This window comes from Equus caballus, chromosome 12 (genome assembly GCF_041296265.1).
Source record: "Equus caballus isolate H_3958 breed thoroughbred chromosome 12, TB-T2T, whole genome shotgun sequence".
NCBI lineage: Eukaryota > Metazoa > Chordata > Mammalia > Perissodactyla > Equidae > Equus > Equus caballus.
The window spans coordinates 37,095,263-37,154,914 of record NC_091695.1 but is presented as its reverse complement, the minus strand read 5'-3'; the positions used below and the strand labels follow the sequence as shown (position 1 = coordinate 37,154,914).

General features: G+C 37.6%; 2 protein-coding genes across 3 annotated transcripts; both read left to right on the top strand.

The window, feature by feature from the left end:
- Window positions 1–1,793: 1,793 nt before the first annotated feature.
- On the top strand, window positions 1,794–20,582 carry LOC100061331 (membrane-spanning 4-domains subfamily A member 4A). Of its 2 annotated transcripts, XM_005598198.4 has the most exons (7): window positions 1,794–1,946; window positions 8,932–9,091; window positions 10,164–10,301; window positions 13,429–13,485; window positions 14,675–14,833; window positions 18,276–18,377; window positions 20,281–20,582. In XM_005598198.4, exons 2-7 carry the CDS (start codon window positions 8,948–8,950, stop codon window positions 20,368–20,370), a joined length of 690 nt encoding a protein of 229 aa, XP_005598255.3. In that variant the 5' UTR covers window positions 1,794–1,946; window positions 8,932–8,947; the 3' UTR covers window positions 20,371–20,582. The 2 variants fall into 2 exon arrangements, with proteins under 2 accessions (XP_005598255.3, XP_005598256.2); XM_005598199.4 differs by lacking the exon at window positions 10,164–10,301 and having other exon boundaries at window positions 1,800–1,946.
- Window positions 20,583–23,429: 2,847 nt separating this feature from the next.
- Window positions 23,430–58,115, top strand: LOC100061296 (membrane-spanning 4-domains subfamily A member 4A). Its single transcript, XM_014729589.3, has 7 exons — window positions 23,430–23,563; window positions 45,845–46,004; window positions 47,083–47,220; window positions 50,353–50,409; window positions 51,553–51,711; window positions 55,193–55,294; window positions 57,228–58,115. The coding sequence occupies exons 2-7, from the start codon at window positions 45,861–45,863 to the stop codon at window positions 57,345–57,347; spliced, it is 720 nt and encodes a 239-aa protein (XP_014585075.2). The 5' UTR covers window positions 23,430–23,563; window positions 45,845–45,860; the 3' UTR covers window positions 57,348–58,115.
- Window positions 58,116–59,652: the final 1,537 nt, after the last annotated feature.

Genomic DNA, 59,652 nt, shown 5'->3' with positions numbered 1-59,652 from the left:
AAAATTGTATATATTTATGATGTACAATGTGATGTTTGGATGTAGATATACATTGTGAAATGTTTACCACATGTCCATTACCTCACATAGTTATCTTTATTTATTTTAGTGAGAGCACTTAAACTCTTTTAGCAAAGTATACAATACAGTATTATTAACTATAGTCACCATGATGTACATTAAATCTCCAGAACTTATTTATCCCTCTTTGCTGAAACTTCGTACCCTCTGACCAACATCTTCCCATTTCCCTCACACCCCAGCCCCTGGCAACTGCCATTCTACTCTCTCTTTTATGAGTTTGACTTATTTAGATTCCACACATTAGTGAGATCATACAGTATTTGTCTTTCAGTGTCTGGATTATTTTACTGAGCATAATGTCTCCCAGTTTCAACCATGTAGTTGTGAATGGCAGGATTTCCTTCTTTTTTAAGGCTGAAAATATTTCTGTGTGTATATATCACATTTTCTTCATCCATTTATCCATTAATGAACACTTAGGTTGTTTCCATATCCTGGCTATTGCGAATAATGATACAATGAATATGGAAATACAGATATCTCTTTTAGTTAGTAATTACATTTCCATTGAATATATACTCAGAAGAGGGAATACTGGATCACATAGTAGTTCTATTTTTAATTTTTTGAGAAAGCTACATACTCTTTTCCATAATGGCCTTACCAATTTATATTCCCAATAAAGTACATCTGGTTCCAGTACGACTGGGAGAATGGTGCTTTAACTTTAAAAGGATGCTTATAAGCAGAGATGACTTTTCTTTATTCTGTTGACCCTGTCTGGAAACCCCTTATTCCCATTTGTATAAATCCCCTTTTATTTGTCTGTCTCATACTCATTCAACAAGTCTCCAATTAGATGTCCCCTTCTCTAGGAAGTCTCCTCTGCATCAAAACTGTTGAATTAATTCATCCTCCTATAATCTCTCTTAGAGTACTCTTCTTTACCTTGCAGAGAACTGATTATCCTGAATCACGATGGTCTGTATGCCCCATAATCTATAAGCTCATTGAGGGCAGGATCTATATCATTTTCCCCCATTTTGTCTGCAGCACATAGCACACTGCTTGGCTCATAGCAAATTTTATTTAAGAAGATGTTGAATGAAAAAGAACTGAACACAACTTTGCTTTCCTCCTACATATACAGTAAATATTGATTTTATCTTACGAATGGGGAATCTTAGTTTCAGAGAAATAACAAAGTCATGCAATAAATGATTGGTATTGGGTTTGTCTTAGTCATAGTCCAGACTCTTTGTGTAATACTATCTTCCTCTTTCAGATGGAAAGTGCCGTAGTAATTACAGGTATGCAATCAACTTTTTGAAATTTTGCAGACATTCATCTCTAATGGTGGAGTTTCTTTTAAAAAATACATTTAAATTGTGTATAGAATGGCCACACACGGTTCTCTAGGGAGACAAGGGGAACGTTTAAAATTGTTAAAAGCCTCTCAAATGATTTTAAATGTCATTGCATTAGTTTGTGTATATAAACACCTTTGAGCAGAGCCTGAAATAGAGGAAATCCTCAACTACTGATCTCTACAGTATGTACTTGATCTCACACTATGTACCTGATATACCACTAATAGTGGTAATAACCACCATTATTTTCCTAAAAAGATTGTATGAGGCAGTCACTACTTGTTCAGTATATTTTGCAGTAGACATCTGCACACATATTAGGAGCACACACTCAGGCAGCACTTCCAACATGAAAAAGGAAGTAACTGTGCATGTGAGAAATTCATAGCACTGCCTTTGGGGTTTAGAAAAAGTGCCAGGAGAGGAGGAGGGCAGATTAAAACTGAGTGAGGCGTGGAGCATGGGCAAGTGGTTGTATCTGGACTGAAGGCACTTGCCCAGAGTCTCTGGCACTCATAAGACACAACTGAGACCTTCCAAGCTTGAAGAAAGGTAGGTCCAGGGACATGCTTTCCTAGGCTTTTGGGTTGATGACTTCCTCATCCTTGATTCTAAGATCCCTGGGAGAGGGAGAGAAGAGGAGGTCACCTCCCATGGTACAAGGTGATATTCCAGGTTGGGGTGGGTCGAGCACAACTTTAAATGCATGTTTGGGAGGTTCAAGGAGCCAATCTTTGCTGCAGAAGATGGAGATAAGGACAGGCACCTGACAGATGATGCTGGATTATCTTGTATTAGTTACTTTTTTCTCTAACCCCCCAGGCTATGAGAAAACGGAGAGCAATATTTTACACTTTTGACTAATTACTTCATGTAGTCTTCATGCTCCTTCTTCCATGGTCTTATTCTCTGTCTCTGACATGTTATTTTTATATTCAACATTTAAGAAAAATATCCGCCACATGCAGAAATTGTTGGAGATGTTGTAGGGCAAAGGTGCGGTCCCCAGTCTTATGCAGGCCCTGGGATAGTCTGGGGCCTGACCTGGTTCCCCAACTATCTTTGGCATCATTCATGAGAACTCAAGGCATAAAGTGAGGCTGCTTATAGGAAGTTTGCTAATGAAAGAGACTTTGTAGATTTTTAGCATTCTTGGGATCTGAGAGAATCTTGAAGGCAATTGTACTCAATGAATTCTTTACTTGGATGAGGTAAATTAAACCCGGAGAAGGGAACTAACTTATCCAGAGTCACACTAGTCAGTAAAAGAGCTAGGAATAGAACCCAGACTTCTTGATTCCTAGTACAGATGTTTTCCCTGCCCAACTCACCATCTCTACATTACCATCATTAGCCTTCTTTAAACCATCCAAGTTCAGCCTCATTTTGGGCCTCTATTCTATTTCATAAGTTTGACAAGGAAGGAGATGCATCCCCTTCAGACCATCCTTGGTATTCTTGGCAATTGTGACCCATGAGGGGGATGGTGACATAAAAATAATGAAACAACAGATTGATGTTGGTGCTGATCTACAAGGAGATTGGAGCCAGTAGAAGAAGAGGGACGTTTTCTAGGTTTCTCCATGCCTGTAACAGGAACAACAACAAAAAAAGGACATCGCAGTTGACAACGTCCCAATGTATGTGACAGATGATGGGACAAGACTAGGATTCAGCATCTTCCCGAATGTGGAAGAAATGTCCCTCACCTCGACACAGTATTCTCTGTTGTTTTGGTCTCCAGGATCTATGAATATAGGAAACTGAAGTCCTGGAGAATAAACACAAATTTTTGTCCTTGAGGAATTTACATTCTGGAGGTAATTAACACATGGATTTCTATGGTATGAAAGTAGAAGCAGTTATATGAACTTACAGTCAGGGTTTTTAGAAAGAGCACCAGACCTGAGTGACCAAGACCTGATGTGTGTTACCACTGAACTACAAGAACATAAGAGTTATTTGAAAGCATTATTTTAATATGGTGTCTGCTCTGGGGAAACTCACAGCCTTATTAAATTTAGAGGGAGAACCACAAGTGATGTTTGAAAAGACTGAACCTACATTTCCTGAATCCTCAGTCTGAAGGCATGTCTGAGAGATCAATGCAGAGGTTCCTTGGCCTTAACAAGAAGTAAACTCAAGTACACGTTCAGTTTGATTAAGAATCATTAGTCCTTACCTTTACATCACTTTTGGTCTCTAGGACATAAGAAATAACTAAGATTTCTTAAACCCCTCCTTAGTATCATCGATTGAGTAAGCCCTGTGTAGGGAATGGAGGAGGTGAAGAGTTGTACCTGAGAGAAGGCAGAGACTGCAGTATTGTCAGTGTGTGAGGAGATCAAATCCTGGGGGGGAGGGTGTGTGTGTGTGTGTGTGTGTGTGTGTGTGTGGATGTTGTTGTTGCATGGTGGCCTTGGGAATAACAGAACATTCTTGGCAATGGGTTCAACATGTGAAAATGCCACCATGTAGGAATGAAATTGCTGCTCTGCAGTATTAAAATAAGTCAAGTATATTAGTGGCTTCAAAAATAAAAAGAGAGAGATTCAAGGTAGGGTTAGGGTAATAGATATGGGCTGAAGGAGCGGAGCTGCTCCTATCAACTGCATTACCCATTTTAACTTGAGGGTGAGGGTACTGGGGTGCCAAATAAGGAATTTTAGAGAGGAGAGTGCCAGAGTTGTTTTTGCGCTTTAATATGATGATTCTGGCTTCAAAGTGGGGAATGAAATGGACACACATGGTCAAAAGTGTACACAGGATTTCGTTAAGATGCCATGAAGATACTCCTGATAAAAATTGAATGATAGCTTGGTCAGAGGATGTGGGAGAAGTGGCCAGAGTTGAAATGGTTGCCCAGGATCGGAAGATGATTGATTTTTGATGTCAAGGATGAGTAAGAGAAGGCATCAATGACAAATTACCAGAATGTTTCACATGGACAGCTGAGCTAATCATTAGACCTTCCATTACAAAAAACACTTGCTGGGGCCAGTCCTGTGGCATAGTGGTTAGGTTCACACACTCTGCTTTGGTGACCTGGGGTTCACAGCTTCAGATCCCAGGCGTGGACCTACACATTGCTCAGCAAGCCATTCTGTGGTGGCATCCCACATACAAAATAGAGGAAAATTAGCATGGCTATTAGCTCAGGAACAATCTCCCTCAAATAAAAAAAAGGAAGATGGGGAACAGAGGTTAGCTCGGGACCAATCTTCCTCACAAAAAAACAAAAACACGTAGAATCTCATAATCCTCTCATGGTTCTTGTTACCTTTAGCTTTTACTATTCTATATTAGGAACCAACTGTATGACCCTGAAATAATGTCCTCCATATACTTTTCATTGCACCATTAATTTTTTGAAAGGAAAAAGTTGAAGAAGACTCGATATCTTCTCTCTATTTCTTCTGAGGTTTGAAGTGAAAATTCTCCCTCTCCCTCTCTAGGAAAAGTTACTAAATGAAAATCAAACTACGGAGTTTATTGTAATGACTTTAAATTGAGCTCAGAGGGGCAGATCTTCCAGCAAAAGCTGGATTAAAGGATGTGGGTTAGATTGAAGGCCAAAAAGAAAGCTACCTATTTTATGTTCTTTTCTGTAAATTAAGATCTTGGGTTCTGCTCAGAGGATACACAAGTATCCAGAAAAGTCTGAACATGCCTACTCAACAACATGTAATAGGTAACCTATCTTGCTAACCCAGTTATCACTGAGACAGACTACAAGATAAAGAGGAGAGTCTCCTGGCCTGCCTCTACGTAGTCTTGACAATAGCTTATTCCATGACAGCAGAAAACAGATGACACCCCTGGCCTTTCTGAGCAATCTTTGAGACAAACTGCAAAGGAGTGGAAACCTCAACCACTGACCACATGGTACAATGAATAACATGCTCTAATAAATCATATAAGCTCGTCTCCTCTGTCTCTCCACATCCCTTAAGACAGGAGCTTTTGGAGCAGGATGCTGACCTGAATAGAGTCCCTCTCTAGCATGTCCTTGAATGGCAGGCAGTGTAAGAGGAAGTTTGTGTATTATATGCAAAGCTAAAAAATGTGTAAATAACAGCAGTAACAACAATATTACTAGTTCATATGTATTTAGTATTCATTATGTGACATGCACTGGTTTGAATGCACCATCTCATTATTAAATTTCCACAGTAGGTTGGCACTATTAGTATAGTATAGTATTGGTATAGTATTAGTATAATATAGAGGAATAGAGACACAAGATAAAGTAACTTGAGTAAAGAGGACCAGAGCTGGAATTTAAATCAAGGTAGTATAATTCCAGATCCTCTTTGCTTAAGAAGATCCACTCTTCTAGTCTGGTGAATGGAAGAACTATTTTGTTTGTACATTTGTCCACTCATCAGTTAACGGACATTTGGTATGTTTCCATCTTTTGGCCATTCTGGTTAATTCCGCTAACAAAATGTGTATACAAGTTTTCGTGTGGACATACATTTTTATTTCTCTTGGGCATATACCTGAGAGTGGAATGGTTGGGTCATGTGGTAAGTCTCCCCTTTACATTTTGAGGTACTCCCGAACTGTTTTCCAAAGTGGCTGCTCCAATTTTCAATCTCAACATCAATGTTTGATACTTCCACTTTCTCCACATTCTCATCACCACTTGTTACGGTCTATTTTTATTTTTTCCATCCTAGTAGGTGTGACGTGCTATCTCATTGTGGTTTTGATTTATATTTCTTTAATGACAAATGATGTTGACATTTTTCATGTGCTCATCAGTCATTTGCATATTTTCCTTTGAGAAATGCCTATTCAAATTCTTTGGCCATTTTTAAGGTTTTTTTTAATAGTTGAATTTTAAGTGTTCTTTATGTATTCTGGATACAAGTCCCATATCAGATATAGGATTTACAAATATCTACTGCCATTCTGTGTGTTTTCTTTCCACTTTCTTCATGGTGACCTTTGCAGTAGGAAAATTTCTAATTTTGAATAAATTTAATTTATCTTTTTATAGTTGCTTGAGCTTTTGTTTTTATAGCTAGGGAACCATTGCCTAACCCAATTTCACAAAGACTAGCTCCTATCTTTTCTTGTAAGAGTTCTATATTTTTAGTGCTTTTAGTGCTTGTATTTAGGTCTTTGATCCATTTTGAGTTATTTTTTTTAGTGTGAAGAAGAGTGTAACTTTGTTCTTTTACATTTTTTTACAACGAATTGGGAAGTGTCCTTTCTCTTCTCCTTTTTCAAAGAGTTTATTTATTTATTTATTTGTGAGGAAGATTGGTCCTGAGCTATAATCTGTGCCAACCTTTCTCCATTTTGCTTGTGGGGTGCCGCCACAGCATGGCTTGATGAGTTGTGTGTAGGTCCCTGATCAGGATCTGAACCACTATGCCACCAGCTTGGCCCCTACATTAATTTTTTTAATTATAATTCATTTGTTTTCTCATAGTATTTTCCTCTCTTCCCTGAAAATTACACAATCCACTTCTTATCTTTATTGGTAACTCTTGATTTTCCTTGTTATTACTTGAAATCTAAAGTTACTCTCTTCACCCATCTCCCAAAGAGCACAAGGACATTACAAGACCAATTCTCATCATTCCAATGTCAAATTTTGCTTTTTGTGGATCTAGTATTTTATATTTTGTCCTCATGTTTAACCTAATAAGTTAGATACTGTTGTTATTATTTTGTACAAACATTGTATGCACATGCATGTTTACCAGTTGCTTTGCTCACCATTCCTTCTTGTAACATGCAACATCCTTCTGGGTTTTATATGCCTTATTATTATTATTTTCTTCCTGAGGAAGATTCACCCTGAGCTTACATCTTTACCAATCTTCCTCTAGTTTGTATGTGAGTTGCTGCCACAGTATGGCTACCGATGAGTGGTGTAGGTCTGCACACAGGAACTGAACCTGGGCCACCAAACAGAGTGTGCTGAACTTAACCACTAGGCCACAGGCCAGCCCCATGCCTTACTTTTGAAGCACATCATTTAGAAGTTCTATTTAGTAAATATCTGTGTTAATATACTCTATCAGGTGTTTACTTATCTGAAAATGTCTTTATTTTACCCTTGATCTTTTTTAAGATTGGCCTTGAGCTGTCAGCCGTTGCCAATCTTCCTCCTTTTTTTTCTCCCCAATACCCCATCACATAGTTGTATATCCTAGTTGCAAGTCATTCCAGTTCTTCTATGTGAGATGCTGCCACAGCATGGCTTGATGTGCAGTGTGCAGGTCCACACCCAGGTTACAAACCAGTGAACCCTGGGCCACCAAAGTAGAGTGCACAAACTTAACTACCCAGCCATAAGGCCAGCCCCTGTACCCTTGATCCTGAAGTACAGTTTTGGTGCAGAACAAATTCTAGGTCTACATTTGTTTGAAAACTATTTTCTATAGTTTTCTGTCTGTCCATAAGTGAGCCATACAATATCTGAATATGGATTCTAATGAGTAGATAATAATGTTCATATGACTTAAACCTATCCCCAGATAACCTGATTGGGTTACTATATTGGGGAGAGAAAATGGCATAAGAGCATTATGTTTGTGCTTTCTGTCTCAGAAAGATAATTTTATATGTCCTTGCTATTCATTGGCAAGTCAGGATTTAAAGCATTCTAATGTGACAAGAGATTTAAATTCTTAGTGTCAGGGATATGACTCAAGATCATAAATTCCATCCCCAAAGTCCAGAGTTTATAGGGTAAAATCCAAGATTACACATATTGTATTTAGTAAAGATGAACCTGGGGAAAGTTTCTAGCTCTGAGATTGTCACTGTGCTCTGATTAAAAAGGAAGACTACAAGATGCAGGTAATTGGATTGCAGATGATTCTGTGCAATTTATTACTATTATAAAAGTTATCTTTTGAGCCAACTCTGATGACCGAGTGGTTAAAGTTAACTCTCACCACTTCAGCAGCCCAGGTTCGCTTCCCAGTTGTGGAACCACATCACCCATCTGTCAGTTGCCATGTTTTGGCAGCTGCTCACATAGCAGAACTGGAACTACTTACAACTAGGATGTACAACTATATACTGTGGGTTTGGAGAGCGAGGATAAAAGAGGAAGGTTGGCAACAGATGTTAGCTCAGGGCAAATCTTTCCCTGTCAAATAACAAAAGAAAAAAGACTTAAAAAGAAGAACAAGTTTTCTTTCAAAGGGGAAATGGTTGTAATCAAGGCAATACACAATAATAGGGATAGAGATAATATCTGAGTGCACTCTTGATATATACACTTGAAGACATTTCCCTAATTTGTGGGGCACTGCATATTTACCTCAATTCTATACATATTTCTATCTTTCCAATACTTTCTAGCACCTCGATGTCACATGGCATTTCTCAGTCTCTGTCTTTCTCTCTCTTTCTCTCTCTCTCCTTGCTCTATTTTCCTGGCTGGACTAGGAAATAATGACATTTTCAAAGAGGTTCTAATAGCCATTATAATAGAGGAAGGGCATGTAGACCAGAGGTTGCTCTACCATTTCCAGAACCTCATCCTAATTTATATTTCTTATTGTAGCACCTTTTCTGCTGCCATGACAACTATGCAAGGAGGGGAAGAGAGCACACCAGGGGCTGACCCTGGTGTATACCAGCCGGGAGATCATGCTTCTCTAAATACGTATCTGTGGAAAGGGATGCCAGAGAAGTTCTTGAAGGGGGAACCCAAAGTCCTTGGGGTAAGTCAGCTGTGGACCTGGGAGAAGACTAATCATGTTGTAGAATCACATGGATGAGATATAACACCAGATACTCTATCCCACTACTGCATAATACATCAGCCAGACCTAGGAAGATCAGTGTTTTGTGTTCAGGCCTTATCACCTGAAAATGACACAATATTCTATTACATCATGCTTCTGATTAAGTTGTATTTAAAACATAGTGAATTCCGGTCTACTCTAAGGTTGTGGGTCATCCAAGATAAATATATTTAACCTCAGCATGGAAACCAACAAAATAAAAGGACACGTGCACCAGCTAGTGTTGCATCTGCAGAACTTCCTGATAGCTGATGGCCCCGTATTGCTACTATCTCCCTGTGGGTAATTTTCTTAGCCTTCTTCTATCTTCTGTGCATTTCTGTCTGGAGTCTCAAGCTGATATGCCTAAAAGAAATGATGGTTTAAAGAAAGATAGTTGAGTGCAAGTGGAAGGACCGTGAATACAGAGGTTTATCTCTAGCCCAAGCTTTAAACCAATGGGACAAAGTCACGATGACACTTTGGATCTTTTTGAATGCCATGGCATAACGTACTCCAACTTCTCTATTTTAGAACCCTGTACTCATTCATGTCTTCAGGCACCAAACCCCAGGAAAATGGCATATTGCTCTTCTTTTTGTCTTCCCTTGTACATCCTCTCCTTCCTTAGATTAATTCTCCAAGTGAGAATCTTTGTTTCCTGATTTCTGGATCACTCCTATTTGAGCATGTGCGTAGAAGAGCAACACTTGTGGTAGGAGTAGCGTCATAAGTAGGTACCATAAAACACCTCTGAGGAGGTCCTGGTACACTCGTTTTTATCTTGAAATTAATGAGGCAATTGGGATAGACAGATGAAGAGATAATTTTAGTAAGTTAGTAGGTCCACAGTACTTTGTATGTAAGAAATGTGACAGGACAATATCATCGAGATCATCTGACTATTTCAAAAGATAGAGAATGAGGGTAATTTAGTGGTTAGAAAGGGGGTGGCATGGGTTCAATTTTGTGGTAAATATTCAGTTTTTACTTTGTTCATCCTTTCCAGGTTATGCAGATCCTGATTTCCCTGATGAACTTCAGCTTGGGAATAATAATGATTACTGTCACGGAGAAATTTGGTGCAAGTTATAGGGGCACTCCCATTTCCATGTACTCAGGGTACACAATTTGGGGGTCGGTGATGGTGAGCAGAATACCGTTTGATACAGTTGGAGACACTATAACATAGTTGATCATATCCTGAGCTTTGGAATCATATCTTAACCCTGTCTTGTAGTTCTCTAACTTTGAGAAAGATCTCTGACCTGTTTTTGATTCAATTTTCTCATATTTAAAGGAGGAATGGTCATATAAAACTCATAGACAGCTAAAAAGATCAAATATTTAATGTATGTCAGTTAGGATATATTACAGCAGCATGTAGCAACAACGCCAAACCAGAGTGGATTAAAGATTGAAAGCATTGATTATTTCACAACAGGAAGCCAAGAGCTAGTCATTTCCAGAGTTCATTCATTCAGGAGTTACCTCAATGAGGCAACCTCAATGAGGACTGCAGGCAGACCATGGCAGACTTGTTGGCATATCTCATTGTTCGTAAATGTTATGTAGTGCATACATGTTTTCTGTTCCCAAGCCAGCTATGGGCAAAGGTCATGGACTTGCCAGTGTTGGCTTGAACTACTCAAGATTCTTGTCTATGGCTGGGAAGGGTTGATTGAATCTCATGAGAGGCTGAACAAAATGAGGATTTTGTTAGCAAGGAAGAAGAGGAGACACGGCTGGTATGCAGGATTTTATAGTCAATTATCAAATCTTAGCATATTGTTAGCTTAGCAAATGCAACTGCTGTTGCATAAATTTTCTTCCTAAGTTTAGCAACAATAACTATTATTAAAGTTGAATAAAAATTTAAGAAAGAGTAAAAATTTCACCCCACAACAAAATACAAGAGAATTTCTCTGTACATTGAAAGCGTAAATAGAGTATAAAGTAACAAGTTTTACCTACCGACGAGAGGAAAATACATTTGTAATCGGGTTTGTGTAAGAATCAGGGAACCGACTGAAGTCTGCAGAGTTTCCATTTATCTACAAAATTCAGAATGAGATCGTTTAGAGTTTAAAGTCTATAATGAGCTGGCTTTTTGTGCCTTCTTGTCTGTTTGTAGAAAAAATGTTTAAAGAACAGCAAATGCTATTCTCCTTCGGGTCAGTTGTGTAATGCTTCTGGTATCTGATCACACTGATGTCAGTAGTAGCCTTTATTAAACTCTTACTAGGATCTAGACATTCTGCTGAGTGCTTTATATGGGTAATTCCATTTCGAACAATCATCCCAAACTTCTGAGAAAGGATTTATCATTGCCCTCATGTTACTGATGAAGAAATTGGAACTTAGATCAAGTGACTTTCCCAAGATCACACAATTTTATGGTCTGTGAATCAGGGCTCAAATAGGGCCAGTCCGATTCCAGGATTTCATACATCTGACCACTCTAGTTTTCTGCTTTCCCTTTCATTTCTTTTTCAAGACCACATTGGAAACCAGTTTTCATAATTTACACTTTTACACATGTTCACTAGATTACCAGGAACTGCAAGAGCTGTGTTTATCAATTGAGACATCGCTCAGACTCTTGTAGGTATCCCACTAGAGGAACCTTTGTTAACTAGGGGGACATTTTTTGCTGCTACCTTCAGGTATTCTTTCAGCCTTCTTTCAGAAACCTCATCTGTGATGTGCCTCCTTCTCTCCCTTATGTAGACAAGAACCGATACCAAGAACCAGTCGCAAATCTCTGTTCTATTTGGCCCTTTAGTCTCCAGCAGAGCTAAATGTCCTTTATCGGAATTATATAAAATTCTCCCCACATTAGTCTATTTATTCAAGTTTTCTTTTGTGTACTTTTGCAACACTGTAAAGTTTTATTTTGATATATCTTTCTCATTCCTTGTTAAGTGTTTTTCTATCAGAACTTTATGAATTTTTGCTACGGTAAATGAAATTCTCATTAAATCTTATCTTCAAACACAAACACACACCTATTTATAATATGTACATATTGTTTCTGTGTATAATGATGTTCCCCTGTGCCTTACTGAATTTGCGTAGAGTGTATAGAAGTTTTTAGTTGATAATCTTGGATTTTTGCAGTATAACATGCTCGTATTTAAATAACAGTAATTTTAACCATTTTCTTCATATATTTTTCTTATATAATCATTTTGGTTAACATACTAGGAATAGTAACACACAATAGTCTTATAAGTTTATGTGGATTTTCACTTTAACAAGACGGCCTTTGTTTCCCCATTCAACATGATAAAGGCTTTTAGACTGTGACTGATGTTCTACCATGTAATGTAAAATGCAACTCTACATTTTATAAATAATGTTTGTCAGTAATAACGTGGAAGTCTATTAAATGTCTTATCAAGATTGTAAACATGAATAGCAGTTAGCATATGAGTTTTCTCCCTGAATCCATTAATTTCATAAATTATATGAATATTTCAAGATTAAAAAATCTAGACATGTGAAGAAATACTCCAGATGTTCATGATTTATTTCACATAATATGATGGATGATTCTCCCTGCTGTTTCTTTTCCTGAGGAGACTTCGTTTATGTTAATCATCTCTGTGTCTTGGTAATTAGAAATTCGTTGAGGAAATTTATCAAGGTGGTTCATTAGATCAGGCGTTTTTGGTATTAAGACAGAAGTTTTGAAACTTCTGCAGTCGAATACAACAAGCAAACCCAGAAACTGAAACTGTTAAATACTGTAAGGCAGGGAGTCCAATCGACTTCACTCTAGTCATTTGTTCTAAATGTAAAATAATTACCCAAAAGATGGAGTCAAATGAAGTAGTACAAACTAATCATCATCTGTACAGAATTTAAACATTTTCTTTGCTATAATTTTATGTACAACTTTTAATAGTCATTTTAAATAAAAATAATCATTAGGTTTTTTTCTTTTGCAAAACCTTAGTAAATTTTGATACCATATTAGGGTTAGGCATATCGGGAATTGAGAAGCTTTCTTTATATTTCAATCCCCTCAAACAGTTTAAATATCATCACAATTACACACTTCTGAAAGGCTTGATAAATTCTCCTGTGAATCCGTCTGGTAGAATTTCTTTGTTGTTTCTGGGAAAAGGGCCATTTATTTACAAACTTCTGTGTTTGTTTCAATATAGTTTGTTTAACATAGTTCTCAGATTTTGGGATACGTTTGAATAAGTTATGACTTCAAATATTTATTTAAAGCTTTTTACCTGTATTTTCATTTTTGTTTTTAGTTTCTTATTTCAGGTTCCTTGTCAGTTGCAGCAGGAACTAGAACTACAAGAGGTCTGGTTAGTAATATTTCCTCGTTTTTGTTCCAAAAGGAAGATTAACTGTGAAAATGTTCTGACAGAATAGAAAACAAATTTTGTTTATTCTTAATAACTAGGAGAGATGGTAAGTTTTACCTAGTTGAAAGGGTCTTTCGAAACTTGTAATACAAGATGTCTGACAATAGAATTACGGACATGAGAATGAAGAGTTTGGGACAGTAGTCGCTGAGAGAATCGTTTTGGAAATACAGAGAATCCCTAAGAAAAACCATCAAATGGATTCATCATACAAACCCTACAACTTGAGATCCAGGTCCCCATGACCGTGGCACCAAGTATTGGTGTGACATCATATTTATTGACTTATTGATGAAAATATTTATTCCAAGTCTATGCAGAAAGGATTTTGATTCAGTTTGCAGGGAAAGAAATTCACAGCAAGGCTGTTAAAAAAGAAGAAGCAAATTTAAAACACAGCTTTCGTGCCAATATGTCTTTCCCAAAGACAATAAGAGGCAAAAGCCCAGATCTCAATAAATGTTTTTCTACCTAAAGCGATATTTGAGTTTTCTTCCCTCAAAGGACAAATATCAAACCATGGAGATGATCAATACGGCTTCTCCAGATCTGACCTCAATCTGTCTCCCTAGGATGTCCTCCAGTTATAACCATTAAAATCTACCTTGTGCTATAGCTACTCTAAACGTCTCATACTTTCTTCAGGAATTTTAAGTCTTGTAAAAAGCCTCAAAACTTCACTGAGAGAAGAGAATATAGGAAAAGGAATACACAGCAAAAGGAGATATTACACAAAAGGCATGGAGGCATGAGAGGCAAGTGGCATTTAGAAAATAATGAGAAGTTAGGCACCGACAGAGAATATGGTAGGAGATGGACACAGACAAAACTATCCGACTAAAGTGTAAAGGGATTGAAAGCCTTGCTAAGGAGATTGGAATTAATCTCATTGTCCCATGGGAGTCATCTGAAGGATTTAAGCATGGGAATAACTAGATCATATTTGAGTTTTGGCAGGAGATTAGAGTTGAAGCTTCCATAAGGAAAGAGACAAGTTGGGAGACTATTGCACTAATCAAGACAGAGAAGATGAAATGGGTTGGACAAGAAGTGGTGGGTGTAAAGTGATTGATAGAGACATATCTGAGGGTGTTGTTGGATTGTTTAATTGATTTTCCTTCCTTTCTAGGTCCAAGGTAGCCTAGGAGTGAGCATCACCAGCTCTGTCTTTGCCGCATCAGGGATCATAATCACTATGATCAGCATGATTGCTCTTGCATCCAGTTCCTATAACTGGAACTATAGAGAGGGGTTGGAGAATTATTACAAGCTCAAACATATTTCAATGGTTAGTGCTTCCTCTTTTCATGGGATGCTGTGGTGGAAGCAAGCCACAGGAGCCTGGGTTCTGGCAAAGATAACAATCAGTATTCCCTTATTGATGAATCACTTTCGAAAGTTGGAAGTGATTGAGACATAAGGCAATCTTTTATTTAGGAGTCAGGACCACATCTCATCTCATCTTTCTCTTTGTTCCTTCTCTAAATGTGATGAGGGAAGTAGGAAGAAAGCCCTTGTAGCTATGGGACATACACTCTGTAATAGCGTGTTAAGCATTTTGCATAATTTTTCCTGTTTAATTTCAAAATACCTGTAAGTCTGTACTGTTACCTACTCTAAAACTGCAGCCAGATGTCAGTCTCTATATCCCCCAGGGAATTCTGTTGGAGCCTGATGCAGTTGCCTGGTTCTCTAACAATAAAGGAAAATTATCTTGAACATTAGCTTAGAAATAGTGAATAACCAGTATCCCTCCCAACATCTCTGGATGTTGTTACAAGATTAAGCACTTTTGGCCTCAACATCCAGCTCTTGGAAAACTCTCAATCTCTGTTTCGTATTTCACTACTTTTCTGTAGCACTTGCCCTCATCCAAAATATTATCTTAATCACTTTATTCTCCAAATTACCACTTACACAAGATTTTGTAGGTGATGAAACATCTAGAAGTTTTGGATAAGCGCGGGAAGGAAGAGTTATTGCTGCACCCGTAGCAGACTAAAATGCAATGGAATCTTTATTACTAAAAAGTCTATTAGCCATTCTCAACACCACTGAGTTTTCTGTTACCTCCCTTCCCTTTGAACTTCCAGCCTTTCACTGTGCTGCTTAGTTTTTTCTTCCATTGTCTCTTTTGCAAACCCAAATTTGGAAATTCAACATTCTTCCTAACTTCTTAAGCAGATCAATTGCATTAACTTTTCTTCATTCCTAGCTAATCCTAGGTGAGTCTCGAGTGCTATATATTCATTCCAAATAGTTACTTCAGTGTCTTTCCTAATATGATTCACTCCCCTTGAGATTTCTAACTGTTCGTACAGTAAGCAATTTTATTTCTTACCACTCCTTCAAAATAAAAACAAAGTTTGTAAAGAACTTAAAAGATTTTCCATGATGACACCATTAGAAATTGGCAAAAGCAAGATTGGATCCTGGAACTTCCTGCCTCTAATCCTCCTATTCTTTAATGTTTTTTATGTAGTTATGCTGAAAAAGAATCTTACTTCCAGTGTCGGACGTTCTCTCCACTCATAGACTTTAAGGGCACAATGATAGGGACAAAATCCACAATGGACCAGCTTCCTAGGGCTGGCTCCTGGACACGGGACCTGTGAGGTCACACAGGGCTTTGTAGATAGAAGTTTTGTATCCTTGGTTTACTGCTCTGCTGTTGCTGCCTTAAATTCTTAATACTGTTTTAACAAGAGGTCCTGTAGGTGATGTAGCCTTTCCTGCCTCTATCTCAATCACCCTCTCCCAGAGGCTGTCACCAATTCTTATTGTGTGAACCTTTTTTCTGCCTGCCCTTATATCAGACACATCCATAATGGCTTATTGAGATCTGAAGCACCAAATTTGTTCCTACCTGGGCACCTGCACAGTCAGTAAACAGGTCTATGAGCCTACACTTTATGTTCAGTCCTGGGTTGGGCACAGTGGGAGACATAAGAAGGAGACCAGTCTTTACCTTTAGGAAGCTCCACTCCTCCTGGGAGAAAAGTAGAAATGTTGGAAAGCAGTTAGAGATTGACAAAGGCCCAAGGGCTTACTTTTGAATATAATTATAAAGAGAGGTTAGAAAAAGGTGAGCTCTTTGTAAGAAAGGTACAGCGCAGACTGCATGGAATCATTAGGAGAACCAGATGAAACTGCCACTGATCAACTGTACTTGATCTAAAGATACAATGATTTCACATGGCTCAAATTATATGTATTACATGTATTTTTCTACTTATTGTTGGAAATCCAGCCTGACACTTGATTTTGTAAATAAAGTTTTATTGGAACATAGCCACATCCATTTGTTACGTTTTGTCCATGGCTGCTTTTGTGCTGCAGCAGAGTTGATGGTTAGTGACCAAATGTCCTGCCACACCTGAAGTATATTCCAGCAGGCCCCTGGTAGAAAGTTTGTTAACTCCTGTTCTACCTCACTAGATGGAAAAATCCCTGAGGTTAGGGAAATTAGCTGTTTTGTTTGCTGCTCTATTATCTGTACCTACAATTTCTTAAACACAGCGGCTGCTGAATATGTTGAAGACATGACTAAATAGATAAAGAAACGATGAATGCAAATATTCTCAAGGTTCACTTGAGTCAGTGTCACTCATGTCCTGGGCTCTTGATCTATTGGCTCTTCCACAGAAGAAGCACCATTCCTATCTGTGGAGAAAAAGGAAGAATATTTAGACCAAAGAATCCCAGGAATCAATGCAGGCATCTAATTCAAGTTTTTAGGAAGAAGAGTACTGCCCAATGTTTCTCAAATCAGACCATTTTTGGCTAAAGATTAGACCTAAAGTCAATTCTCTGAGAAGATGGATTAAAGACCAACTAACTTGGTGTTCATTGTTGCATTAGTTTCTTATTGTTGCTGTAACAAACTACTACAAACTTAGTGACTTAAGACAACGTAAAATTATTATTTTACAGTTCTGAAGGCCAAAAGTTTGGAATGAGTCTCACTGGGCTAAAATCAACTTGTTGTCAAGGCTGTATTTCTCTCTGGAGGTTGTAAGGGAGAATCAGTAACTCTGCCTTTTCTGGCTTTTAGAGGCTGCCTACATTCCTGGGCTTGTCATTCCATCCACCGTCTTCGAAGCAATCAGTAGAACATCTTCAAATCTCTCTAGGACTTTGACTCTTCTGCGTCCTGTTTCCACTTATAAGCATTCTGTAATTGTTTAGGGCTCACTGGATAATCCAAGATAACCCCTCCATCTCATGGTCAGCTATTAAGCTTAATTCCATCTACAAACTTAATTCACCTTTGCCATGTAACTTCACATATTTACAGTTTCTGTGGATTAGGATGTGGACCTCTTTGGTCTTTTATTATCCTTCCTACAATTATTACTCTGCTTTCGATTACTAAGATATGAGATCACGTTATTGTGTCAACTATAAGGAATCCATAATGTCTGAAAGAACTAAGTTGATTATTATCTTGATGATCTCTTCCCCCATTTTACAGCATTTCACATTCTGTACCTACAATAGCACTGGAAAGTAGAGGGTGGGGAAAAATGCCCAATTCAGTACTGATAAAAGTGACAGGATAAGTGACATTCAACAGGCTATGAACTTGCTAAGAGTATGGCTGCAATTAAGAGCCAGTTTCTCTGACCTCTGGCCAATTGTTCTTCTCTTTCGGTATTGTAATCAGTGGTCAATGATTTGAACTTGTCATCTCTATTCCTCATGTTCCTTTGTTATGAATTTGCCCTTAGGGTATGGAGGGTATAGTGCTCATTTTAAGTGTGCTGGAGTTCTGCATTGCTGTGTCCCTCTCTGTCTTTGGAAGCAATGTCACCTGCTGTAATCGTGAGAGGGTGAGTATTGGATTTACCTTGAAGATATCTGAATTCATTTCCTATTGCTGTGTAATGGATTACACAAACATAGAGGCATAAAACAACACTCATTAATTATCTCTGAGCTTCCATGGGTCAAGAGTCTGGGCACAGCTTGGCTGGGTTCTCTGCTCAGGATTTATAAGGCTGTAATTAAGGACTTGGCTGGGGCTGTGGTCTCAGCTGAGGCCTCTGGTCCTCTTCCATGCTCACATGGCAGAATTCATTCCCTCTCAGCTGTGGAACTCATGACAACTTATTTCTACATTGAGGCCTACAGGAAAGAAAACGTTTTTGGTAATTTAAGCCTCTTTTAAATGATTCACATGATTGGATCAAGTCCATCTACAATAATTTCCATTTGGATAAACTCAAGGTCAACTGAGTAGCAGCCTATTCACGGTTTTGATATCCCATCATAAACAAAGGTCCCAGCCATACTGCAGGCAAGGGAATCATACATGCACATGTGTGACCACGTGTTGTCTTAGAATTCTGCCTATCACAATGGATAAAGAAAAGTACTTTTCTTCATCCTTAACCCCTCAAAGGGCCTCCTCTCTTAGTCTAGAGCAGAGTATGCTTCACAATGGAGAGGTCCTCAAGGAGTGCCAGATGTTACTCTATTATCCTATGATTGCAGTCTTCCATGGGCTGATGAAAAAAGTCAGGGTTTCACTCTTCTCTGTGAGTGTGTGCACACCTGCCCATCCTCTCACCCTGAGACCTACAGCAGATCCTCCTGGCTGCTGAGCAGAAAGGATGTCACCTGGAGGGGATTGGGAAATGGAAGGACACAAGAGACCCAGAGGCACTAGGAAGAATAGAACAAGGATATCTTCCAACAGTTGAGGGTTGCAGGGTAAGAAAATAGATATTAAAGCCCAGGAGATGCTCATTAGTTTCATTACTCAAAGGTCTGGTCAAACAAAGGCTAAACCCAAATCACAAAATAACAGTAGTTCGATAAGATTATTTTTTTTGTGCTCTTTCCCCCCATTTTCTTCCTTTTTACTTTCTTTTGGGGCTGTCATGCTACGCCACATCCCCCACCCCCAGAGCCCTTCCCCACAGAAGAGAGATTGACTAAATCACATTGACTTTATTAGTGGACTCTTGAGTTATAAGACCCTAGAAGCTAGAGTTTCTCAGCAAATCCAGTGATTTTGTAATTTCATTAAGTGAAGCATTTGAACCAGGGGGCAAGCTCCTTAGTAATATTCACATCATAATATCTAGGCCTGTGTTCCCTTCTGCTCCTAGGTTAGTTACAGAGCTGGGAAATATTGCTCCTGCTAATTCCACTTCTTATAGAATTGGCAAGTGTGAATCAAGAAAAGCAATGGCTTTGGGACATAAATTCCTAAGTCTCTATCTCTTCCTAGATCTCCTCCAACATGCACTCCATTTCACGTTGAATTTGTGGAAGAAGGACCAGCATTTCCCTTCGTTTCCTAATGATTCCTGCCATGTTGATCAGTGTGGTTTTTGCAATGTTTTTGTCATGGCCAGCAAATCAATGATTTGGGTATGCTGTTGTCATCAGCATGAACAACCAGGTTTGGTAGAAGAACTCGATATATTTTCCATGACACTTAGGTTTACCCAGCTTGTTGGGCACCCTCATCCACATAGTAGATCCATCCACTTGCAAGACCACAGCAACAGCTGTCAGCATGTCATGCCAAAAGCCTTCGCTGAATGGTTTTCCTAGATATAGCCTCATCCAAAGAATGCCTGAGAGACCCCACCAAGTTGATGTTGAGACTGAATTCAGAGAAGAAACAGTAGACTCTGATAATGATGACATTGTGTGGATAGGAAAGGAAAAGTCTGAGGTTTTTTGCTTGACTCACCTATGGCATTCTGATTGATTCCACAGGTTGTGTTCATTCCTATGACAAATCCTCACATGGCAGAAACAGCATCTCCTGCACCAGTGAGAGCACATTTGATACCACCAACAGATTAACAGCAAAATGTTCCAGAAAACCTTTCTTGACAGTTATGCAAGAACTCCACTTGGGAAAGTGCCAGAATCCAACTCTTACATTAATATATTTACACCTATAAAATTCAGAGCGATGTTCTCATTTTTCCCCAAGAACTCAACAACTCATTTCACTGGTTCTTTATTCACAATAGCAGAAGTTAAATAAATATAACATTCATTTTATGAATCAAGAGCCCTTGAAAATTTTTCCTCCATCTTCAGGACTTTTATAAAAGGACATGAAGGTGGTAAAGAAGATTTGGTAGAAGAAGGGCAAAAAAGATATTGCTGAAGTGAGGCCTCCATGCAGACTACATATTTCTGCTTCCCTGGCCAATGCTCTTCCCACTTGTTTGACTTTCTTGTCCTGCCTTTAGGAATGCAAGGTGATTTTTCCTGCAGAAAATTGAGATGTATGGCTCTTCCCTCTGTTTCTTTTTCCTGCTAGGCTTCTCCCATAGAAAATACCTTTGACTAGCACAGTCAGTACTCACATGTGCACAAACTATTATTTGAGTATAAATACACATAGAGTAAGAATCACATCCTGGTCAGATACAACCTGTATTTTCTCTCTCTCTCTTCACCTTCCTTTTCTTCCCTTTCTCTGTCATTCTCTTTCCTACAGGGCAGGGTTATACCCTAATCAAATTTGCATCCAGTGCCATATATGTGATTGAGCAACACATGGTATTTACTGAATGTTCATTAAGTACATTTGATTTATTACAGAGCAAAAATCAATTAAATGAAATTGGAAACAGTAAGTCCAGGTACTGCCTCCTTCCCATTCAGATGTGATATGGTTGCTTCTTGGCATGAATAATAATTTTTGAATGGATGCTGGAAATTGTCACATTTTGTGGTTGACTGCTCAAATTTTCTTTTTATCAAAGAGTATTGCCCTGTTTTGGGCAGGCGGTTAAGTTCAGTTTGATTCTTTTGAGACTTTTTAAGGCTTTTATAGGGAGAGTTTAGACTTGTTATGACTTTTGGCTAGTTTAGATTTATTACTAACGCATAACAAAACTGAGCATGAAGGAGTTACAATTTCCCTGGTTTAGGGTGAAATCCTGCCTTGTAACCACAAGGTTAACGTGGGAAACAAAGTAACCAAAGTTTCTGAGCTTGCTTTGCAGAACAGCTGGAGGACCACTGATAAGAGAGCAGTTGCAGACAGCCCCAGCCCCACCTGACTAAGCATCACCTAGGAGCATTGAGATGCTAAAATGACCAGTTGTCAATTTTAGACAGCACAGACTAGAAATCCACTGCATGCAACACAGAGAACACCCCCCCAAATTTGCATATGTGATCCATGTAGAAATATGAAAAGCAGTCCTTCCTGTGCAGAGGATTCTTAGAACTCCAGCCCCAAAGCTACATGTCCCGTTTCTCTGCCTAAAACCCCGGATAAAAATCTTTCCCTTTTTCCCTTCAAGGAGGTGGATCTGAGTATGAACTCGCATCTCCTTGTCTGGCTGCCTTTCTATAATAAACATCTTTCCTTGCCGCTAGCCAGGCGTTCCAGTTATTGGCCTTCCTGTGTGGCAGGTAAATGAACCTGGTTATTCTTTGATAGGACTTTTGGAATTTCAGCCTGTAAATGTGTATTATTTGACAATAAATTTAAAAAGACTTTCTTGCAGATTTCAGAAACTCTGTCTCTGCTATAGCTACTTATTTTATGGTTCTCTGCACACTAATTCCAGCTGCCTCAGCTCCTTAAAACTCTGATCTCTATCTTCTCAGTGCAATAAGATCCAGAATCCATCTCCTTGAATCCATCTCCTTGACCATGGTCTGGAAAGATCCTTCATGCAGAAAATCAGAACAATTGTTATATTTACATTTGTTTCCATTTTCTCAATGTGGAAAGCCCTACATTGACTCCTGTCCAATGCCCACAAGTGTTTAAAATGTTTTCCAATTTTCTAATTGTGCAGAGTGGGAGAGGAAGTCTGGTTCCATAATGATTGGAAGAATCGTGCTTTAATTTTAAAAATATGCCAGTAAACAGAGATGGCTTTTCATCATTCTGTTGACTCTGTCTGGAAACCTCTTACTCTCCTTTGTCTAACAGTCCTTTAATTTGTCTGCCTCTTACTCATTCAGCAAGTCTCTAGTTAGATGTCCCTTCCTCCAGGAAGTCTTTTCTGCATCACCAGGGGTGGATTAACTGAGCTCCCTATATGCTCTCTTAGAATACTCTTGTTTACCTTACAGAGAACTGCTTTCCTGGATTATGATGGTATGTTTACTTGTGTGTATGTCCCATAATCTCGAGGGCAGGCACTCTATCCTTTTTCACCATTTTATTTGCAGCACATAGCACACTGCTTGGGTGATGGCAGTTTTTCTCTAAGAGAATGTTGAATGAATGAGAACTGAACACCACTTTGCTTTCCTCCTCCCTATAAAGTAAATATTGATTTTATGTTGCAAATGAGGAATCTTAGCTTTAGAGAAATAACAAAGTCACGCACTAAGTGACTGGTATTGGGTTTGTCTTAGGCAAAGGCAAGCCTCTTTCTATGATACCAGCTTCCTCTTTGATTTAGAAAAGTGCCACATTAATTATTGCCATGCAAGAGACTTGTTGACATTCTACAGATATTCATCTCTACTGGTGGAAATTCATGCAAACAATACATTTAAGTTATGTATATAGTAACAACACACAGGTCTCCAGGGAGACAAGGAGAATGTGTGAAATTGTGAAAAGTGGCTTTTCAAATGATTTTTAAATGTCGTTAAATTAGTTCGTGTATACAAAGTCCTTTGAGCAGAGTCTGACATACAATAAATCCTCAACCACTGATCTCCACTGATATGTACCATATACACTGATATACCAGTAATAGTGGTAATAACCCCTATTATTTTCCTATAAAAGACTTTGTGAGGGAGTAACTGCTCATTCAGCAAATTTCACAACAGACTTCCACACCCATACTAGGGACACAGGCTCAGTTAGCACATCCGATTTAAAAAAGGAACTAATTGTGCAACTCAGAAATATTCAGCACCACCTTTGGCAACCAGACAAATTGCCAGAAGAGGAATGCAGAGGTGTGGAGTGGGGACAAGTTATTGTACCTGGACTGAAGGTACTTGCCTAGAGTTTCTGGCACTTATAAGACACCCGCAGACGTTGCTGGCTTGAAGAAAGGTAGGTCCAAGGACATGCCTTCCTAGGCTTTTGGGCTGATGGTTTCTACCTCCACTTGTTCTAAGATCCCAGGGAGTGGAATGAGAGAAGATGAGGTGACCTCCCATGGCACAAGCTGGTATTCTAGGTTGGGGTGGATTGAGTGCACCTTTAAATGTACGTTTGGGCTTTGGGGGAACAATGTTTGCTGCAGAGGACGGGGGTAAGGACAGGCTCCCAACACCTGATGCTGGATTAGGTTGTTTTAGTTCCTTTTGTTCTCTAAATCCCCAGGCTATCAGGAAACTGAAATCGATATTTCTGACTATCAACTAATTATTTCATGTACTCTTAATATCCTGTCCTCTATGGTCTTTGTTCTCTGTTTCTGAATTATTATTTTTAATTTAACATCTACAAAAATATCTACCACATGCAGAATTTGGTGTAAATTTTGTAGGGTAAATGTGTGGTCCCTAGTCCTATGGAGGCCCTGAGATAGATTGTGACGTGAGTCACTTCTCCAGCTATCTTTGGCACAATTCATGTGACACCAAAGGTAAAAACTGAAGATATTCATGAGGAAATTTGCTAATGAAAGAGACTGTAGATTCTTAGCACTCTTGGGATCACAAAGAAGCTTGAAGGCAATTGTTCCCAATGCATTCTTTCCTAGCAAGAGGTAAAGGAAACCCAGAGAGGGCAAATAACAAACCAACAGTCACACAAGTAGTAAAAAAGCCAGGAGTAGAAACCAGGGTTCTTGATTCCTAGTAGAGACCTTTTCTCTGCTCAGATAACCGTCTCTGCATTACCATCATCACCCTCCACCAAACCACCCAAGTTCAGGCCTCCTTATGCGCGTCTATTCTATCTTATAGGTTTGACAAGGAAGGAGATGTGGCCCCTTTAGACCACCCTCCTCATGGTCCCTCCTTGGCAATTGTGACCCATGAGGGGAATGGTGACATAAAGATAAGAAAACCAAAGATTGCTGTTGGTGCTGATCCACAAGGAGATTGGAGGCAGTCAAAGAAGACAGGGGAGGTTTCTAGCTTTCTCCACATCTGTAATAGCAACAACTACAACAAAAAGACACTGTACTCGTCAATGTCCCAATGTAATTCACAGATGATGGGATAAGAGTAGATTCAAAGTCTTCTCCAATCTGGGAGAAATGTGCCTCATCTTTATCTAATATTCTCTGTTCTTTTGGTTTCCTTGATATTTGAATACGGGAAAGTTAAGCCCTAGAGTATAAAAACAAATTATTTTTCTTGGGGAATTTACATTCTGGAGGTAATTAACACATGGATTTCTATGGTATGAAGGTAGGAGTAGTTATATGAACTTCTAGTCAGGGTTTTTAGAAAGAGAGAGCACCAGGTCTGAGTGACCAAGACCTGACATGTGTTACCACAGAACTATGGAGAGAACAGAAGAGTCATTTGGAAGCATTATTTTAATATAGTGTCTGCTCTGGGGAAGCTCAATCTTATTAAGTATAGAGAGGGAGAACTATCAGAGATGTTTGATATGACTGGACCTATATTTCATAAACACTCAGTCTGAAGGGATGTCTGAGAGGTCAATGCAGAGGTTCCTCTGCTTTAAAGAGAAGTAAACTAAAGAGAACCTTCAGCTGGATTAAGAAGAATTATTAGTACTTACCTTTACAACACTTTTGGCCTCTATGCTGTAAGAGAGAAATACCTAAGATTTCTTAAACTCCTCCTTACCATCATAGGTTGAGTAAGCCCTGTGTGGGGAATGGAGGATGTGGGGAGTTGTACCTGAGAGAAGGCAGAAACTGTAAAGCACTATCAGTGTGTGAGGAGATCAAATCTGGGGAAGGGAGGTGCTTTAGTTGTTTCAGGGTGTCTGTGGCAGGGGCAGAACATTCTTGGCAAGGGGTTCAACATGTGCAAAAGCCGCCATACAGGAATGAAATTACTGCTCTGGAAGTATTAAAATAAGTCAAGTGTATTTGTGGCTTCAAAAATCAAAAGAGAGAGATTCAAGGTAAGATTAGGATAATGGATGTGGGCTGAAGGAGCAGAGCTGCTCCTTCAACGACATTACCCATTTTAACTTTACAGTGAGGGCCCTGGCGTGCCAAGGGAGGATTTTAGAGAGGAGGGTGAGAGAATTATTTTTACACTTTAATATGATTACTCTGCCTACAAAGTGGAGAATGAACTGGACATACATGCTCACAAGTGGACACAGGAGAACATTAAGAGGTTTTGACAATATTCTTGATAAAAATTGGATGATAGCTAAGTCTGAGGTTGTGGCGGAAGTGCCCAGATTTGAAATGATTGTGTAGGGCCTGAAGAACATGATTAATTTGGACATCGAGTGTGGGTAAGAGAAGGCATCAATGACAAACTTCCAAGTTTCTTATCAGGGAAACCTGAGCAAGTTGTTGGGCCTTCCATTAAGAAAAACACTTGGAATCCCATAATCCTCTTATGGTTCTTGTGACCTTTAGCTTTTGCCATTCTGTATTAGGAACTAATTGTAGCACTCTGAAATAATCTCCTCTACATACTTTTCATTGAACTACTAATTTTTGAAACAAAAATGTTAAAGAAGGCTAGATATCTTCTGTTTATGTCTTCTAATGTTTGAAGTGAAAATTTTCCCTACACCCCCCTGCAACAAGTCGCTAAATGAAGATCAAATTATGTGATTTGTTGTAATGACTTTAAATTAGGTTCAGAGGGGCAGATCTGCCAGGAAAAACTGGATTCGAGGATGTGGATTAGATTGAAGGTCAAAAAGAAAGCTACCTATTTTATGCTCTTTTTTCTAAACTGAGATCTTGGGTTCCATTCTGGGGATGCTCAAGTATACAGAAAAGTCTGAACTCACCTACTCAATGACACGTAATATGTAACCCATCTCACAAACCCAGTTATCATTGGGTCAGATTGATAGATAAAGAGGAGAGTCACCTGGCCTGCCTCTATGTAGTCTTGTATGCAGCTTGTTCCATGAGAGCAGAAAACAGGGGACACCCCTGACCTTTCTGAACAATCTTTGAGACAAACTGCAAAAGAGAGGAAGCCTCAACCACTGATCATATGACACAATGAATACCATGCTCTGACAAATGATGTAAGTCCTTCTCCTCTGCCTCTCCACCTCCCCTATGACAGGAACCAAGTGGATCAAGAGGATGTAAGGAATAAAATCCTTCTCTAGCATGTCCTGGAATGGCGAAGTATTAGAAGTTTATGTTTTATTTATAAAGCCAAGAAATGGTTAAATAACAGTAGTAACAACACTAATAATAGTTAATATGCATTTAGTATTTGGTTTGTGACATGCACTGGTTTAAATGCATAATCTCATTATTAAATTCCCACAAGGAGTAGGCAGTATTATTTACAGCATAGACTTCTAGAAACACAAGATTAAGTAGCTTGAATAAAGAGAGGCAAAGCTGGAATTTAAATCCAGGTGGTATAATTCCAGAGCCTCTTTGCTTAAGAAGATCCACTCTACTAGTCTGGTGAATGGAAGAACTATTTGGTTTGCACATTTGTTCACTCATCAACTGATGGACATTTGGTGTGTTTCCATCCTTTGGCCATTCTGGATAATACTGCTAACATAATGCATCAACTTTTCATGTGGACACATGTTTTCATTTCTGTTTGGTATCTACCTGGGAATGGAATTGTTGGGTCATATGTTAAGTCTGCCCTTAATGTTTTGAGCTACTGCCAAACTGTTTTCCAATGTGGCTGCACCAATTTTCTATCTCAGCATCAATATTTGATGGTTTCAATTTCTCCACATTCTCACCACCACTTCTTATGTCTGTCTTTATTTTTTCCATTCTAGTAGGTGTGAAGTGATATCTTTCTGTGGTTTTCATTTACATTTCTTTAATGACAAATGATGTTGAGAGTTTTTTCATGTGTTTAGCACACTATTTTCTTTGAAGGCATACCTATTCAAATTTTTTGCCCGTTTTAAGTTGGGTTATTTTTCCTTTTTATAATTGAATTGTATGAATTCTTTATATATTCTGGATACTAGTGCCTTATCAGCTATAAGATTTGCAAATATCTTCTCCCATTCTGTGAGTTGTCTTCTCACTTTCTTCGTGGTGTCCTTTGGAGTAGGAAAATTTCTAATTCTGAAGAAGTCTGATTTATCTGGTTGGGTTTTTCTTGGTTGCTTGAGCTTTTATTTTTATAGTTAAGAAATCATTGGCTAAACCAGGTTCACAAAGACTAACTCCTTTGTTTTCTTCTAATAGTTTTCTATTTTTAGCTCTTATATTTAGGTCTTTGATCTATTTTGAGTTAATATTTTGTTTGGCGTGAAGCAGTCTCTAACTTTGTTCTTTTACATTCTTTTACAATGAATTGGCATGTGTCCTTCTTCTCATCTTTCAAAGAGTCTTTGAAGAAAAGTTGTTATTTCTTTTTAAAATGCTTAAAAGAATCACCATTGAAATCATATGGCCATGGGCTTTCTTTGTGGAAATTTTTAAAATTCCTAATTTAATTTCTTGTTATAGATCTATATAGCTTTTGTATTTCTTCTTGATTGAGTTTCACTAGTTAGTGTCTCTATAGGAATATGACTATTTCATCTAAGTTATCTAATTTATTGGCATACAGTTGTTCCCAGAATTCCCTTACAGTTCTTTTATTTCTTCCCAGTTGGTAATCATGTTCCCTTTTTCATTTCTGATTTTAGTAATTTCTTCTCAGAATTTTTCTTGTTCAGTCTAGCTAAAGGTTTTCCAATTTTGTGGATCTTTTCAAAGAATACCGCAATCCACTGATTCATTATTCTTGTGACTGCTGTCTGGTTTTTGTTTGCCTGTTTGCTATTTTCTGTTTATCTGTTTAGTGACTCCTTGATCTCTTCTGTGAAGTCTGTGTTTTTTGTAATCTGTGGACATTGGACTTTCTGCTTGATTGACTTAATGACCAGCTAATGATTTAGCAGATATCCTTAAGAGTCTTAAAATGTAAGTCTCTTATTCCTTTATGTTAGGCTGTGTGTGTGTGTGTGTGTGTGTGTGTGTGTGTGTATGCATTGGGGCAACTTCAGTATTTTAAAACTGTGTCTTAACCTTTCCTTCTTATTTGCACAGAGCCTTAAAGTGAGGAGCCAGGGACTTCTTAGGTCTTATACATATACACAACCCTGAACACATGCATGGCTTTCTAGATTTTCAGGGATCTATCAGGAACTTTTTAAAGCTCCCTGTTTGTACCGCCTTCCTGCTTTTTTTCTTTTAGTTCTTTGTATTTAGCTTTTTCATTGCCCCAATTGCTACCACTGCCTCTGACAGCTGTGAATTAAACAATTCTGATGATTGCTTTTGACAAACACCTTGGGATTAGGGTTTCCTTCACTGAACGAAACTTATGTCGGATCGAATAAGGAGAAGATCTATGAGTGGGGCTTTTCCAGATAGTTGTCAAGCAAACCCAATAGTGGCAATTTTCTGGGGATGAGGCTTTTGATTTCCAATCCTCTTCTAACCACTCCATAGCCTGTTATGCTACTGGTTTTTACAGCTGCCATGGTTCTAAGGCCTGTGCTTTTGAGGGATACCATGGAGAAGAGAGTTTGGAGAGAGGAATGGGAATCAGAAAAGTCAAAACAAGGCAAATATCAAAAAAAAAAACACTAGAGAGAATCAATGAAATCAAGAGTTTGTTCTTCAAAAGATCTACACAACTGACAAAAATTTAGCTAGATTAGCTAAGACAAAAAGAAGACTGAAAAAAAATAAAATTAGAAATAAAAGAGAAGACTTTATTACCAATTTTACAGTAATAATACAAGGATTATAAGAGAGTAATATGAAAAATTTTACCCCCAAAAAATCAGGTAACCTAAATGAAATGGACACACTTCTAGAAACACACAACCTACCTACACTGGATCATAAATAAATAGAGAATAGGAAGAGTCCTACAGATAGTAAGGAAATTGAATGCATAATTAAAAACCTTCCAAAAAAGAAAAGCCAAGGACAAGATGGTTTTACTGGTGAAATCTACCAACATTTAAACAAGAATTAACATCAATCTTTTTTTGTGTTTTTTTAATTTTTCTTGCAGTAACATTGGATTATAACATTGTATAACTTTCAGATGTACATGATAATATATTTCAAATTCTGTGTATATTACATCACGTTCACCACCCAAAGACTAATTATAATCTATCACCACACGTATGCCTAATCACCCCTTTTGCTCTCCCCTCTAGCAACCACCAATCCAATCTCTGTTTCTATGTGTTTGTCGTTGATAATCTTCTACTTGTGAGTGAGATTATATGGTATTTGACTTTCTCCCTCTGACTTATTTCACTCAGCATAACACCCTCAAGGTCCATCCATGTTGTCACAAATGGTTGGATTTCATCATTTCTTACGGCTGAGTAGTATTCCACTGTGTATAAATACCACATCTTCTTTACCCATTCGTCCCTTGATGGTCACCTAGGTCACGTCCAAGTCTTCATTATTTTGAATAATGCTGTGATGAATACAGGCATGCGTTTTTTATGCGTTTGTGTTTTCAAGTTCTTTTGCTAAATACCCAGCAGTGGGATAGCTGGGTCATATGGTAGATCTATTCTTAATTTTCTGAGGAAATTCCATACTGCTTTCCATAGTGGCTGCACCAGTTTACACTCTTCACCAGGAGTGTACAAGTGTTCCCTTCTCCCCACATCCTCTCCAACACTTGACGTTTCCTGTCTTGTTAATTATAGCCATTCCGATCAGAGTGAGGTGATATCTCATTGTAGTTTTGATTTGCAGTTCCCTGACAGTTAATGATGTTGAACATGTTTTCATGTACCTGTTGGCTATCTGTATATCTTCTTTGGAGAAATCTCTATTCAGATCTTTTGCCCACTTTTTATCGAGTTGTTGGGATTTTTGTTGTCGAGACGTATGAGTTCTTTGTATATTTTGGATGTTAACCTCTTAATTGATATATGGTTTGCAAATATCTTCTCCCAATTGTTAGGTTGTCTTTTCGTTTTGTTGATGGTTTCCTTTGCTGTGAAGCAGCTTTTTAGTTTGATGTTGCCCCATTTGTTTATTTTTTCTTTTGTTTCCCTTGCCCGTTCAGACACGGTACTTGAAAACATGCTGCTAAGAACAATGTCAAAGAGCATACTGCCTATGTTTTCGTCTAGAAGTTTCATGTTTTGGGTCTTACTTTCTAGTCTTTAATCCATCTTGAGTTGATTTTTGTGCATGGTGTAAGCTAATGGTCTACATTCATTCTTTTGCATGTGGCTGTCCAGTTTTCTCAACACCATTTATTGAAGAGATTCTCCTTTCTCCATTGTATGCTCTTGGCTCCCTTGTTGAAAATTATCTGTCCATATAGGGGTGGGTTTATTTCTAGGCTCTTGATTCAGTTCCATTGTCGTGTGTGTCTATTTCTGTGCCAATACAATGCTGTTTTGGTTGCTATAGGTTTGTAGATATTTTGAAATCAGAGTGTGATACCTCTGGCTTTGTTCTTTTTCCTCAGGATTCTTTTGACTATTCAGGGTCTTTCGTTGTTCCATATAAATTTTAGGATTCTTTTTCTACTTCTGTGAAAAATGTTGTTGGAACTTTGATCGAGATTGCATTGAATCTATAGATTGCTTTAGGAAGTATGGCTATTTTAACTATGTTAATTCTTCCAAGCAGAGAGCATGGAAAATATGCCCATTTCTTTGTGTCTTCTTCAATTTCCTTCAACAATGTGTTATAGTTTCCCATGTACAGATCTTTCATGCCTTTGGTTAAATTTATTCCTAGGTATTTTATTCTTTTTGCTGCAATTATAAATGGAATTGTATTCTTAATTTCTCTTTCTGCTACTTCATTGCTAGTCTATAGAAATGCAACTGATATTTTTATGTTGATTTTGTATCCTGTGACTTGACTGTATTCATTTATTATTTTTAAAAGTTTTATAGTGGATTCTTTAGGGTTTTCTGTATATACAATCATGTCCTCTGAAAATAGTGACACTTTCACTTCTTTTTTCCAATTTGGATCCCTTTTATTTCTTTTTCTTGCCTGATTGCTCTGGCTAGGACTTCCAATACTATGTTAAAAAAGAGCGGTGAAAGTGGGCATCCCTGTCTGGTTCCTGTTCTTAGAGGGATAGCTTTCAGTTTTTCTCCATTGAAAATGATATGAGCTATGGGTTTGTCATATATGGCCTTTATTACGTTGAGGTGTTTTCCTTTCTTACCCATTTTATTTAGAGTTTTTATCATAAATAGATGCTGTATCTTGTCAAATGATTTCTATCTATTGAGAAGATCATGTGAGTTTTACTCTTCATTTTGTTAATGTGGTGTATCACATTGATTGATTTGTGGATGTTGAACCATCTCTGCATCCCTGGAATAGAACCCACTTGGTCATGATGTGTGAACTTTTTAATGTATTGTTGTATTTGATGTGCTAGTATTTTGTTGAGGATTTTTGCATCGATGTTCATTAGTGACATTGGCCTGTAAGATTCTTTTTTTGTTGTGTCCTTGTCTCGTCTTGGTATCAGGATAATGTTGGCTCTATAGAGTGAGTTAGGAAGCCCCCCCCTTCAATTTTTTGAAAGAGTGTGAGAAAGATACGTATTAAGTCTTCTTTGAATGCTTGGTAGAATTCACCAGGGAAGCCATCTGGTCCCAGACTTTTATTTTTTGGGAGGTTTTTGATTACTGTTTTGATCTCCTTACTGGTAATTGGTCTGTTCAAATTCTCTACTTCTTCTCAATCTGGTTTTGAAAGGTCGTATGATTCTAAGAATTTATCCATTTCTTCTAGAATACCCAATTTGTTGGCATATAGCTTTTCATAGTATTCTCTTGTAATCTTTTGTATTTCTGAGGTGTCTGTTCTAATTTCTCCTCTTTCATTTCCGATTTTATTTATTTGAACTTTCTCTCTTTTTTCTTGTTGAGTCTAGCTAGAAGTTTGTCGATGTTCTATATCTTTTCAAGGAACCAACTCTTGGTTTCATTATTTTTTTCTGTTGTATTTTAGGTCTCTATTTCATTTATTTCTGCTCTGATCTCTCTTATTTCCTTCCTTCTGCTGATTTTGGGCTTGTTTGTTCTTCTTTTTCCACTTCCTTTAGGTGCACTGTTAGATTGTTTTTTTTGATTTTTCTTGTTTGTTGAGGTAGGCCTGAATTGCTATAAACATTCCTCTTAGAACCGCTTTTGCTGTATCCCATAGATTTTGGCATGTCATATTTTCATTTTCATTTTTATCCAGGTATTTTTTTCATTTCTTCTTTGACTTCTTCATTGACCCAATCATAGTTCAGTAACATTTTGTTTAATCTCCACATTTTTGTGGCTTTTGTGCTTTTCTTCCTGTAGTTGATTTCTAGTTTCATACTTTTGTGGTCAGAAAAGATGCTTGGTAGTATTTCGATTTTTTTAAATTTATTGAGACTTGTTTTATGGCCTAATATGTGATCAATCCTGGAGAATGTTCCATGTGCATTTGAAAAGAATGTGTCTTCTGTGGTTTTTGAATGGAATGTTCTATATATATCTACTAAGTCCTTCTGATCTAATGTGTCATCTAAGGCCAATCTTTCCTTATTGATCTTCTGTTTGGATGATCTGTCCATTGGTTTAAGTGGGATATTAAAGTTCCCCAGTATTATTGTGTTACTGTCTATTTGTCCTTTTATACCTGTTAATAGTTGCTTTATATATTTAGGCGCTCCTATGTTGGGTGCATAGATATTTACAAGGGTTTTGCCTCTTGTTGGATTGTTCCCTTTATCATTATGTACTACCCTCCTTTGTCTCTTGTTACACTTTTTGTTTCAAAGTCTGTTTTGTCTGATATAAGTATTGCTACCCATGCTTTCTTTTCTTTGCCATTTGCATGGAGTATCTTTTTCCATCCTTTCACTTTCAGTTTGTGAGTGTCTTTAGTTCTGAAGTGTGTCTCTTGTATACAGCATACATAAGAGTCATGTTTTTTATCCAATCAGCCACCCTATGTCATTTCATTGGAGCATTTAGTACATTGACATTTAAAGTAGCTATTGATAAAAATGTATCTATTGCCGCTCTGTTACTTTTTTTCTGGGTGTTTTAGTAGTGCTTCTCTGTTCCTTTCTTCTTCCCTTGTTCTCTTCCTTTGTAGTTTGATGGCTTTCTTTAGTAATATACTTGATTTCTTTTCTCTTACTTATTTGTTTACTTATTATAGGTTTCTGGTTTGTGATTACCATGTGGTGTGTATAGAATATTCTACATATATCGCAATCTATATTGAGTTGATAGTCTTTTTATCTTGACCTCTTTCTAAAAGCTCTACTATCTTACTCCCCATCTGCATATTTTATGTTTTTGGAATGATATCTCATCTCTTGTTTTGTGTGTCTTTATCGATTACTCTCTTATCATTGAAATAGGTAATTTTAGTACTTTTGTCTTTTAACCTAAATATTATCTTCATAGGAGGTTGATCTTCTATCTTTACTGTATTTTAGCCTTTACCAGTGATTTTATTGCCTAGGGGTTTTTTTGTATAATTTTTTTACCCCTATTTGTGTTATTCTCTTTCACACTTAAATAAGTCCGTTCAGCATTTCTTGTAGAATTGGTTTCTTGGTGACAAAATACTTTAATTTTTGCTTGTCTGGGAAGCTCTTTATCTCTCCTTCCAGTCTGAATGATAACTTTGCTGGGTAGAGTATTCTTGGATGTAGTTTTTTTCTTTCAGCACTTTAAGTATGTCAAGCCATTCTCTTCTAAGCTGCATGGTTTTGACTGAGAAGTCCACCAATAGCCTTATGGGCTTTCCTTTGTATGTCACTTATTGCCTTTCCCTTGCTGCTTTTAGCATTCTCTCTTGATCTTTAATTTTGGGCATTCTAATTATAATGTGTCTTGGTGTGGGCCTCTGGGTGTTCATCTTGTTTGGTGTTCTCTGTGTTTCCTGTACTTGGATGTCTGTTTCCTCCCTAGGTTAGGAAAGTTTTCACCTATTATTTCTTCAAATAGATTCTCTTCCTCTTTGCCTTTCTCTTCTCCTTCTGGGACACCTTAATATGAATGTTAGTGAGCTTGATATTGTCCCAGACTTCCCTTAGATTGTTCTCATTCTTTTCAGTTCTTTTTTTGTTTTATCTGTTCAGCTTGGGTGATCTCCTGTAGTCTTTCTTCCATCTCCCTGATACATTCTTCCATATCATTTACTCTGCTCTTGAGTCCCTCTACTGAATGTTTCATTTCCATTATTGTATTCTTCATGTCTGATTAGTTGTTTTTTATATTTTCTAATTCTTTGTTGATGTTCTCACTGTGTTCATCCAGTATTCTCCCAATATCTGTGAGCATCATTATGAGTTTTTGTTTGAGCTCTTTCTGAGGTAAATTGCTTATTTCTGCTCCATTTAGTTCTTTTTCTGGGGGTTTGTCCTATTCCCTTGCTTGGAATGTATTCCTTTGCCTCCTCACTATGCCCCTTTCTCTGTGCTTATATCTATGTATTAAGTGAGTCAGTTATGTCTCCTGGTCTTGGGGAAGTGGCCTTATGTTAGAGATGACTTTGGAGGCCCAGCAATGTGCTTCTGTCTCATCACCAGTCCAAATGATGAAGAGTGACCCCTATTTGGGCTACTTGCATCCTTCTGCTGTGGCTGGGTTGCTCTTACTACAAGTACCCAGGGAGTCTAGTCTTTCCCTCCCTGGTTGGTTATTTGTAAATTAGGTTTGGTGTGCTCCAGCACCATTGGCTACAAGGTCTAATAGTACACTCCTGTTGCACTTTTCCAGTTAGTTGAGTGTGTACCCAGTTTAGCTAGTTGCTAGGCTCAGGGGCTTAGAGTTGCTGTATGCCTCAGATGTGCAAGGTTGTTGTCAGCTCTCTTAGGATTGCAGCTTAGTGTGGCTGACCCTTGGTATGGGAGCACCCAATTGTTTCAGACTTTGGAAGGTGGAGCCAATCCTCTATGTCGCTGATTGTGAAGCACAGGTCTTCTGCCACTGATAAGCCCCAGCTCCCACAGGTCCACACACACTGTCAACACAGCCCTGGTCCGTGCATACTTCTTGACCCCCTGGAGCATACACATTTGCCCAACTGCAGAGGCCCCACCTCTCCACCAACTCCCCCCACAGTTCATCTGGTCCTCACACAGGCCCTGCCCCACAGAAGTGGACACACTTATCTGCTCATAGAGGATTGAGGCACCCAATCTATGCAGGCCAACAAGTAGCCTGAGGGCTTGCTGTTGGGTGGGGCCAGTCCCTAGGGCAGGTTGCCTTCTCTGGCAGAGCTAGATTAAATCTGTTCCCTAGTGGGTGTGGCAGACCCCTGGGTTTACATGCCAGGGGAAGAACCCCAATGGCATCTGCCAACTTCTGAGTCAGTATGCCTGTACTAGGTCATAACAATGGCCGCCACCAATGTCTCAATCTCTGGAGAGGTCTCACTTTTCACCAAGATGTACCCAGGGCCTACCAGGTGAGTCACTTTTCACCAAAGTACTGTGCAGCTGTCTTTTTGGTGGTTTTTGGTTGCTCTCTGAGATGGGTGAATTTGTGCATGGGCCCATTAAGAATCAGGTTTCCTTGGCTTTTGTCCAATAGCTTCTCTGGGGGTATTCCCCCCTTGTGGTTAATAGCCAGCAAAGGCAGATAGTAGGACCCTCACTGGTGCTGTCTGAAGGATGCTTACAGCTGTAATGTGCCCCCTCTCAGGTCCCCACTACTCCAGGGATGGTTGCATACCTTAGGGTGGCTTCCTCCCTGCCAGCTTTGAAGCTCTACCACATCGGAAGGTGGCTTTTTTCACTCTAGAGGGAATTTCTGCCTCTCCCTCCTCAGTCATGACTGTCCCTTGTTGAGGAGGTTCTTTTTATCCAGTTCTCAGTTTTCCCTCCAGGGTGCTTTCTCCAAGAATAGTTGTAAACTGGTTGAGTTTGTGGGAGGAGGTGAGTTCAGAATCTGCCTATGGCACCATATTGATAAGATCTCCTAGCACCAACCTTTATCAAACTCTTCCAACAATTCAAGAGGAGGGAACACCTCCTAAGTCATTCTATGAGGTCACCACTACTCTCCTTCTAAAGCCAGATAAAGTCATTACTAGAAAACTACAGACCACTATTTCTTATGATTATTGATGCAAATATCTTCAAGAAAGTACTAGCAAACCAAATTCAACAGCATATCAAAGTGGTTATATAACATGACCAAGTGGGACTTATACTTAGAATGCAAGGATTGATAAACATATGAAAATGGATCAATATAATATACCATATTAACATAATGACAAAATCAATAACACATGATCATCTGAATTAATACAGAAAAAGCATTTCACAAAAGTCAACATCATTTCATGATGAAAACATAGAAAAAACTAGCAATAGAAGGAAACTACCTCAAAATAATAAAGGCCATCTATGAAAAATGCACCATCAAGATCATACCCAACAGTAAAAGAATGAATGCTTTTCCTCTAAGATCAGGAGCAAGACAAGGATGCCTGCTTTTGCCACTTCTAATGAACATAGAAATGGAAGTCCTGGTCGGATTATTTAGGCAACAAAAAGAAATAAAAGTCATCCAAATTGGAAAGAAGGGAGTAAAATTATCTATTTTCACAGATGACTTGCTCTTATATGTAGAAAATGCCAAAGAGCCCATACACAAACAAAAAAATCATTAGAACTAAGGTATGAATTCAGCAAACTTGCAGGAAACAAAATCAGCACACAAAAATTACTTGCTTTTCTATACACTGACAATAAACAATCTGCAAGGGAAATTGAGAAAATAGTTTCATTTATAATAGTGTCAAAAATATTTATGCATAAACTTAAGTATGGAGGTGAGACTTGCACACTGAAGACTACAAAACACTGCTGAAAGAAATTGAAGATGACACAAATAAATGGAATTACACCCCATGTCCATGGATTGGAAGATTTAATATTGTTACCATATAGGTACTGAATAGATTCAATGCAATACTTATCAAAATTCCAATGATATATTCTTTTGAAGAAATAGAAAAAGATCCATCCTAAAATCGGTATAGAGTCTTAGGGAATCTCAATAGCCAAAACAATCTTGAAAAATAAGAACAAATTTGGAAGTTTCATAATTCCTGATTCAAAAAATATACAAATCCATGATAATCAAAACAATGTGGCACTAGTTTAAAAATAGACACAGAGATCAATAGAATAAAAGCCCAGAAATAAATCCTCACATATATGGTCAAATGTTATTCAACAAGGCTGCCAAGATCCTTAAATGAGGAAAGTACAGTCTTTTCAACAAATAGTGTTGGACTAATTAGGCAAATAAATGAAGGTGATGGGCCTGTCCCATGGTGTACTGATTAAGTTCAGCACACTCTGCTTCAGCAGCCCAGGTCCGCGGGTTCAGATCCTGGGTGCAGACCTACACCACTCGTCAGCCATGCTTTAGCAGTGACTCATATACCAAATAGAGGAAGATTGGGACAGATGTTAGCTTAGGGAAAAATGCCTCAAGCAAAAAGAGGAAGATTGGCAACAGGCGTTAGCTCAGGGTGAATCTTCCTCAACAACAACTAAAAGAAAAAAACCTCAAGTTGACCCTTAACTTATTCCATATATATACAAAAATTAATTCAAAATAGATTAAAGACCCAATTATAAGAGCTAAATTATAAAACTCTTAGAAAAAAAAGTATAGATTGAAATTTTCATGACATTAAATTTGGCAATGATTTCTTGGATATGACACCAAAAGAGTGGGAAACAATGATAAAAAATAGGTACATTGGACTTCATCAAAATTAAAAACTTCTGTTCATAAAAGTAGACTATCAACAGAGTGAAAAGGAATGGAATGGAGCACATGGAATGGAGAAAATATTTGCAAAACACATATCTGATATGAGGTTAATCTCCAGAATATATGAAGAACTCAACAACAAAGAAACCAATAAATCTGATTCAAAAATGGGCAAAATACTTGATTAAACATTTCTCCAATAAGATATACAAACGGACAATAAGCACGTGAAAGGATGCTCATCGTCACTAGCCATTAGGAAACTGCAAATCAAAACCACAATGTGATACCACCTCACACCTACTCAGAAGGCTATTGTCAAAAACAAATAAAGAAACAAACAAAAATTAACACTTATTTGGCAAGAATGTGGAGAAACTGGAACATTTGTGATTTGCTGTTGGGAATGTAAAATAGTGCCACCACTGTGAAAAACAGTATGGTAATTTTTTAAAAAGTTATTGCATGGGAGATTTTGACCAGAACAATTAGGCAAGAAACAGAAATAAAAGATATACAAATTAGAACGGAAAAGCGAAACTCTCACTCTCTGCAGATGACATGATTCTATATATAGAAAACTCTAAAGAATCCATCAGAAAGCTATTAGAAATAATCAACAACTATAGCAAAGTTGCAGGGTACAGAATCAACTTACAAAAATCAGTTGTGCTTCTCTACTCTAATAACAAACTAGCAGAAAGAGAAGTCAAGAACACCAGCCCATTTGCAATTGCAACAAGAAGAATAAGTTATCTAGGAATAAATTTAACCAAAGAGGGGAAAGACCTATACACCCAAACTATATAATGTGGGAAGCATTCCCCCAATCTAGCTGCCATTGTATTGTGACAAGGTCTGGCAATGGAAGGAGAATCGTGCAAGGCACTTCTCCAGGGAACATAATTCTTTAAGCAGAATCCTTTGTCCTCCTTTCTAAATCCTATTACTGATTAACGTCTTCCCTCTGTCCTGGAAGCCTTGTTAAAACAGGCAGAACTAGCAATAAACATATCTCAAAGAACAAACAACAGCCCCCAAGGATGAGGGGGTCTATATTCCGTTAATTATATACTCGCTGTCCTAACTTCTTTGAAGACTCTGAAACTATGTAACCTCTTCCTAAAAAATCGATATGTATGCTGCACATCTGGTATGTAGATAACCACCTTTGATTATCACCTTTAGTCACGCACTGCCCCTCATCTATTGTTCCCATGACGACAATAGTTAGACCACCTCGTGTGATTTTTTCCTATATAAGTGTACCCTGTCCCCGAAATAAATTGGACTTGCTTGCAACTGCATCGAGTCTCACGTCTAGCACTTACACTTTCGCCGACGCCGTCTCTCCCGTGGCAACCTGGACTTTGCCAAGGCTGGACCCCGGCAATATACGACATTACTGAAAGAAATCAAAGAACATGTAAAGAAATGGGAAGATATTCCATGCTCATGGATTGGAAGAATAAACATACTTAAAATGTCTGTATTACCTAAAGCAGGCTACAGATTCAATGCAATCCCAATCAGAATCCCAATGACGTTCTTCACGGAAATAGAACAAGGAATCCTAAAATTTACATGGAGCAAAAAAAGACTTCAAATAGCCAAAGCAATCCTGAGGAAAAAAAACAAAGGTGGAGTCATCACAATCCCTCACTTCAAAATATACTACAAACCTATAGTAATCAACACAGCATGGTACTGGCAGAAAAACAGACACATAGATCAATGGAACAGAATTGAAAGCCCAGAAATAAAGCCACACATCTATGATCAGTTAATCATTGACAAAGGAGCCAAGAACATACTATGGAGAAAGGAAAGTCTCTTCAGTAAATGGTCTTGGGAACACTAGACAGCCACATGCAGAAGAATGAAAATAGGCCATTATCTTGCACCATACACAAAAATTAACTCAAAATGGATTAAAGACTGCAATCTAAGACCTGAAGCCATAGAACCCCTGAAAGAAAATATAAGCGGTATACTTTTTGATATCAGCCTTAGCAGTGTCTTTTCGAATGCCATGTCTACTCAGGCAAGGGAAACAAAGCAAAAAAATAGCAAATGGGACTTCATCAGACTAAAAATCTTCTGCAAGGCAAAGGAAACCGTAGAGAAAATGAAAAGACAACCCACCAACTGGGACAAAATATTTGAAAATCATGTATCTGACAAGGGGTTAATTTCCAAAGTATATAAAGAACTCATGAAACTCAACAACAAAAAAAGCAATCCAATAAAACAGTGAGCACAAGATATGAACAGACTTTTCTCTAAAGAAGATATACAGATGGCCAACAGACACATGAAATGATGTTCAACATTACTAATTACTAGGAAAATGCAAATCAAAACTACAATGAAATATTACCTTACACCTGTCAGAATGGCTATTATCATGAAGACAAGAAATAGCAGATGTTGGAGAGGATGTGGACAAAAGGGAACGCTCATACACTGCTGGTGGGAATGCAAACTTATCTAGCCACTATGGAAAATAGTATGGAGATTTCTCAAAAAATTAAAATCAGATAATCCAGCTATCCCACTACTACTAGGAATTTATCCAAAGAACTTGAAGTCAACAATCCAAAGAGATTTATGCACCCCTATGTTCATTGCAGCATTATTCACAATAGCTAAGATGTGGAAGCAACCCAAATGCCCATCAACTCTAAAATGGCAAACTAACATGGTATATATATATATATACCATATATACATACATATGTATACATATACATATACATACATATACATATATATATATATATACACATACACTCAGTGGAATACTACTTAGCCATAAAAAAGGCAAAATCATCCCATTTGCAACAACATGGATGGATCTTGAGGGTATGATGTTAAGTGAAATAAGCCAGAAAGAAAAATACTGCACGATTTCACTCATATATGGAAGATAAACAAACACATGGAGAAAGAGAACAGATTAGTGGTTACCAGAAGGGAAGGGGACTGGGAGTGGGCAAAAGGGGTAATGTGGCACATACGTATGGTGATGGATAAAAATTAGGCAACTGGTGGTGAGCACAATGCAGTCTATACTGAAATAGATAAATAATAACGTACAAGGTGAAATTATACAATGTTATCAACGTTTATGATTTAAATAAAATAATTGAAAAAGAAATTAGTCTCAGAATTACCATACAGTAATCTGATCAAGCTATTCTACTTCTGGATATATACCCTAAAATAGTGAAAGCAGGGACTTGAACAGAAAATTGTATACCCGTGTACACAGCAATATCATTCACAAGAGTCCAAAGTTGGATGCAACCCAAGTGCCCATTGGCTGATGCCTAGATAAATAAAATGTGGTTTAGATATACAATGGAATAATATTCAGCCTTAAAAAGAAAAGAAATTTTGACACATGACTATAACATGGGGTGAAGTTTGAAGACATTTTGTAAAGTGAAATGTCTAGTCACAAAACAACAAATATTGTCTGATTCCACTTATACAAGATTCATAGAATAGTTAAATTCAGAGAGACAGAAAGTAGAATGGTGGTGGCCATGGGGCTAGGGGGAGGTGGAAATATGGAGTTAGTATTTAATCAATACGGTTTCAGCTGAGGAAGTTGAAAAACTTTTGGAGATGGAAGTGCTAGTGTTTTTGCAACAATGTAAATGTGCTTAAGGCTATACACTGACACACGACCTAAGTGCCCATCAACTGATAATTGGATAAAGAAAATATGGTCTATATATACAATGGAATGCTACTCAGCCATAAAAAAGAATAAAATCGTCCCATTCACAGCAACATGGATGGACCTTGAGGGTATTATGTGAAGTGAAATAAACCAGATAGAGAAAGACAATCTCTGTATGACTCCACTCATATGTGGAAGTTAAACATGCAGACAAAGAGAACAGATTAGTGGCTACCAGGGAAAAGGGGAGGTGGGGGGTGGGCACAAAGGGTGAAGTGACTGAGAAATAATAATGTACAACTGAAATTTCACAAAGTTGTAGACTATCATACTCTCAGTAAAAATTTTTTAAAAATGGTTAAAATGGTAAATTGTAGACTGTGAATATTATACCACAAAAAAAGTGACCAACCTTAATATATTTAGTGGGACTCAGCCTTTTCTTTAAATAAAAGCTCCTGGGATTGTTGCAAGGTATTGGTTAGTCCCCACAGTTCTGGAAAAGTTGATGCTGACAATTTTTCCAGTGTTCTCATTGCTTTTACAGAGGAGTAGATTTTCAGGTGCCCTCGCTCAGCAATTCTGGAGGTGCTTTACCCTTTACCATATTTTTGCTTTCTCTTTGTCTAACCTATTTTCTGCTCATTTGGTCTCCTTTCTGGCATTTTTACATTATGGATTACATTTATTATTTTAATTATCATTCATTTGTTTTCTCGTAACATTTTCCTTTCTTTATTGAAAAATTGCACAACTTGCTTCCTTTCTTTATTGGTAGCTCTTGATTGTTTTCATTCTTACTCGAAATCTGAAGTCACTCCCTTCACCCATCTCCCAAAGAACACAAGGAATTTAGAAGCCAACTTTCATCATTCCAATCCCAAATTTTGCTTTTTGGGGATCTGGTATTTTATGTTTTGTCCTCTTGTTTAACCTAATACATTAGATATTGTTGTTCTCATTTTGCACAAACAATGTGTGTACATGCAAGTTCACCAGTTTCTTTGCTTATCATTCCTTCTTCTATCGTGGAACATCCTTCTGGGTTTCATATGCCTTACTTTAGAAGCACATCATTTAGAAGTTCTGTTCAGCAAATGTCTGTGCTGGTAAACTCTGTCAGGTGTTTATTAACTGAAAATGTCTTCATTTTACCTTTGATCTTGAAGTACGGTTTGGGTGCAGAACAAACTCTAGGTTTATAGTTGTTTCAAACATAGTTTTCTGTGGTTTTCTGGCTTGCATTATTACCACTCTAATTGCCATTACTTTGTGTGTGACCTGAGTTTTCTTTTCTGCTACTTTGAAGATCATCTTTGTTCTTTGCTATCTTTCGATTCACTATACTGCGTTTCAATATAGATCCGTTCAAGATACAGTTTGGTGTATGTTATATGACCTGTACCTGTGGGTTTAAGTATTTCATCAGTTAAAGAAAATATATAGTTTGTTGTCATTCCATATGTTGCCAATTTTACATATCCTCCATTTATTATTTTCTCTCTTTCTAGTCCTCTAATTATACGTATTCTAGAAATTTTAATTCTTCACTTCTAATTTTTTAACCTGTATTCTATTATGACCATTTCCTTGTCTCTCTATATGGCTTCTGGGTGATTTCTTCAGATTTACCTTCCAGTTCACTAATTCTCTTTTCAGTTGTTCTTTGCTATTTCACACTTGACCAGCTTTGTTTAAATATCAACATCATCTTTATTCACACCTGAAATTAGTCATGTCGCTTTTTGCAGTTTATCTATGCTTTCTCGCTTTTGTGATTCCATTTATACTTGAATATTTTATCCATATTTACTACATATTCTGTATTTGATTATGCTAATATCTGATGCATTTGGTGTTTCACCTCAATATATCTCATGGTATCTTTGTTTTTGTGCATTTGGTGATCTGTGACTGTGATGATATATTCAGATGATCTTAATCTGTGGAATCTTGGAGATTTATGCCAAGAATACCTGCTTCCTTCATTGTGAACTCCAGTGTAAGACTTATTCAGAGACAGATGGCTTTGTACAATATGGGCTTTTTGGTGTGATTTCTCTTTTCTTCCTGCCCTTTACTTCTCAGAACTATACTTGTGCAGAGAGTTACAGCTATAAACTGGCGCGTTCACTCTCAGGATTATAAACAATAATATATGTTTCCTACCTCAATGAGCCTCTTGTATTTGAGAAGTGTACGCTGAAAATCTGTGGCCATAGGGTCCTGTTTCTTTGACACTCTCCACATTTCCCCAGAATTCATCCTCGTGAATCTTGGTGGTTTCCACAGTGATTTCACCTGTGTTATGGAGATTTTAGTTGTTTCCTAGTTTCAAAGTGGAGTTCCAAATTTCTTTCTCCATATTGATATTGGAAATTTTCTAGAACAGTAGAAGAAACATTGACTTTTTTGGTTACATCCTCTTCTTTACTTCTTGATCTTAACTATTTCGTCTCTTTCACGTTTGCATTGCTTATGAATTATTCATTATACTTTTCTATATTCTTATTTTTTTAAGTTTTACTGATTTACTATTTAGTACTTTACATTCTACTGCTTTCCAGAACTCAGAATGTATATTTAACCAAAATTAAATTAATATTTTAAATGATTGATATTTTATTTTAATTTGAACATTTTCTCTATCTATCTTTGAAACTGACTCACTTTTTACTGATTTTCATCAGTTTTATTGCTAGATAACTAATAATGTAGTGCCCTTGGCCATCTGAATATAAACATAGGTTAATAATCCTTTCCAGAAATTCTGAATTCTTTTCCAATACACAGAAAATTTGTGCTGCTAGAACATTCTTTTACTTTGTGCTACCAACATTGCACACATCTCTAATCTTGAGAATTTACCAAGCACCAATGAAAGCATAAATGGTATCAGAATTGCTTGTGGCTTTGCAGAGTCATAACCAGTTTGACTTCCCACAAAATTCATGGAAGTGAGCCACGCAAGATCTGAATATGGACTCAGATGAGTAGATAAAAATGTTCATGTGACTTTAACCTATCTCCACATAACCTGATTGGGGTTACTGTATTGGGAGAAAAAGTGGCATAAGAGTATCATGGTTGTGCTTTGAGTCTCAGAAAGATAATTTTTTATGTCCTTGCATTGACAAGTCAGGATTTAAAGCATTTTAATGGGACAAGAGATTTAAATTCCTGGTGCCAGGGAATTGATTCAGAATCATAATTTCCATCCCCAAAGTCCAGAGTTTATAGAGTATAATCCAAGATTACACAAATTGTATTTAGTAAAGATGAAGATGGAGAAAGTTTCCAGCTCTGAGAGCCCTCTGAGTCACAGTGTTCTGATAAGAAAAGGAAGACTACAAAATACATTAAATTGGAATGCAGGTGATTCTGTACACTTTGTTGCTACTATAAATTTTCTTTCAAAGGGGAAATGGCTATACTCAAGGGAATATGTATTAATATGGATAGAAATAAAATCTGAGTGCAGACTTGATGCATGAACTGGAAGACATTTCCCGAATTTGCGGGGCCCAGCCTATTCATCTCAATTTTATCCATATTTCTATCTCTCCAATACTTTCTAGCATCTTGATGTCACAAGGCATTTATCACTCTCTCTTTCTCTCTTTCTCTCCTTGTTCTACTTTCTCAGCTAGACTACAAAATAATGACATTTGCGAAGATGTTCTAATAGCTGTTATAATAGAGGAAGGGCATGTAGACCAGAGGCTGTTCTATCATTTCCATGACCTCATCTTAAATTACATTTCTTATTGTAGCACCTTTTCTGCTGCCATGACAACCATGCAAAGGATGGAACAGACCATGCCAGGGGCTGGTCCTAATGTGTACCAGCTGGGACAGGTTGCTGATCAGAACGCATATCTGTGGAAAGGGATGTCAGAGAAGTTCTTGAAGGGGGAACCCAAAGTCCTTGGGGTAAGTCAGTTGAGGATCTGAGAGAAGACACATCATGTTTTAGAAACACAATAGATCAAACATAAAACAAATACTCTGTCCCAATAGCCTCATAATACATCAGGCAGCCCTAAGAACATCAGCATTTGGTGTTCAGGCCCTTTCATTTGAAAAATGATTCAACATTTTATTGCATCTTGCTTCTGATTTAGTTGAGTTAAAATAGAGTGACTTCATATGTACTGTGAGGTTGTGGGTCATCCATGATAACTATACTTAACTTCAGCATGGAAGAGTGGAAAAAGAAAAGGACACATGTACACTAGCTGGTGTCCCAGCCACAGACCTTCCTGATGGTTGATGGACCCATATTGTTACTTTCTCTTTGGGGAATTTTCTTAGCCTTCTTCTATCCTCTGTGCATTGCTGTCTGGAGTTTCAGGTGGATGTGCCTAGAGGAAATAGACCATTTAAAGAAACACAGGTTAGTGAATGTGGGAGGACAGTGAATACAGAGGTTTATCTCTAGTCCAAGCTTTAAATCAATGAGGCTAAGTCATTAAGACACCTTGGATCGTTTTGAGTGCCAAGGGGTACTATGTTACAACTTCTCTATTTTAGACCCTGAATCAAGACCCCTGAATCCTCAGGCCCCAGACCCCAAGAAAATGGCATATTGCTATTCTCTTTGTCTTCCCTTGTACATACTCTCCTTCCTTAGATTACTTCTCCTTGCTGGAATATTTGCTTCTTAATTTCTGGATCACTTCTTTCTGAGCATGTGCAAAGGAGAGTAACAGTTTTGGTAGGAGTAGCATTATATCTAGGTATCACAAAACACCTCTGGGTAGGTCCTGGTACGCTCCTTTTTTTACTTTGAAATTCCTGAGGCAATTGGGATAGATATACCAAGACATAGTTTTAGTAAATTAATGTATCCACAATTCTTTATATGAAAAAAATGACAAGAAAATATCAAGAAGACCATCTGACTATTTCAAATGTTAGAGAATAAGGATAACTTAGTGGTGGAAAGGGGATGGCTTGGGCTCTGTTTTTGTGGTAGATAATCAGGTTTTACTTTCTTCTTTGTTTCTAGGTTGTGCAGATCGTGATTGCCCTGGTGAACCTCGGCTTGGGAATAATAATGATTAGTGTTTGGCTCTCATTTACTGAATTTTATTATGACCGTCCCGTATCAGTGTACTCAGGGTACACAATTTGGGGATCGGTGATGGTGAGCAGAATACCGCTGGATATGGTTGGAGACAGTATAACATAGTTGTTAATATCCTGTGTTTTGGAATCATATCCTAACCCTATCTTGTAGTTCTTTAACTTTGAGAAAGATCTCTAACCTCTTTTGACTCAATTTTCTCATGTTTAAAGTGGTAATAATAATATAAAACTCATAGAAAGCTAGGCAGACTAAATATTTAATGTATATCAGGTAGGATATATTACAGCAACATGTACCAAAAAGTCCAAACTGTAATCTGTAATGGATTAAACATTGAAAACGTTGATTATTTCACAACAAGAAGCCTGGTGGCTAGTCAGGGTTGGTTAATTCAGGAGTTACCTCATTGAGGTAACCTCATTGAGGACTGCTGGCATATCATATCAGATATGTTGGCACACGTCATTGTTCATAAATGTTTTATAATGCATAAATGTTTTCTATTCCCAAGCCAACTATGGGCAAAGGTCACGAATTTCCCACTATTTGCTTGGACTAATCGAGATTCACCTCTATGGCTGGGAAGGGTTCATTGAAGCTCTTGGGAGACTGAACAAAATGAGGATTTTGTTAGCAAGGAAGAAAAGGGGGCATGGCTGGTATGCAGGACATTTGTAGTCAACTATCAGACCTTAGCAAGAGGTTAGCTTAGCAAATGCAAGTGCTGTTAGCTAAATTTTTTCTCATAACTTTAATATCAATAACTATAATTAAAACTGAACTAAAATTTAAGAAATATTAAAAATTTCCCCCTGAACAAAATGCAGAGTTTCTCTGCAAATTGAGAGTGTAAATAGAATATAAAGTATCAAGTTTTACCTACTGACAAGAGGAAAATGCATGTATAAACTGGGTTTGTGTTAGAATCAGGGAACCTATTCAAGTCTGCAGAATTTCTATTTATCTACAAAGTTGAGAATGAGATCGTTTAGAGTCTAAAGCCTATAATGAGCTGGTTTTATGTGCCTCCTCACCTGTTTATAGAAAAAATTCAAGCTCTGAAGAACAGTAAATACTGCTCTCCTTCTGGGCAGTTGTGCAATGCTTTGTTTATCTCATCATACTGATGTCAATAATAGCTTTTATTAAACTCGTACTATGATCTAGGCACTCTGCTAAGTGCTTTATATTTGCAATTCCATCTCAAAAAAAATCATCCCAAACTTCTGAGAAAGGATTTATCATTGTCCTCATTTTAAGGTTAAAAAAAATTGCAACTTAGAAAGATTAAGTAACTTGCCCAAGATCGCACAATTTTATGGTGTGTCAATCAGGGCTCAAATAGAGCCAGTCTATTTCCAGTATTTCATTCATCTGACCACTCTAGTTTTCTGCTTCCCCTTTCATTTCTTTTTCAAGACCACATTGGAAACCAGTTTTCATAATTTACACCTTTACACATGTTCAGTAGATTACCAGGAACTGCAGGAGCTGTGTTTGTCAATTGAGGCATCACTCGGACTCTTGTAGGTATCCCACTAGAGGAGCCTTTGTTAACTGGGGAAACATTATTTTTCTGCTACCTTCAGGTGTTCTTTCAACCTTCTTTGAGAAATCTCACCTGTGATGTGTCTTTTTTTTTCTCCCTTATGTGGACAAGAACAAACACCAAGAAAGAGTCACAAATTTCTCTTCTATCTGGCTCTTTACCCTCCAGTAGATCTAAATCTCCTGTATCAGTATTATATAAAATTATCCCCTTATTAGTCTATTTGTTCAAGTTTTATTTTGTGTACTTTTAGAACATCATAATCTTTTCTTTCTATATATCTTTCACATTCCTTGTTAAGTTTTTTCTCTCAGAACCCTTATATATTTTTTGCTATGGTAAATGAAATTATCTTATGAAATTCTATATTCAAACACACATATATTTATAATGTGTATACATAATTTCTGTATATAATTATGTTCCCATGTGCCTCACTGTATTTTCCTATTTATGGTAGTTTTTAGTTGATAACCTTGGATGTTTTCAGTATAAGATACTCATATTTAACAGTAATTTTAACCATTTGCTTCAATTTTTTTATATAATCATTTTGGTTAATATACTAAGAATAGTGATACATAATAGTCTCCATCTTTATCTTGATTTGACTTTATGAGATGGCCCTAGTGTTTCCCATTAAACATGGTAACGACTTTAGACTGAGATAGATGTTCTATCATGTTATGGAAAACGCAACACTTCATATTTTATAAATAATGTTTAAGTCAATAATAATGTTGAATGCTATGAAATGTCTTATCAAGACTATAAACATAAATGGCAATTAGCATGTGAGTTTTCTCCTTAAATAGTTAATTTCATAAATTATAATAATATTTCAATATTAAAATAACTTGACATTTTAAGAAATACTCCATATGTTTATGATTCAGTTCATATAATACGACGGATTATTCTCCCTGTTCTTTTTTTCCAGAGGAGATTTAGTTTACATTAATCATCTCTATGTCTTGGTATTTTGAAATCAGTTGAAGAAATTTATCAAGCTGTTTCATTAGATCAATCCTCTTTTGTATTAAGATAGAATTTTTGAAACATCTGAAATTAAATTTGGAAAGCAAACCCAGAAACTGAAACCGTTAAGAAAGTCTAAGGCAGCGAGACCAATTGAGTTGACTCCAGTCATTTTACCTAAGTGAAAATAATTACCCAATTGATGGTGTCAAATGAAATTGTATATTCTTATCATCATCTAACATAGAATTTAAAATTTTTCTTTGCTGCAATTTTCTTTACAACTTTGAATAGTCAGTTTAAAATGAAAACAATCATTAGGGTTTTTTCTTTTGTAATACCTTATTAAATTTTGGCACCATATTAGAGGTACTTCATATTAGGAACTGAGGATCTTCCTTTATATTTCAATCCCCTCAGATTAAATACCATCACAGTTAGACACTTTCTGAAAGGCTTGACAAATTCTCCTGTGACTCCATTTGGTACAATTTCTCTGTTGTTTTGGGGAAAAGGGTACCATTATTTACAAACTTTTGTGTCTCTTCCAATGTAATTAGTCTGTTTAGCATATTTATCACATTTTGGGACAAGTTTTGGTATATTATGCCTTCAAATATTTGTATAACATTTTTTACCTGTATTTTTCTCCTTGTTATTAGTTTATTATTTCAGGGTCCTTGTCAATTGTAGCAGGAACTAGAACTACAAGAGATGTGGTGAGTAGCATTTCTTGGTTTCTGTCCCAAAGGAAGAAAGATTAACCTCCTATGTATTCTGCCAGAAGAGAAAACAAATTTTGTGTGTTTTTAAAAATCAGAAGAGATTCTAAGTTTTACCTAGTTGGATTGGTCTTTCAAAAATTGGAATAAAAAATTGGCTGATAATAGAACTACTGACATGAGAAGGTATAGTTTGGGAAGGCAGTTGCTGAGAGAATCTTTATGGAAATACAGAGAATTCCTGAAAGAACCGTCAAATGGATGGGTCATACAAACCTACAACTTGAGATCCAGCCCCTCATGACAGTGGCACCAAGTGTTGGTGTGGCATCATATTTATTGTCTTGGATGAAAGTTTGTATTCCAACTGTAGGCAGAGAGGATTTTGATTCAGTTTGCCACCAAAGAAATTCACAATAAGGCTGTTAAATAAGAAGCAGGAAATTTAAAACAATAAAAGGCAAAAGCCTAGATCTCAACAAATGTTTCTGCTAGGTAAAACCACATTGGAGCTTTCTCCACTCAAAGGATAATGAATATCAAAGTATGGAGATGATCAATATGGCTTTTCCAAATCTGACCTCTATTTGCCTCCCTAGCATCTCCTCTAGGTATAACCATTAAAATCTACCTCATGTGACAGCCATATGACGCCTCTCATACTTTCCTGAGGAATTTTGGTTCTTATTAAAAGCCACCAAAACTTGTCTGAGAAAGAGAACGTAGGAAAAGGAATACACAGCAAAGGGAGATACTACGCAAAAGGCATGGAGGCATGAGAGGCAAGTGGAATTTAGAAAATAAGTCAGGCACCTGAAACAGTACATGGTAGGAGATGCACACAGACAGGACTGTCCAGCTAAAGTGTAAAGGATATTGAAAACCCAGCTAAGGAGATTGGAGCTGATTTCATGTGCCCATGGGAGTCATCTGAAGGATTTAAGTGTGGGAATAACAGGATATTTGTGTTTTGGCAGGAGATTAGAGTTGAAACTACCATAAAGACAGAGACAAAGTTAGGAGACGATTGCAATAATCAAGATGGAAAAGATGGTTGGACACGAAGTGATGGGTGTAAAGTGATTGATGAAGATATAATGGAAGATGTTGCTGGATTAATTGATTTTCCTTCCTTTCTAGGTCCAAGGTAGCCTAGGACTAAACATCACCAGCTCTGTGTTAGCTGCATCAGGGATCATAATCACTGTGATCAGCATGAGTGTTTTTTCATCTCGTTACTATTACTGTCACAACAATCAGAAGCCAATGAATTGTTCCATGCTTGTAAATGTTTTAATGGTTAGTGCTTCCTCTTTTCATGGGATACTGTGGTGGAAGCAAGGCACAGGAGCCCTGGTTCTGGCAAAAGTAACCATCAGTATTCCCTAATTGATGAATCACTTTGAAAAGTTAGAAGTGATTGAGACATAGAGCGATCTTTTATTTAGGAATCAGGCCCACATCTCATCTCTCTCTGTGTTCCTTCTGTAAATGTAATAAGGGAAAGTAGGAAGAAAGCTTATAGTTGAAGAACACTCACTCTGTAATAACTAACGTGCTAAGCATTTTGCATAAGTTTTCCCATTTAATTTCAAAACACTGGTAAGTATGTCCTGTTATCCATTCTAAAACTGGAGCCCAGATGTCAGCCTCTATATGTCCCAGGGAGCCCTGATGGAGCCTGATACCCGTTGCCTGCATCATGTCTCTAATCATGCATATATGTCTCTAATAATAAAGGAAAATTGTCTTGAACATTATCTGACAAGTAGCGATTAACCCAGTACCCCTCCCAACATCTCTGGATGTGCTTGAAACATTAAGCACTTTGGCCTCAACTTCCAGCTCTTAGAAAATTCTAAATCTTTAATCTGTGTTTTACTACTTTTCTGTACCACTTCCACTCATCCTGGTATTATCCTAATCGCTTTATTTTCCAATTTACCACTTACACAAGATTTTGTAGGTGGTAAAACATCTAGAAGTTTTGGGTAAGTGCAGGAAAGAAGAGTTATTGCTGCACCCATAGCAGACTAAAATGCAATGAAATCTTTAATATTAAAAAGTCTATTAGCCATTCTCAACATCACTAAGTTTTCCGTTATCTCCCCTCCATTTGAACTTCCACCCTTTCACTGTGCTGCTTAGTTCTTGCTCTCATTGTCTTCTTTCCTCACCTAAATTTAGAAACAGCATTCTCCCTAATTTCTTATGCAGATCAGTTGCACGAACTTTTCTTCATTCCTGGCTAATCCTAGGTGAGTCTTGATTGTTATATATTCACCCAAAAATAACCCCTTCAGTGTCTTTGCTAAAATAATCTACTCCCCTTGAGATTTCTATCACTTTTTACAGCAAAAATTTTATTTATTACCACTCACTCAAAATCAGAAGAGAGTTTCTTCAGAGAATGTAAAACTTTTTTCAAGTTCTCTCAGTTAGATATTGACAAAAGTAAGATCAGATTCTGTAACTTCCTGCCTCTAATACTCCTATTATTTAATATTTTTCATGTAGTTATGCTTAAGAAGAATCTGACATCCACTTTTGGAAGTTCTCTCCACTCATAGACTTTAAGGGCACAATGACAGGGACACAGTCTACAATTGACCATCCTCATAGGGCTGGTATTGTGGGCACGGGACCTGTAAGGTCACTCAGGGCTTTGTAGATAGAAGAGGTCTACACTTGGTTTACTGCTGTGCTGTTGCTGTCTTGAAGTTCTTAATACCTTTTCACGAGAGGGCCTGTAAATGCTGTAGCCTGTCCTGCCTTCATCTCAATCACCTTCTCCCAAAGACCATCACAAATTCCTATTCTGTGAGCATTTTTTCCGCCTGCCCTTATAGCAGAGTGCATCCATAAGGGCTTCCTCGGATCTGGAGCATCAGGTCTATTTCTACCTGGGCACTTGCACAGTCAGTCCAGAGGTCTATGTGCCCACACTTTATGCCCAGCCCCAGAGTTGACACTCTGGAAGACGTAAGAAGGAGACCAGGCCCCCACCTTCAGGAAGCTCCAGTGTTTCTGAGAAGAAAAGATAGAAATATAGGAAAGCAGTTAGAAGTTGACAAGGCCCAAGGGCTTACTTTTGTACTTACTTAAATATAAAAAGAGTTAGAAAGAGGTGAGCTCTTTGTAGGAAATATAGACAGTGCACACTACTTGGAATCATTAGGCAGAACCAAATGAAGTTGCCAATGATCAAGTCTACTTGATCTAGAAATATAGTAGTTTCATCTAGCTCAAAGCATATATATTATATGTATTTTTTCTATTTTTTGTTGGAAATCTAGCCTGACACCTGTTTTTGTAAATAAAGTTTAATTGAACAAAGCCACACTCATCTGTTTACATATTGTCCATGGCTGCTTTTGTACTGTAACAGCAGAGTTGAGTATTTGCGACCATATGGCCTGCAAAACCAAAAATATATGCTAGCTGGACCCTGATGGAAATTGTGTTAACTCCTGGTCTACCCTACTAGATGGAAAAATACTTGCGGTTAGGGAAACTCTCTGTTTTGTTTGATGCCCTATCATTAGTGGCTACAATTCCTGAAACATAAAGGCTACCGAATAGCTTGAAGAGGTGAGTAAATAGATTAAGAAACAATGAATGCAAGTATTCTCAAGGTTCACTTGAATCAGTGTCACTCATGTCCTGGGCTCTTGATCTACTGGCTCTTCCACAGCAGAGGTACTATCCCTATCCACAGAGAGAAAAAGAGAATATTTAGACCAAAGAATCCTAAGCATCAATTCAGGCATCCAATTCAGATATTTAGCAATAAGAGTACTGCCCAGTATTTCTCAAATCTGACCATGTGTTTTGGCTAAAAATTAGACCTAAAGTCTATTCTCTGTGGAAATGGATTAAAGACCAACTAACTTGGTATTCCTTGTTGTATTAGTTTCTTGTTGTTGCTTTAACAAGTTACTGCAAACCTAGTGATTTAAGACAACATAAATTTATTGTTTGACAGTTCTGAAGGTCAAAAGTTTGAAAGAGTCTCACTGGGCTAAAACAAAGAGTTGTTAGGGCTGTCTTCCTCTCTAGAGGCCGTAAGGGAAAATCAGTTTCTCTGACTTTTGTGGTTTCTCGAGGCTGCCTACATTCCTGCCCCTGTTGTGCCATCCTCCATCTTCAAAGCAAGCAGTGCAACATCTTCAAGTCTCTCATGGACTTTGACTCTTTTACCTCCTGCTTCCACTTATAAGACTTCCATAATTATTTTGGGCTTAACAAACAATCCAAGATAACCCCTTCATCTCGTGGTCATCTATTAACCTTGATTCCATCTGCAAACTTAATTCTCCTTTGCCATGTAACTTGACATATTCACAGATTCTAGGGAGCAGGATGTGGATCTCATTGCTCTATTATCTTCCTGCCTAAACTTATTACTCTGCCTCATTTACTAAGATATGAGGTCACATTATTGTGTCAGCTGTATGGAATTCCTAGTGTTTGAAAGAACTAAGTTGATTATTATCTTGACGATCTCTCCCCCGCTTAATAGCATTTTCACATTCTGTATCTATAGTAACACTGGAAAGCAGAGGATGGGGAAAAATGATTATTTTATTAGTGAAAAAATTAGGAGGAGAAGTGACATTCAGAAGGCTAAGAATTACATAAGTGTATGGCTGCAATTAGGAGCCAGTTTTTCTGACCTCTGCCTCATGCTGCATCTCTTTTGGTATTGTAATCTGTGGTCAATGATTTGGACTTGTCATCTTTATTCCTCACGTTTTCTTGTTATGAATATTTTTCTTAGGGTATGGATGGGGTGGTGCTCATTTTAAGTGTGCTGGAGTTCTGCATTGCGATGTTCCTCTCTGTGTTTGGATGCAAAATAACCTGTTGTAATCCTGGTCGGGTGAGTAGTGGGTTTCCCTTGAAGATACCTGCATTCACTTTCTATTCTATGTAATAGATTACGCAAAGGTAGAGGCAAGAAACAATACACATTTATTCTCTCTTAGTTTCCACGGGTAAGAGTCTAGGCACAGCTTAGCTGGGTTCTCTGTTCAGGGTTTCTAAGGCTGTAATCAAGAAGTTGGCTGGGGCTGTGATCTCAGCTGAGGCCTCTGGTCCTCTTCCATGCTCACATGGCAGAATTTATTTCCTCTCGTCTGTGGAACTCACGACAACGTCTACGTTGAGGCCTAAAGGAGAGCAAAAGTCTTTGGCACTTGAAGCCTCTTTTAAAGAGTTCACATGATTAGATCAAGTCTCTCCAGAATAATGTCCTTTTGGATGAGCCCAAGGTCAACTGATTAGTAACCTAACTCACAGGATTGATATCCCATCATATACACAGGTCCCACAAATACTCTAAGGAAGAGAATCATACAGGGGCATGGGTGACCAGGTGTCATTTTAGAATTCTGCCTACTACAATGGAGAAAGAAAAGCTATTTTTCTTCGTCTTTATCCCTCAAAGGGCCTCAACTCTTACTCCACATCAAGATACTTAACAATGAAGAGGTCTGTAGACAGTGCCAGATTCTAATCCATTGCCCCAATTACAGCCTTCCCTGGGCTGATGAAGAAGTCAGGGTTTCACACTTCTCTGTCAGTGTGTGCACACAAGCCGATTCTCTCACCCTGAGACCTGCAGCAGATCTTCTTGACTGCTGAGCAGAAAGGATGACACCTGGAGAGGATTGGGAAATGGGAGGACACAAGAGTCCAAGAGGCTTTAGGAAGAATAAAATAAGGATATCTTCCAAAAATTGAGGGTTCCAGGGTGAGAAATGAATATTAAAAGCCCAACAGATCCTCATTAGTTTCTTTACCCAAAGGCCCAGGTCAGACAAATGCCAAAACCCAGTAATAAGACAATAATAGTCTCATAACATTATTTTTCTGGTGCCTTTCTCCTCCATTTTGTGCCTCTTTACTTTCTTTGGGTGCTCCCATGCTGCACCACATCCCCCACCCCCCTCCACCCTTGAGCACAGAAGAGAAATTGACTAAATTACATTAACTTTATTAGTGGTCTCTTGCATTATAAGACCCGAGAAGCTAGAGTTTCTCAGCATTTCCCAGTGATTTTGTAATTTTATTAAGTGGAGCATTTTTTCATTAAGTGAAGCATTTGAACAAGGGAACAAACTCATTGGTAACGTTCCTATCAGAATATCAAGGCCAGTGTTCCCTTCTGCTCCTAGAGTAGTTACAGAGCTGAGATATGTGCTCCCCTAATTCTACTGTCTACAGTGTTGGGAAGTGTGAATCAAGAAAAGAAACAGCCTTGGGGCATAATGTTTAAGTCTCTATCTCTTCCTGGATAGATCTTCCTCACTCACACACACACACACACACACACACTCCATTTCACATTGAGTTTCTAGAAGAAGCACAGGCATTTTCCTTAGTTTCCTAACAATTCTTGCTATTTTGGGTCAGTGTAGTTTTTGCAATGGTTTATTCAGGTCCAGCAAATCAATGATTTCAGTAGGCTGTTGCCATCAGCATGCACAACAAAGTTTCATAGAAGAGGTCTATATTTTCCACGATACCTCGGTTTACCCAACTGGTTGGGCACCACCATCCACATGTAAGATCCATCCCTGCAACACCACAGCAACAGCTATCAGTATCTCATACTAAGAGCTATCACTGAGTGTATATTCTAGATATGGCCTGATCTAAAGAATGCCTGAGAAACCCCACCAAACTGATGTTGAGACTGAATTCAGAGAAGAAATGGTAGACTCTGATAATGATGACATTGTGTGGGCAAGAAAGGGAAACCCTGAGGTTATTTGCTTCACTCACGTATGGCATTCTGATTGCTTTCACAGGTTGTGTTCCCGGTGCCATCAAATCCTCATATGGCAGAAACAGCATCTCCTGTACCAGTTATAGGAGATTTGATGCCACCAATGTATCACCAGGAAAATGTTCCAGCAAATCTATCTTGACAATTATGCAAGAACCCCACTTGGGAAAGAACCAGAATCCAACTCTGATTGTAATTTTTATATATACATATATATATATATATAAATTCAGAGCTATGTTCTCATTTTCCCCTAAGAAGTTAACAACCCATTTTGCTGGCTCTTTATCAATAATAGCAGAAGTTAAATGCATCATGACTTCAATGAGTTAATAGCTCTTGAAAGTTTTTCATCAACCTCCACGGCTTTTATAAAATGACATGAAGGTAGTAAATAAGATTTGGCAGAACAAGGGCAAAAAGTTATTATTGAAATGGGGCCTCCATGGCAGACTGCATGTTTTTGCTTCTTTGGCCAATACTCCTCCCATTTGTTTGACTTTCTTTCCTGCCTTTGGGAATGCAAGGTATTTTTACCTTCAGAAAGTTGAGATGTATGGCTTTTCCCTCTCTTTCCTTTTCCTGCTTTCCTTCTCCCATAGAAAATACCTTTGAATAGCCCAGTCAATACTCGTATGTGCACAAACCATTATTTGAGTGTAAATACACATAAAGTAAAAATCATATCATGGATCAGATTCAGCTTATATTTTCTCTCTATCTCTCTTGACCTTCCCTTTCTTCCTTGGTCTCTCATTCTCTCTCCTACAGGGCAGGGTTATATCTTAATCTAATTTGTATCCATGGCCATTTATGTGATTGTGCAATATATGGTATTTACTGAATGTCCATTCAATACATTTGATTTATTAGAGAGAAAAGATAAATTAAATAAAATTAGAAACAATAATTTCAGGTACTGCCTACTTCTCATTGAGAGGTGACATGCTGGAAAGAGACTAAGTATTGATATCAGGAAGTAGAGTATACTAGAGAAGAATGTAGGTTTTTAAATCAGGAAACCCTGGGTTTTCATCTCAAAATTTCCATTTCTCTCAATTGTTATCTGTGTAACCATAGACATGCCACAAAATTTCTCTGTACTTCATATTTCTGTACAGTAAAATAGTGATAATATCATGTGGCTGGTAGACCCATGATAATTACTTGATACAACACAGGTAGAGCAACCACTACTCCAACTGGCACATACTGAGCCTTAAGACACGTACATGAATATATGCACATGTGTATTCATTTGTGTATGTATAATACCAATTCATTATCATTTTATTCAATACATATCTATAAAATGCCCATGATGGACAGGTATTGGTTTAGGGATATGAGAATATAGTGGTGAACAAGAGAGACGATGTCCTTCCTCTCGTGTAGGTTGAACTCATAGAGAAGGACATAACTGAACATATTAACAATCAGTCAATCTTTTCATATATTCTTAGAGGCCACATGGAAGCTATATGCAATTTAAAGGGCTATTGAATGGCTGTTGGTAGTGGTGGGGGAGTGTGGGACATTAGAAACAATACCCAGGAAAGTTCTTTCTGAGGAAGTGATAGTTTCATTATAATAGGAGAAAAACAATCATTGCACTTTTATAGACATTTTATCCTTTCTTAAAAAGTCAATTTTTCCAGCTTTATTGAGGTATAATAGAACAATAAAAATTGTACATATTTAAGATGTACAACCTGATGTTTGCATGTAGGTATACATTGTGAAATGTTTACCACATATCCATTACCTCACATAGTTATCTTTTATTTTTTTTAGTGAGAAGACTTAAACTCTTTTAGCAAAGTATACAATACAATATTATTAACTGTAGTAACCGTGATGTACATTAAATCTCCAGAACTTATTGATCCCTATTTGTTGAAACTTCGTACACTCTGACCAACATCTCCCCATTTCCCTAACATCCCAGCCCCTGGCAACCACCATTGTACTCTCTGTTTTATGAGTTTGACTTATTTAGATGCCACACGTTAGTAAGATATTGCAGTATTTGTCTTTCAGTGTCTGGCTTATTTGACTTAGCATAATGTTCCCCAGTTTCAACCATGTAGTTGTGAATGGTAGGATTTCCTTCTTTTTTAAGGCTCAAAATATTTCTGTGTGTATATATCACATTTTCTTCATCCATTTATCCATCAATGGACACTTAGGTTGTTTCTATATATTGGCTATTGTGAATACTGACACAATGAAATGGAAATACAGATATTTCTTTTAGTTAGTAATTTCATTCCCCTTGAATATATACCCAGAAGTGGGATTGCTGGATCATACGGCAGTTCTCTTTTTAATTTTTTGAGGAACCTACATACTCTTTTCCATTATGGCTGTACCAATTTATATTCCAAATAACAGTTTATAAATGTTCTCTTTTCACCACATTCTTGTCAATACTTATTATCTCTTGT

Excerpts from the sequence above, each read along its gene's own strand:
- LOC100061331 (XM_005598198.4), top strand. The coding sequence starts at position 8,948 with ATGACAACTATGCAAGGAGGGGAAGAGAGCACACCAGGGGCTGACCCT. Across the intron at positions 10,302-13,428 it reads CAATTTGGGGGTCGGTGATG|TTTCTTATTTCAGGTTCCTT; the intron begins GTGAGCAGAATA and ends TTTTGTTTTTAG. Across the intron at positions 18,378-20,280 it reads CCTGCTGTAATCGTGAGAGG|GTTGTGTTCATTCCTATGAC; the intron begins GTGAGTATTGGA and ends TTGATTCCACAG.
- LOC100061296 (XM_014729589.3), top strand. The coding sequence starts at position 45,861 with ATGACAACCATGCAAAGGATGGAACAGACCATGCCAGGGGCTGGTCCT. Across the intron at positions 46,005-47,082 it reads GGGAACCCAAAGTCCTTGGG|GTTGTGCAGATCGTGATTGC; the intron begins GTAAGTCAGTTG and ends CTTTGTTTCTAG. Across the intron at positions 50,410-51,552 it reads CTAGAACTACAAGAGATGTG|GTCCAAGGTAGCCTAGGACT; the intron begins GTGAGTAGCATT and ends CTTCCTTTCTAG.